The 70925-nt window shown below is 57.9% G+C and overlaps 1 protein-coding gene and 1 long non-coding RNA gene across 2 annotated transcripts in view; one reads left to right on the forward strand and one right to left on the reverse strand.

Moving 5' to 3' along the window:
• Nucleotides 1-20205: 20205 nt before the first annotated feature.
• Nucleotides 20206-35262, reverse strand: LOC105879005 (uncharacterized). Its single transcript, XR_002221334.2, has 3 exons — nt 35177-35262; nt 32257-32359; nt 20206-20294 (listed from the first exon to the last, which is right to left on the reverse strand). It is a non-coding gene; the product is annotated as an uncharacterized LOC105879005 (long non-coding RNA).
• A 4748-nt stretch (nt 35263-40010) lies between these two features.
• LOC142875606 (ras-GEF domain-containing family member 1A-like) overlaps nt 40011-70925 on the forward strand; it is a 38073-nt gene continuing 7158 nt past the window's right edge. Inside the window, exons 1-3 of the mRNA XM_076010345.1 lie at nt 40011-40094; nt 65853-66056; nt 68733-68855. Coding sequence (XP_075866460.1) covers nt 65859-66056; nt 68733-68855 — 321 coding nt within the window. The 5' untranslated portion in view covers nt 40011-40094; nt 65853-65858. The remainder of the gene's footprint in view (nt 40095-65852; nt 66057-68732; nt 68856-70925) is intronic.

Consider the following 70925-nt stretch of genomic DNA (forward strand, 5'->3'; position numbering starts at 1 on the left):
GCCCCATGCATTTCCATGGTGAGGAGCTGCATTTTGTCGCTGTGGAAACCCAGACCTAGAGGCGCAGACTTTTCCTGCCTGGGACTGCCCTGCAGACTGTCCTGTGCCAGCCCTTTCTGTGTGCTCCGAACAAGCCTTCCTGGGCTGTGTCCTCTCCTGGGCAGAGCTGTGCAGCCTTGCTCTGGTCGCTAGGACCCCGGTGCTGCCCTCACAGCATGGGCGAGGGGCGGTGGACCAGCTGGGAGCATTAGGCTTGGATGGGTTTGGAGACTCACAGGAAGGAGCTCTGGGAGTTCCTGGGGGTGTCTTGATTCTTTCATGAGTTAATTACTCATAGCAGGCAGGACGTGTGTCAGTTATTCATTTTATTATTGTTATAAGTAATGGGTGGTCCTGGGCTGGATGAGGAATGGAGTCCCTTTTCAGGCCAAGCTAGGACAGGTGAGCATTAGCTGCCAGGGAGATCTCACGTCCTGCCCATACTACCCGCTGGAGGGAGGGGGCCTCTCATGCCCTGTGCCCCTCCCTCCTCTGGCCTGGGCAGCCCTGGGAGCCGAGCTCACCTGACCCAGCTGGAGTGTGTTACACCTGCTCTGAGGTGACCTGCAGGCACGTGGGCCAGATCACCTGGCCTTTGGTGTTGTTGTTGTTGTTGTTGGTGGTGGTGAAGCTTCTCAAGGACATAGGAGAAGGGATGACACTGGTCCGAGCTGGCAGGGTTGGCCAGGGGTCTGAGAGCTGTTCCTCATGGAAAGGCCAAGGCAGCCGGAGCCACTTCCCAGAAGGGCAGGGCGTGGCAGGGAGATGCCCACAACCTGTGTGTCCCCACCAGAGTCTTTTTTTTGATGCTGGCATCATTATACCAATTTTATTGCTGAACCTCCTGGGTCTGGAGAGAGGGGCAGAGGTAGCGTTCGAGCCCAGGTCTCTCCCTGGTGCCAAGAACCACTTTGGAGGGTGGGTGACGTGTTCCTCTGCTGCCTCCCTTCATCTTCCTATACGGGGCTTCTGACACCGTCCTGTGTCCTCTTATCTCATGCACACCTTTGACAGTTGTGACTTAGGCCAGTGCCCACACACGGACCTGGGCCGGGGGCTCTGATGTGGGGGTTTAGAGAGGGTGTGTGCACCCTCAGGAGACGCGTGTGGGGAAGCAAGCACCGTGCCGCCGGAGGAGGCCCGAAAAGGTGCGCTTACAGGTGAGGCCGCACCTGGCCGGCAGGGAGCTCCCAAGGGTCAACCGCGCACGGTCTGCCTCCCTCCGAGGCAGGGAGCTGCGGTCTGACCCTTGCATGCTGCTCACGGGAAGGTTTCAGGGTGGATGGCCACAGCATGCCCAGCCCTGGGGAAGCTGAGTGGGCCCAGCAGGAGGTTCCAGGGACGCTGTCGCTGCCCCAGGCAGGAGGCTGCCTGCTTTGCCTGCAGCCCCTCAGCCAGCCCTTAGGGGACTCAGGATGTGCCCTCAGGTCCAGCTGGCTCCTGGCTTACCCTGCTGGATGTCGGTCTTCCTGGGGTCCACTGTGAGTGTCGCTGGGTCTGCTCTGGGTGCTCCTCATCGCTGGACCCCAGCACCAAAGGCTATGCTGGCATGGTGGACAGGGGAGCTCCGTCCATCTGTCCAGGGACGACCAGTGAGGGTGGTGTAGGGCGAGGGCACTGGCCTGGGAGCCCAGGGCCCGCACACCGGCCCCAGCCACCCTCTCCCTGCTGCCGTCCCCTGTCCTGCCCACCCTTCCTAGGAAGGCCAGCTCTGGGGCAGTGGCACTTGGGCTGCCTGGAGAGCCTGCCAGGTGTGGAGAGGCTGCACTGCATGGTGGACGATGAGGGCCAGCGTGGGTGTGTGTGGCACAAAGAGAAGCCACAGGCATCCTGGGCCTGTGCTTTGGCCCGTGGGAGCGCCACAGCCCAGCAGCCCTGTGGCTCGGCAGCCCACCCGAGCCTGCCAGGCCCCTCTGAGCTCCCTGCCATCTGGGCCACACTGCTCTCCTTCCCAAGGGACCAGCCGCCTCGTGTGGCCACAGCATCACCCCAGGAAAGGCATGTGCCCCTCTGGTGTCAGACGAGTTGTGACAGGTGTCCCTTGAGGAAATGGGGCACCAGGTTGTCCATGAAGGATGAGGGCGGGTGTTAGGAGGGGCGTGTTCACCCGGCCCTGGCCCCTCACTGCGGGCCTCCTGACAGGCCAGGCCATCACCTGCCCGTGGCACCCTCACCTGCTCAGAGGACGCAGGTGGCTACGCTGACTTAACCTGGACTGTGCCTCAGTTGCCTCATCCTCAGTGCCAGCACAGCGGTTTCCAGAGCCCCGGGCTTTATGACGCGCCCCTCCCACCTGCCGGCCCTCCCGGCTCAAGGAGACAGATGCCGGCCGGAAACCCGTGCAGCCCAGGTGGTCTCCGAGCTGCGATGGCTGTGCCCCTTGGAAGCTCTCACGCCTTTCCCGGTCTCGCCCTGTGCCCCGCACCAGGGCACAGCCATGTGCTTTGGCCAGAAGCACTGACTGCCTGGGCTTGGGTGGCGGCAGGAGGAGTGGACTACGGCCCCTTGAGTCTGTTGGTCCTGGGGCATACACCCTTCCTCCCCAGGCCAGCAGGGGGCCAGAACAAGGCCCACATACCCCCTGCAGGAGCCCAGGGGACGGTAAGCCCAGCCGCAGGCAGACATCGTGCCGCAGGTGTGGATGGTAGCGGCCTGCTGCACGGGTTGGCGTGGAGAACATGTGTGTCCAGGCCTGCTTCAGAATGCGGAGGGCACAGCACACTCTGCGAGCCCCTGTTATCACCAGCACCCTGTGCAGTCACTGCCCTGGGCGTGGGTAGAGGCCCGGGGCAGGGGACTGTGGGAGAATGGCCCCTGCCCTCTTAGGAAGGGGAATGTCACTTCCTAGGACAGCCCTGCGGGCCAGATGAGACTGATGTGTGGAGGAGGGGCAGGCCGAGGCACCCACCACATGGTCACGGCATCTCTTCCCCACCCAACACGGTGTCAGCACCAGGGCCCCAAGGGGTTGGAGCCGCCCACCTGATGTGTCCGGGGCAGCTAGGCATAGTGGCCCAGGTGGGTGCGGACATGCTCGCCGACGCTCGGAGGGTTAAGAACCCTGCCTGCAGCTGATAGCCAAGAAGCGGCCAGTCCCGGGCATGCACCCAGGCCAACTGCCCCTCCCACGCCACCGTGACTCCAGAGCCATGTGAGGGATGTGCTCTCTGGTCCCCCAACCTGAAGGACGGACTCGGGCAGAGCCATCAAAGAAGGGAGGTGCGACGTGGGGAGAGGCGTCGACCACGGTCCTAGCCACTGTGTGTGGCAGTTTGGTCTCTGGGAGTGCAGACGCAGTCTGAAAATTGACAACAAACGAACATGATGACTGGGAGACAGAGGAGTGCCAGGGCTTCCATTCCAGGGTGCTTAGGGCGGCCTCCTGGGGAGGCTGGGTTTGAGCAAGGCCTGGAGGAAGAGGGGAGGAGGCTGAGTGCATGTCTGGTCCCAGAGGGAACAGTGAGTGCCAGGCCCCAAGATGGGTGAATGCTGGCATGTCCAGGCATGGCAAGAAAGCTGGAGGGCGTAGACTGGGGATTTCATGCCACCTCCACAGCTCATCTGTGTCTGCACATGGATGGTGCCAACGGAGGCCATGCCGCCGGCCAGCTGTGGCATGTGCTAGTCCACACCTGACACATTCTCAGCCCCGATGTGGAGAGTCATGTGCCTCCTCCAGGACAGACCGGGGACCAGAGCTTGCTTGAGGGAAGGAGATCCATGGAGTGGCACTGAGTGTGGGGTTCCCTGGAAAGCCAACAGATGTGGCACGTGCATCACTGTGCAGCTGGGGCCTCTGGAAAGACCACTCTGGCTCTCTCCCGCTGCATCTCACTCTCTCTCCTTGCAGAGCCCCTGCTCAGCTTCAGCCTCAGCTTTTCAGCCCCTCTGGAGCTGTCTTCCCTCCCCAGTGGTGGCTGCTCTTTATACGTCTCCTATAGGTCTGGGTGTCTTGTGCTCCATGCCGCTAGCAGCGGACCTGTTTCCTTTGCAGGGCTCTTGGCCTTTGTCCCTCAACCTCAGTTTGCTCATGGCTATCTGTTCTCACAAGCTTCCACCGGAGGAGGAGGAGGAGGAGGGGGAGGGGGAGGGGGAGGGGGAGGGGGAGGGGGAGGGGGAGGGGAGGGGGGGGAGGGGGAGGGGGGGAGGGGGGGAGGGGGAGGGGGAGGGGGAGGGGGAGGGGGAGAGGGGGGGAGGGGGAGGGGGAGGGGGAGGGGGAGGGGGAGGGGGAGGGGGAGGAGGAGGTCGTGATGGAGGTGGTGATGAAGCAGCGGTGGGGCTGGTTCACAGTGGAGGTGTCATTCGTGGTGGTAATGGAGAAACCTTTTACTGGGGCGTGTGCACTGTTCTGGCTGTGAAGACTGGAGAAGGCGGTGCTTCCTCCGAGGAATGCTGTGCTGGAGGACGGCCGTGTGGTGTGGTTGCCTGGGTGCATGTGGATGTGTGCCTGTGGGTAACTCCACCCTCTTTCTGTGCCTCTCCCTTCCCCTCCCTGTCCAGGACATTGCTCGTCTGATGCATCCTGCCCACTTGTCCCTGCGTGCCTGTCAGAGCTGCCTGTGTCGGTCTGGCCGCGTGGCCCAGCGCCGCCTGAGTGGTGGAGCGGAGAGCTGCGGGAGGTGTGCTGGGCTCTCTTGTGGGGGAGCCGGCACTGGGGAGCACCGGGCTGGGTGGTGCGGCTGGGAGCAGGCTGGGAGCCCTGGGTCTACCCAGGAGGTGTGGGGTTAGAGTGCTGGGCAGGGATGGGAGACCTTAGTCACTAGTCTGGGAAGTATCAGCTTGGGTTCTGACTCTGGTCCTGCTGCTAAAATTTTGTAAGGTGTTGAAAATATTACTTATGCTGCTGAGCCTTGGTTTGCTTATCTGTAAAGGGGTAAATCCTTGTTCTTACGACAGTCAGAAGAATGAAGTGACATTGGAGCATAAAGCTCTCAGTGCATGGCCTGGGCTGTGGTCAGCGGTCAACAAACGGTGGGGTTGGGCGTGGCCTGTCAGTGGGTCCAGCAGGGCAGAGTGCGGGGGGAGTGGGGCCAAGACAGGACTTCCAGAGTAGGCCTGTCCTTCTGAAGCCCTGGGCCCTCCATCAGTCAGGGCAAGACATGGTGCTGGACTCGAGCCTGCAGTGGGTGTCCTGGAACCGGTGTGAGGGGAGGGCTAGTGGTTGGTGATGAAGCTGCGGGTCCCCTGTGCAGTGGTTCCGAAGGGGAGACAGCTCAGCGTTCAGGCAGTGGGTGGCAGAGCTGGTGCCACTCTTGTCCCTTCTGCTGCCGTGGAAGCGGGCCAGAGAGCCAGCCTTCCATCTGCTTCATCCCTGGAAGCTGCTGGAAGAGGCAGGGCCGGATTCCCCAGGGCTGCAGGAACCCGGAGAGAGAAGCCAGATCCGATGGGAGGTGCAGGCACAGCCAGGGACGAGACCTCTCCAAGACCCCAGTGCAGATTAGTGGCAAGGCCAGGACCATAGCCCAGAGCCCCTGCTCTACCTCAATTTACAAAGTGAAGTGTATTTATTGTAATAGCCTTTTAAAAGTAAAAGGGGTCCATGTGGAGCATGTCTGTCCCATCCCAGGCGGCCGGTTACCCGTGTCCCCTCCCGAGGTCAGGTGGCGCACGCGCAGTGTGTTACTCCTGCGTGTGACGGCTGCGTCCGGGCCACCTGGCTCTTAGCTCAGGGTACATCTTGGAGCCCCTGCCTGGGTGCACAGAGAGTGGCCTGGCTGTTTTTAACAGGTGGAACGGAGGCACGCTTGTCATTTTGATAGATTTTGCCAAACTGTGCTCCACAGCCGCACCAACTCTGTTCCGTGGGCGGCGGAGCCCGTCCCCCAGCCCCCGCCCTTCGCCCAGGGCAGCTGAGAGGCCGACCTCCTCCCCGGCGCCCGTTGGGTGCGGGAACGGGAGGGGCTCCCGCAGCCACAGCGGTTTTCTCCTTGACTCACCGGAGCCCTCCCGCCTGAGTGAAGGAAACTGACACTTCAGAGGGTGAGCTGCAAACGGTCCCCCAACTTACTGTTTTCATGTTATGATTTTTGCCTGCCATGTAGAACTTTTAAAATGTATTTAGCCAGAGCCATCTTTTTTTAATGATTTTGCGGTTTTGTTTCATGCATATTAGGTGTGAGCCCTGTGAAATGACTCTTTCTGTAGGTCATAAATGGTTGCCTTTCAGTAATTTCACAGAGTTTAAACTAACAGAAAGGCCTTCTCTACTCTGAAACTATAAAGAAATTCTCATGTATTCTCATAGGCTTATGGTTTTGTTTCTCAATGTGAATATTTGATCCATCTGGCAGGACTCCAGCTTGTGTTTTTCCAAATGGCCACCCATCTGTCCCATGCCACTTATTACATAATCGCCTTGTCCTCACGGATTTCGAGTATTACGTTTACCATGCACTAAGCTGCCATATGTGTTTGGGGTCATTTCTAGCCTTTCCTGTCTGCCTCATTGTTCTGACTGTGTTCGTGTAATGATACTATGTTTTATTATTTATTTTTTGAGAAAGGTCTTGCTCTGTCTCCCAGGCTGGGGTGCAGACTAGCTCACTGCAACTCCAACTCCTGGGCTCAAGTGCCCCTCTTGCCTCAACCTCCCCAGTAGCTGGGATTACAGGCACATGCCACCATACCTGGCTAATTTTTAAAACTTTTTATAGAAATGGGCTCTCACCATGTTTCCAGGCTGCTCTCAAACTCCTGGACTCAAGCAGATCCTCCCACCTTGGCCTTCCAAAGTGCTAGGATTATAGACATGAGTCACCACGCCTGTTCTCATGTTTTAAATTTAACTCTTACTCTGAAAATTTCTAAACATTCTGAAAAGTAAAGAGAAAAAAAAAAACGAACCTCCACATGCTGATTGCTGGAGTTCAGCAGTTGGGGTTACCAGTTTACAGCGCTCACTCATTTTGTCCTTCCCTTTCCCTCTTTCCTCCCTCCCTTCCTTTCTTCCTTCCACCCTTCCCTCTTCCCTTTCCTTCCCTCTTCCTTTCTTTCTCTTATTCTTTTTTCTTTGGCTGAACATTTAAAGCCTATCCCTGGCCCTAGTCATTCGCCCCCCCCCCACTCTGGCTGTGGGTCTCTATAGCAAGCCAGCGGGTGGGCGAGGACAGCGCCCTGCAGGACCACGTGATCGTTATTGCACTGGACAAAATTAGCTGCAGTTCCTTCCTAAAACTCCACGCATAGTCAGTTTTCCTTAACTGTCTTGAAAATGCCTTATTATAGTTGGTTTGTAAAGTCAGTGACCAAAATAAACTCCATGTGTGGTGTTTGGTTGTTCTCTTCTCTTCTCTTCTCTTCTCTTCTCTTCTCTTCTCTTCTCTTCTCTTCTCTTCTCTTCTTTTCCTTTCTTTCTTGTCTCACTCTCTTGCCTGGGCTAGAGCTTCAGCCCAGCTCACAGCAACCTCAAACTCCTGGACTCAAGTGATCCTCCTGCCTCAGCCTCCCGGGTAGCTCAGACTACAGGCATGCGCCACTGTGCCCAGCTAATTTTTCTATTTTTAGTAGAGATGGGGTCTCGCTTTTGCTCAGGCTGGTCTCGAACTCCTGGGCTCAAGCAATCCTCCTGCCTTAGCCTCTCAGAGTGCTAGGAATATAGACGTGAGCCACCACACCTGGCCTGGTTGTTATTTTTCTTAAGACTCTTCATTGTAAAGGAGCCCCTTCCCCCTTCTTTTTTTTTTTTTTTTTTTAATTTTTTTTGAGACAGAGTCTCACTTTGTTGCCCAGGCTAGAGTGAGTGCCGTGGCGTCAGCCTAGCTCACAGCAACCTCAAACTCCTGGGCTCAAATGATCCTCTTGCCTCAGCCTCCCGAGTAGCTGGGACTACAGGCATGCACCACCATGCCCGGCTAATTTTTTCTTTATATATTAGTTGGCCAATTAATTTCTTTCTATTTATAGTAGAGACAGGGTCTCGCTCTTGCTCAGGCTGGTTTCGAACTCCTGACCTCGAGCAATCCGCCCGCCTCGGCCTCCCAGAGTGCTAGGATTACAGGTGTGAGCCACCACCCCGGCCCCCTTCCCCCTTCTTTAAAAAAAAATGTCATTGCCTTATAGAAACTCAGTGAGTTGTCTGTATGTTACCTCTAAGACTTACCTGTTTGACTTCTCCGTGGCGCCATTTAACTGACTCTGCCACTCCCAGTGTTTCCTCACATGGGGTTTTCATTTTGTGCAGGCTCGCCTTATCTTGGCAGGAGTGCTCCAAGGTGCTACCATGTCCTTTGAGTCGCCATGTCAGGTCTGGTCGCAGTGGGTTGAACATGGAGATGGGCTGTCCTCCCTGGCGTCTGTCCCCCTGACAGTGTCATCCATTGATGAACACTGTGTAAGTCAAGTGTGGCATCGAGGATTGCCACACAGCACCTGTCTAATTCTGCAGTTCCTTCTGAATGCATTTGAGGAATTCTTCTGTAAGATGTTCCCTCATCAGCCATTGCTATTTGGTTACCCCGAGATCAGCCCATTAGAAAAAGCAGGGCAAGGGCTGACTTCTCACAGCCATCCCGGGTTCTGCTGAGCCGAGCTGCTTGCGGACGTTTGCTTTGAGCGTCTCCGCACTCACCTCACCGCGGGCCCTCCTCCCGCTGCGCCCTCTCCCGCTCGCCCCTGCAGTCCCTGTGGTGTTTCTGGCAGGATGAACGCTTGTTAGGTCCAGAGCGGAGAGGGAGACACGCGGAGCTTCATGTGTAGCAAATGCTGTTTATTTGAGCATCTGGGTGCAGACGGGTGGAGGCCAAAAAGAGCGTCCACTAGAGAAAAGGGAGAGCCGGGGGTTTATAGGTTTGGATGGAAGTCTGGGGAGGGTGAATTTTTTGCTCTGAACATTAAGCGGTCTGCAGCCGCCTGTGGTCAGAGTGAGATTTACAACCTCTGGACTCCAGACCCCTGCTTGTTTCACAGGCTTTGTGATCACTCTGAGCTTTCCATTAACCGCTTTTCATCCTATACATTCTTCCCTGCTCCCACCCAAAGCAAACCTAACAGTAGCCTCCCAACCCACTGCACAAGGCTGAGTTCTAGAAGATGGAGCATGGTGAGCAGGGCAGTCCTGGGCGGGAGGTGCGTCTGGTGGCCACAGCTGCGCTGCCCCTCTCACCAGGCCTGCGCTGAGTGTCCAGGAGCCCCAGCTGCTGCCCACAGCCCCTTGCCTGCCTTCCCTCTGGTCACCAACAGTGACCCATGGCGCTCCCACCGGTGGCTTCCCCTCCACCTTGGATGCTGCCTGCCGCCCTGCCCTGCCTGCCCGCAGCCCCAGCAGTCTGGGCGCTTGCTCACAGGACTGATCCAGGCAGTCGCCACCCCTCCAGGCCTCAGTGAGCCCTGAAGACGCTGCTCCTGCCCAGCCCCTGCAGCCACAGCACCCTGACTGCACCCTCTCGGCCCCCACTGCCCCCCCCGCCACTCAGCCGCCTGCCCTCCCCTTCCTGCGGGGACAGACAAGGTGCCACAGAGCCAGAGCCAGGAGGCTCCAGTCAGGCCTGTGCTGACCTTCAGGGCCTTGCCCAGAGCCTGAGGAAGCAGGAAACACAGCAGGGCAGGCCCCTGCACAGCCCTCCTCAGCACAGGGCAAGAAGGGCCACCCCGGGTGCAGCGGGCGCGGTGAGGGCAGGCCCAGTCACACCCTGGGGCATGTGGGCTGCGGCTCCGGTGCAGGGTGCTGCCCCTCAGAGGGCTGCTGCGGATAGGTGAGCGGCTTGCCATGCTGGCTCGGGGTCATGCCGCAACCCTGGCAGATGGGACTGCTTTTGCCCCCTTGTCCAGATGAGGAAACTGAGGCAGGGACCGCCAGGAGGAGCCAGTCACTCTGGGCAGTGCTGTTCACTGCAGAGTGAGAAGGGGTGCTGTGGGGGCTCCAGCTGTGGGTGCCCTTGGTGGCCGTGGCCCTTGGCGCCCACTGAGAGGGGCTGTGCGTAAGTCCCTGGGAGCAGCAGAGGCCTGGGCCCCAGATGTGCTGGGTGGCTTGGGCTGGGGCAGGGAAAGGGCCCACCTGGTAAGCCGCAATCCCAGGGCCCAGGGGAGCACATTGAGGGTGCCAGCAGGCTCTCTGCAAGCTGCGGTCATGTACTCGGACATCTGGGCCTGCTGCCCAAGAGGGAACCCAAGAGGGACATTGGATTCCCTCTTGTTCTCTCTCTAGTCACTCTGCCCACTCAGTGGACAGAGCTCTCGTGGGTGCCATGGGGACAGCCTGGGCTTTCCAGGCATCCCACTGTGGCTCAGAGGCCCCACGGCCACCTCATCCCTGGCAGGTCTGACTTCTGGGTTGGCCTGCAGCACCCAAAAACAGCTGGCCTGTGAAGCAGCACCACAGGCATTTCTTGGGCTGCCATTGCTGGTTGCTGGATGGGGTGAGGTGGCCAGATGTGCCCTCCCTCTTCCTGTCCCTCTTCCTCCCAGTGGGAGCCACATCCTGGGCCATGAGGGTCAGACAGGAAGCATGGCAGCCCCAGCCTCAGTTTCCCCATCTGCAAGGTGGACAGCTGGGCTCAGACTGCCCTGCTCTCCTAGGGTACATGGCGGCTCAGCATACACTGCCCAGTGGGAAGCAGGGCTGTCTTTCCAGGACACTCTGTGCAAAGCCCCCAAAGACTCTCTCCTCGAGCCCTCCATGAGTCAGCCCCCATCCCTCCCCGCCCCTCCTGGGGGAGGCCAGGCCAGTGCTTCCTTTGAGAGGCCTGAGGCCCTGGTGCCTTGGTCAGAGATGCCCTGATGTGTCTGCTTGGGGACTGTCTGCCCCGGTTACCTGCACCCCTAGAACCTGCTCCCCAGCACTGTGCATGGCCCAGGCCTGCGCCTCCTGCCTGCTCCGCTGGCAGATGCAGTCACCCTCTCTCCCTCTGTCCCATGTCCAAAGCCAGTGAGCCACTTGCCCACACGATCCCCCATGGGGAGCTTAGGAAGCACGTGGGCGGCAAGGGCAGCCCTGGGTTGGAGCCCAGCTTGTCCATCTCCTGCCTGGTGTGAGTGGCTGCCACCTCTGGATCTCCACCACTGCCTCTGTGAAACTGCTCTAGGGCAAGGGGAGGCTGGCCAGGCCCAGGCCCGGCGTTCTCGGGTCCACCCTTTGCCAAGCCCTCCCACCTGGCCCAGGGCCTCCAGGCCCACGGGCTCACCCCAGCTCTGTCTCCTAGGTCCCAGGTCCAGCAGTGGGTGAGCCTGGCCACATCTGGATGAGTGCCACAGCATGCATGGCGTGGTGTGGCCAGAACGGTCAGCAGCGTGGACTCCCTGCAGCCAGGCCCCCTGTGGCCCTCTGGGGGCGTCCTACACAGTGTTTCCTCAGGCAGAGGGTGGCCTTTACCTGAACAGCCTGGCAGAGGTTGCGGGCAGGCTCTGGGGGCGTCCTACACAGTGTTTCCTCAGGCAGAGGGGGGCCTTTACCTGAACAGCCTGGCAGAGGTTGCGGGCAGGAGAGGAAAGGCAGGAGGGAAGGACTTTCCTAATTCACATGCAGGCTACAGCTTGTAGTGTTGCTTGGCAACCAGAGGAAGAGGAGGGTGTGGGAGGGGAGCCCAGACCACACTGGCCTGGCCTGCTCTGGACTGGTCCTTCTTTGGGGTAGTGGGGTGTGAGCAGGCAGACAGAGTTGGGAACCAGCTGGTGGCCCCAGGCTGTCCCTCCAGAGCTTCTTCCCAGAGGAGCCAGGGGTGCTGGGGCTCCCAGGAATGGCCACACGCCCACCACTTGGTGGTCCTCAGCTGGAGGCTGAGCCAGCACTAGGCTTTAGGTGCCCCTGACGTGGGAGTCTGGGTTGTGGTCTCAGCTCTGGCCCTGACCAGTGTCTTGTGTCCTTGGACAGACTCAGTTCACACCTCTGACCTCAGTTTGTGCTTCTGGACAACGAGCCAGTAGCACTGTTCACAGGGCTGACTGCAAAGAGTAAATGACAAAGCTGCAACATTTCAGTCCAGCGCACGGGCTGGTGGCCGAGAGATGCGGGGCTCTGTGGGCAGTGGCGCCTGCACCCCGAGCTTGCAGTCTAAGAGAAGATGGGGCGGGACTGGGTTCAGCTGTCCCACTGCGGCCCGCTCCACTGTCCAGGATGCCCCTGGGGCTCCAGGCCCAGGTGGCAAGCCAGGCAAGAGAGGTGGCAAAGTGGGGCAGGAAGGAGGGATGCTGAGCAGGCAGCGGAGGTGAGCTGGGGGCTGGGCGGTCAGCCAGGCCAGTGCAGGGCAGGGACGGTGTCGGCTCCTGGGTGGGGCCGTGTGAGGCAGTGGCTGTGGGGGTTCCTGGATCCCTGTGTGCTTCCTCAGAGGCTCATCCTGCAGCCAAGCCCGATGTTGGTGGAGGGGCTGGGCTGGGTGGGGCTGGACTCTGCCAGGCAGTGACCAAGCAGTGGCCTAGGGGGCTTCCCAGGAGGGTGCCGACACCCTGGTGCTTCCCAGTTTTCCTCCAGATGCCTAGGAATGTGGCAGCCTCTACCTGGGAGGAAAGCCCCAGGTGTCTCAGCTGGGCTGTGCGCTGGGAGGCCCTGGGTGGAAGGGCCTCCAGTAGGTCCCGGGATGGCCCTGGCCACCAGCTGCAGGGGTCCCAAGTGTCAAACCTGACGGGAACGTGGCCAAGTGTCTCTGGGGTCATTGCTCACGTGTCATGAGGGGCCTCCTTTGTCCCCTCCCTTTAGCCACAGACTTCAGGAACCCCCGGATGGCCACCGCTTGGGGCTCGCCACAGTGGCCTGTCCCACCTCTGCGCTACCACCCGGCGCCTAGACTTGCTTGTGGCGATGCGGCACACTGGAGCGGCCACCCTCATCGCCTGCCCGCGTCAGGGCCCCGCCGCCCTGTGCGGCTGGGTGTGGAGCCCAGTCCCAGGCCCCCTGGGAAGATGCACGTGGGGTCCTGCAGGGATGCTGCCGGAAGCCCTGAGGCGCGGCCAGGAAGGGCCGGCAGGAGAGCTGCAGCCCGCAGCCTGAGAAGGGCTGGGCCGGGCGGCCCGCAGGACAGGTGCCTGCCAGGGAGACCCCAGGCAGGAGTGGTGCGGAGGGCTGCCCCAGTGCCTGCTGTGCCTGTCCTGGCTGGGAGCAGCCCAGGGAAGCCTGGCCTCAGCAGGGCCACACAGACCCAACAGGCAGCAGCTGGCAGCATTTACGGGGGTGGTCGACGGCGGCCCCACGCCGTCTCGGTGCCGCTCTCAGATGAAGGCAGCCTCCCTCCCTCCCTGGCCCTCTGCCACTCCAGTTCCTGGGCCTCCATGTCGGGCATTCTTGCCCAGCTCGCTTCTTCCCTGGGTGGCGGGGCACAGGAGGCGCGGCACTGCAGCCTGGAGGGCTGGCGTCCTCTGAGCACTGGCTCTGGCACGGGAGTCCTGCCCAGTCCTCTTGGGCCTTGCCCCGGCCCGACTCCCGGGCGCTGCAGGCAGGCTTGTGCTGTGGAGCCCGAGTGTCGCCCGCCCCGTCCCCGGTGCTGTGCAGCAGAGCACTGGGTGGCCGTCCCTGTCTCCTGTTGCTGCTGGGACAACCCTCCACACATTTAGCAGCTCCCACACCACACGCTGGCTGTCATGGTGTTCAGCAGGTCAGAGCTGTTCCAGCTGCAGTGGGCTGAGGCCCAGGTGATGGCCGTGGTTACCCAGGCGTCCATGGGAGAATCTCGTTCCGTGAGGTCCCTGCTGGCTGGGGCTTCTTGGCCTCCCCCTGGGCCTCGCATGAGGCATGTGCTGGGCCCCTCACGCCACCGTTTCTCTGACCACGCCCTTTCTCTGCCTGCAGCCAGGAGGGTCCTCGATTCTGAGGACTCCTGTGATTGGACTGGAACCACCCAGATAATCCGGGGCCGTCTTCCCATCTCAAGAGTCTAACCACATCTGCAGAGTCTCTTTCACTGACAAGCGAACAGCCCCAGGTTGCGGAGCCCCCAGGGTTTGCAGTCTGGGCAGTTAGACGCTCGTGTCCACACAGGCTGGGTTTGCGGGTCACGTGAGGATGAGGCAGTGGGCAGAGCAGGGTGGGTGTCAGGGAGGCCTGTTGCAGATGGGCCTTGGGTTGTCACAGCCTAGGTGGACCTAGCTGGGCCCCTTCTGTAGGAAGCCTCACTGCTGCCAGGCCGGGACGTGTGCCCCCTGACAGGCATCTGAGCCCCAGCAGGCCCTGCAGTGTGCTGGCAGTCACGGCGTCCCTTCCCTTCAGGATGACTAAGGTCCCAAGGAGCCCCATGTGGGCCAGCCTCCAGGTTGCCTCTGTGTCCACACCCTGGCTTCCTGGAAAGGCCCACAGCTTCGGGCCTGGCTGCTCTACCTTCCTGGCCCAGCCTCAGGGTCTGCTGTGCCTCCTGCTCTGCCTGCTGGCACTGTCGAGCCCAGAGGACTGTCCCTGACTCAGAGAATGTGTGCACGTGTCTGTGGGGGGCACAAGCACGGGAGGGGTGCCTGGGTCGGCCTTTCAGGGCTCTGCTTCTGGGGCCTGCCCCAGGCAAGTCACTGCCCTCAGTCTTCCAGCATTAGTGGGGGCAGGTGCCCTCCGGGTCCTCACCTGAGCTCTGATAACACACCCCTGACCAGGGTCAGGTGGGAGTTTGACGCCACCCCTGTGTGTCCTTGGGGTGCTGCCACAACCCTAATGGTCTCCCACCCACCTGTCCTGCATCACCCATGGTCAGTGGTGTTGCAGGGACTCCCTGTGATGCGTGCCTTCCCCTGCCCCCTCGGAACCTGACAGCAACGAGGAGGGGTTGAGGACTGGCCCGTGGCCACCACTGGGCCCGGTCCTTGCCCAGCAGCACCTGCCCACCTCACAGTGCTGGGGGAGCGGCTGTGTGCGCGGAAGCAGGATGGCCTGGACCCCTGCCTGTCTGGCGGGAAGCCAGGGAGGCTGCTCTTTTGCTGCTGCGAGGAGCACAGGTCACAGCCTGCTCAGGTCTGCACGACTGACGGGTCAGTGCTGCCCCCTGACCGCGTCTAGAGGTGGGACGCACAGCCATGGGCTCTGCGTCTGCCACAAACGCTGACAGCTTGTGCTCAGCAGCACGGGAAGAGCGGCAGAAACCTGTGTGGCTTTTGCTTTTCTTTCCGCTGCTGCTCCTGCCCGAGATGGTTCCTCTGCAGGGGCTCCTGGGAAAACCCTACGTCCTGGAATGGCAAGGGGCTGCTCAAGGCCGTGCAGGGAGATGCAGGCAGGTAGCATGTGGCCCCTGCCACCCAGGGGACCGCAGGGACCCACGGGGACACTTCTCATGAGGGCTGCAGGTGGCAGCTACCGGCTAATCAGCACTGCGTGCTGGGACTGGCAGGAAGAGAAACTAAGTCTCAAAAGTGGGGTTTCAGAAGGGTACAGTGGGCCTCATCTCACAGCCCTGCCTGTTGGATTTCTGGGTTTCTGGCACCTTCCTAGCTTTCTCTCTTGGCCTGCAGTCCATTGGAGAGGCATCCACTGCCTTCTACACCTTGTGGGCTCAAGGCAGAGCCCACTGCCCCAGGTGAGGTCCAGGCGCCTCCACACACTGTTCCTTCTGGACATTCAGCTGCTGGAGCCTCTGCCTGGCCAGGCAGGTCCTGCAGGCACGGCTCCACCAGGACCCCGGTGTCTCTGGCTGCAGCAGGGCCCACTGTGCAGTCCCCAGGTCTGGGGAGCCATGTTCCCTGATGATTCCCAGCCCCCATCCCTCTCTGCACCTCCCCAGGGGAAGCAGCCAGGTGGCAGGTGGGAAAACAGCTGGGCCACAATCCCCCTTGGGTGCCACTGACATTTTTGGCCGGACCTAGGGGCTGGGCAAGGGGCAGATGTAAACAAAGAGCTGACATAGAATGGAGACACGGAAGGGACCCTACTGGGGTGCCCATCCTCTTTTGCTCCTGCATGTATACCCCACACTTAGGTTCTCAGACCTTGCTGAGCAATAGAATATCCCATTAGACTGGTGGAAAATATAGTGGCATGCACCTGTCATCCCAGCACTTTGGGAAGCCATGGTAGGAGGTTCCCTTGAGCCCAGGAGTTGAAGACTAACCTGGGCAACATAGCAAGACCCCATCTCTACCACAAATTTAAAAATTAGCCAGGTGTGGTGGCACATGCCTGTAGTTCCCGCTACTCAGGAGGCTGAGATGGGAGGATCACTTGAGCCCAGGAGTTTGAGGCTCCAGTGAGCTATGATGATGCTACTGCACTCTAGCCTGGGTGAGAGAGGAACACCCCATCTCTGGAAAAAAATACCCAACAAACTGGTGGAAAATATAAATTCCAGAGCCACAACCCCAGACTCTAGTTAGTCTGGGGGATGAGCCCAGGAATCTATTTTTAGTGGTCTTCTTGGTGGGGTGGGGGGCACTTTTTGAAGGTGAATTATACCAGTTAATAGGCAGAAACTGGACTGTCCTTGGCCAGCTGGGACAATGTCTCCCTGTGGCTGGTGACGGGGTACATGGATCTGGGAACTGGCAAAGCCGCTCGGGCTGGCACGGGGATGCCCTCCCTCCCGGCCATCCTCCTTTGTCTCCCGCCTGGAGAGGAACCAGTGTCCAAGGCGCTGGCTCCCAGGCAGCGCACCCTGCAGGCCTGGGACCTCCCTGGTCCATGGGGTGCAGTGCCAGGGGGGTGCCCAGCCGGGAGCCGCACCCGCTGTCCTAGGCACACATCACTCACCACATTTTCTAGATGAGGAAATGGAGGTTCAGAGAGGTGAAGGGCTTTTGCCAGCCCCCGCAGTGGGAGACACAGAGGTGGGGTCCTCACCCTGGCTGCTGGCCCTGCTGTGAGCACTGTGCTGTCTCCCTCCCTCAGGGACTCTCCCTGAAGCGAGCACTGAATAGTCTTGCTTTTGAAATATACATCAAACACAGAAAATGTCTGCAGGAGCACCTTTGCTGATCAAGGTGTGGTCAGACCCTGGCGTGTGCATCAGGCCCCTGGTGTGGAGCCGAGGGGGCAGGGGCATCCTGTGTCCCCGGCCCCTCTTGCCCAGCCTTCCCAGTCAGCTCCTCCCGAGGGACGCGCAGTTGGCATGGCAGGCTGGCAGGGGCGTGGGCAGCAATCCAGGGCTGGCCAGGGTCGGGGTGCCCTGCGGGCCTGAGCTATGTGCAGATGCTGCCATTCTAGTTCCATCTTAGCTGTGATATTGGCTGGCAAGGCAGGACCCTGCACTGCCATTGGCCTGGGGGGCCAACCCAGTGACAGTCTAGACCTCAGAAACTCAGAGCAGAGGGACACTGCCCCTGGGGACCCCAGCCTTGGGCATTTCCAGCTGTGGCAGCAGCGAGCAGCCGTGACACCTGGCTGCACAGGTACCACCCACACCTGGACACAGACACTGAGATTTCACCCTGGAGGGTTGAGGAGGCCACTTCCTCCCAGAGCAGGGATTCCCTCAGCCACTTCTGGACAGCTGGCCGCCCTCACTCCTCAGGTGTCCTTCGTCGTGGCAAACAGCCAAGAGACCCCTCCACAGGACAGCCAACTCCCAGGCCTGGAGAAAAGCCCTCTGGGCTCCTACACCATGGCCAGCCCCTCTGTCTGAGGACATCGTTCCCACCCGACCAGGGGCCCCTGTCCCAAGACCAGTGGATGGAGCATAAATTGTTATCATGACTTCTGTCTCATTCCTCACGAGGGTTCATTTGCAGCAGAACTCTGTGGGCGTCTGAGGAAGGTGGGCACACTGGGACACCAGAGGGAGGCAAAGGCAGAGCTCCACCCCCTGGCAGCAGCTCTGTCTTTCCCACTGAGAAGGGGGGCTCTGGCCAGACAGCAAGGAGGGCCACAGTGGCTGTGGGCTCTCTGGGCTCAGCCCCTTCCCCTGAGAGCCTCTTCCCGACAGAGGCAGTGTGGTATGTGGCCGGAGTTTCCAGACTTCCTCTGGCAGCGACGTCCTTCAGGGGACAGAAACCCCAGATAGTGCGGAAGAGATCACAGGGACTCGCTCTGTCTGGAAGGGGGTGGGGGAAAGCAGCTGAAGGTCTGGTGGAGACAGACAGTCCTGGAATGACCCTAGGGGTGTGTGGCCTTGACCTGGGAAGTGTTGAGAGAGGCAGGAAGGCTGGGGGGATGTCAGGGCGCCTGGGAAGAGGGTGGGGGCGGGGCAGCAGGGAGGGAGCAGCGCCACCCACCTCGACGGGTCGGCCACGGAGAGTCTGGGTCTTGCTGGCCAAGTCACCGGTTTTGTCTTCCTTCTTGGAGGGGTGGGAAGCCACTAAAGTGCTTTAGGAAGCTGAGGCAGCAGAGCACCCCCAGGAGGACCCCGATGGCAGAGAGTGAGGTTGGCAGGGGTGGGCGGGCCCGCGGGAGCCAGCAGTTTCCCGGGAGAGGCGGTGTCCGCCGGGACGCGGGCGCGGGCTGGACACGCGGGCGCTCAGGCGCGGGAACCGGCGCGGCCGCCAGGGCCAGGCGGGGAGGGCGGGCCGGCCTGCTCCGGCCCCGCCGCTCGGTCCGCGCTCTCCGGGGCGCCCTCTGTTGGCTGGAGTGTTTTCCTCGGGCCGCCCTTCCCGGCGCTTTGGCCTTCTGCGCCCTGCTGTTCGTTCTCCTCGCGCCCTGGGGCCCGGCCGCCCGCCCGCCGTCGGGCGTGAGGGCGCTGTGCGCTCCCTCTCTGCCGGTCGGACCGGCCCAGCGCGGCCTCCCCTGCGGGTGCCCCCTGCCCTGGTGCAGAGTCGGGGGCTTCGCCGGGCCCTCTGGGGAGCCGGCCTGTCCCCTGCGGCGCTGAGCCCCTCTGGCACAGACCGTCCCGCGCCGGCTGTGTCGGCGCCCACTTCTGCTCAGAGCTGGGCTCGCCCCGTCCGGCGTCCTCTGCCCAGACCCCATGCCTTCTCTCGTCCAGAGTGTGGGCGCTCTCGTCCACCCACACCTGCCCCTTCCACAGCTTTTCCTCTTATTTCACTGAGGGGGGGGGAGGGAAAATGCTTGTGCTCCCTTCGGCATCTTTATTTATTTAAATGCCTGTGACAAAGGAAGACCCTTCAGCATCTGGAACTAGAAGTCAGAGGGTCTCTTCCTGTGTAAAATGTGCGTATAAATCTGTAGGTCTTGTTTCCTCTTCTCAGGCCAAAGCTGTGACATTGTCCTTGGTCTCTCTCTCTCAAGATCCACATCTGCTCGCTGAGCACACCCCTGTCTCTGTCCTCTGCGAGCACAGGACCTGCCCCTCTGGCCCTGTACTGCCACAGCCAGACCTCCGAGGTCCAGGCCGCCCTGGAGCATGGGCAGTTCTGCAGGTGTCCAGCAGGCAGTCTCCTCTCCACAAACTACCCGGAGAGGTTTAGACCCAGTGGGGTCATTCTCCATCCAGCACTGGGAAGTGGGTGTGAGCATGGATGGCAGAGGCAGGCACCCCAACAGACACGGCTCCGAGGGGCTGGAGAGGGGCCCTGTGCTGGGTGAACAGTATTCCCTGATCCACCTGCAACCTATGGGTGGGACCTTATTTGGACATAGGGTCTGTGCAGATGTGGCAGGTAAAATGAGGTCACACTAGCTGAGGATGAGGCGGGGGTCGAGGCAGAGGTTGGAGGTCGGTGGCTGCAGGCAGGGATGCCGTGGAGGAGCACCCACACCAGAGGCTAGGAGGGAACTCAGCCTGCTGAGGCCTTGGTTTCAGAATGTCAGCTTGCAAAACTGAGAAGACATTCTGTTGTTTTACACCACCAGTTCCTGGTCATTTGTACAGCAAACCCTAGGAAATTAACCCAAGCCCTTGTCCTGGTCACAGGCCCGCCAGGGCTGTTCTCACCTCCTGCTATCTCGTTGCAGCTGCAGCCTGCAACGCTGGGCTCCTCACTGCTCCTTAAGAGGCTACAGGCTCTGCCCTAGGGTTTTGCACTTGATTTGCCTGGACCCACGTGGCCATGCAGGTCTCTGCTGGGAACTCCCCCGTCGGAGCAGTCTGCCCTGACTGCCCCGACCAGACCAAAGCCCGGGCTCTGTGCCTGCTCCGCTCCACCTGCGGCTCCGGCTTCTCCACGGCCGTTGGCAGCTGGTGGATATTTACGTGTTTGGTACTTGTGTTCTACCTGGTCCTGTGCGCTTGTGAGGGCCGGGACTTGGTCGGCTGTGTTTATGGGCATATCGTCACCGTGCACTGCTGCAGCAGCGCACGGCACACCCTCAGCTCTCACTGAATGGAAGAATAAGAAAAAATCCACAAGCCAGCTGAATAAAGGAGAAACCCTAAAACAGGCAAGTCCAGAAGAAAGGTACCTTGTTAGCTCGCTCTCACTCATACTAAAGCCATGCAGGTGAAGCCCACGGAGGCCGTCCTCACCTCTAGGCTGTGGTGACTGCGAGAGGGATCGGTGCTGTCCTGGAGTGGAATGTTGGCCATCATCTTTTCTTCCTTTTTAAGAAATTGAAATATATAATTTACATAGCATAAAGTTTACCCTTTTAAAGTAGATAATGTAGTTTTTTTGTGTATTCACAAGGGTGTGGAACAATCACTGCTGTCTAATTCTAGAACATCTTCCTCATCCCTGGAAGAAACTCCGTACCCATTAGCAGCCACTGCCCTGCCCCCACTGCCAGCCCCTGAGTCACGAATCTATTTTATGACTATGGATTTGCCTCTTCTGGATAGTTCATGTAAGAGGAATTTCACAACACGTGATTTTGTGTCTGGCTTCTTTCACTTAGCATAATGTCCTCAAGTTCATTCACAGTGTAGCATGAGCCAGCACTTCATTCCTTTTCATTGCCATGCAATACTCTGTTGTGTTGCTGTCGGTTTTGTTTATCCATTCATCAGTTGTTGGACATTTGGGTTGTTTCCATTTTGTGGCTAATATGAATGATGCTGTAAACTATGAACATTTGTGTACAGAATTTTGTATGTACATATATTTTCAAATATCTTGGGTATATATCTAGGAGTGAAATTGCTGGATCATATGATAACTTTAACAGTTTGAAGCACCAGACTGTTTTCTAAATCAATTGTACAATTTTACATTCTCACCAGCAATGTAAAAGAATGTCAGTTTCTCAGAATTTTCAGTAACACTTGTTATTATTATCTTTTTTTAATTTTAATTTTATTTTTTTTAATGTTTTTTTTTTTTGAGACAGAGTCTCGCTTTGTTGCCCAGGCTAGAGTGAGTGCTGTGGCGTCAGCCTAGCTCACAGCAACCTCAATCTCTTGGGCTCAAGCGATCCTCTTGCCTCAGCCTCCCGAGTAGCTGGGACTATAGGCATGCGCCACCATGCCCGGCTAAGTTTCTCTATATAAGTTGGCCAATTAATTTCTTTCTATTTATAGTAGAGACGGGGGTCTCGCGCTTGCTCAGGCTGGTTTCGAACTCCTGACCTTGAGCAATCCGCCCGCCTCGGCCTCCCAGAGTGCTAGGATTACAGGCGTGAGCCACCGCGCCCGGCCTATTATTGTCTTTTTTACTGCAGCCAGTGGGTATGAGATGGCATTTCATTGTGGTATCTCACTCTAGCATTTCCCTAATGGCTAATGATGTTGAGTAACTTTTAATGCGCTTATCAGTCATTTATCCATCTTTTATAGAGAAATTTCTACTCAGATTCCTTGCCCCCTCACACACTTTTTTTAGATGAGGCAGAGTTTCGCTCTATTGCCCAGGCTGGAATACAGTGGCACGATCACTGTAACCTTGAGCTTCTGGACTCAAGTGATCCTCCTGCCTCAGCCTCCCAAGTAGCTGGGCCTACAGGCGCGCACACCACGGCTAGCTAATTGTTTTGTAGACACAGGGTTGCACTGTGTTGCCCAGGCTGGCCTTTGCCCACTTTAACTGGGTTGTCTTTTTATCATTGAACTGTAAGAGTTCCTTATATATTCTGATACTAGACCCTTACAGTATATGTGGTATGCAAAGACTTTCTCCCATTCTGAGGGTGGTTTTTTCCAACTTCTTGATAGTGTCTTTTGAAGTACAAGTTTTTGATTGTGATGAAATTCAGTTTATCTCCTTTTGATTTGATTGTTTGTATTTGTGTGTCATATGTAAGAAACCATTGCCTAAGCCTCCCTAGTAGCTGAGACTACAGGTGCATGCCACCACACCCAGCTAATTTTTAAATTTTTTGTAGAGAATGGGTCTCTTGCTTTGTTGCCCAGGCTGATCTTGAACACTTGGCCTCAAATAATCCTTCTGCAAAGGCCTCCCAAAGTGCTGGAATTACAGATGTGAGCCACCACACCTGCTACATCTAATTTTTTTTTTTAACCAGAGTTTTATGTTTTTAGATCCTACATTTAGGTAGGAGCTCTGATCCATTTGTAGCTCATCTGTGTGTATGATGTGGGGCACAGGTGCAAATGCTTTCTTTCACCTGTGACTGTCCAGTTGTCCCAGCACCATTTGTTGGAGAGAATGTTCTTTCTCCATTGGATTATCATGGCACCTTGTCAGAAATCGATTGATCACAGAGGCATGGGTTTATTTTGGACTCTCAATTTTATTCTGTTGATTTACATGTCTGTCATTGTGCTAGTATCACACAGTCTTGATTACTGTAGCTTTGTAGTTAAGTTTCGAGGTAGGGAAGTCTGAGTCCTCCAACTTTGTACTTCTTTTTCAAGATTGCTTAGCTATTCTAGGTCCCTTGCATTTCCATGTGAATTTAGAAACAGCTTGTCAATTTCTGCAAAAAAGCCACTAGAATTTGATAAGGATTGCATTGAATCTGTAGGTCAATTTGGGAAGTATTGCCATCTTAACAATTTAAGACTCCTAGTCCATAAACATGGCATGTTTTTGTACTTATTTAAGTCTACATTAATTTCTTCCAACTATGTTTTGTAGTTTTTAGTGTACCAATATTGCATTTCTTTTGTCAAATTTATTCTTAGGGATTTTATTCTTTTTGATGCTATTATAAATGGAATTTTTTTTTAACTTTTAAAATTTTTTGTAGAGATGAGGTTTGCTGTGTTGCTCAGGCTTGTCTCAAATTCCTGGCTTCAAGTGATCCTCCTGCTTTAGCCTCCCCAAGTGCAGGAATTACAGGCATGAACCACCACACCTGGCTTGGAATTATTTTCTTAATTTTATTTCTAAATTGTTCATTACCAGCGTATAGAATTACAACTGAGTTTTGTATATTGATCTTGTATCCCGCAACCTTGCTGAACTCACTTATTAGCTCTAATAGTGTGTGTGTGTGTGTGTGTTCCTTAGACTTTTCCATATATAAGATCATGATATCTGTAAATAGAGATAGTTTTACTTCTTTCTTTCAATTTGGGTGTCTTTTATATATTTTTGTTGCCCAATTGCTTTGGCCATAACCTCCAGAGCAATGTTAAATAGAAGTGGTGAGAGCAGATAGACTCCTCTTTTCCCTACCTTAGCGGGAGAGCTCTTGATCTTTCACTGTTAAGTATAATGTTGTGTATTTTTCACAGATACTCTTTATCAAGTTGAGGAAGTTACCTTCAATTACTAGTTTGTTGAGAATTTTTATCTTGAAAGAGTGGGTGCTGGATTTTATTAAATGATTTTTTAAATTTGCCTCTAAATACTATGCTGTAAGATTGTTAAATGATTTTTCTGCATCCATTGAGATGATTATGTGATCTATTGATATGATATATTACATTGATTTTTGTACGTTGATCTAACCTTGCATTCCTTAGATACATACCACTTGGTCACAGTGAATAATGCTTTAAAACATGCTGCTGGATCTGATTTGCTAATATTTTGTTGAGGATTTTTGCATCTATATTTTTGAAGAATATTGGTTTGTAGTTTTCTTTCCTTGTGGTATTATTGCCTGGTTTTGGTATCAAGGCAATACTGACTTCATGGAATGAGTTGGTTAATGCTCTTTATTCTATTTTCTGGAGGAGACTTTCTGGAGGTGTTAATTCTTCTTTAAATGTTTGGCAGAATTCACTAGTGAAGCCATTTGGCCCTTGGCTTTTCTTTGTGGGTAAGAAGTTTTTCAATTATTCGTTCAATCTCTCCTTATAGAGCGATTATATAGAAAATCATTCTGATTTTCTGTTTCTTCCTCAGTAAGTTTCAGTTGGAGAGTTTGTGTCTCTAGGAATTTGTACATTTCATCTAGGTTATCTAATTTCTTAGCAAATAATTGTTCATAGTATTCCCTTAGAATGCTTTTTTTATTTTTGTGAAGTTGGTAGTAATGTCCTCTCCTTCATTACTGATCTTAGTAATTTGAGTCTGTTTTTTCTTGTTCAGTATAGTAGAGGTTTGTCAATTTTGTTGATCTTTTCAAAGAACCAACTTTTAGTTTCATTTATTTTTTCAATTGTTTTTCTATCCATTGTTTCATTTATTTCCACTCTATAATGTTTCCTTTTTCTGTTATTTTTTATGTAGTTTGCTTCTCTTTTTCTAGTTTCTTAAAGTGGAATGTTAGGTTATCCATTTGAGAACGTTCTTCTTTTTTAATATGGATGTTTATAGTTTTCTTTTTATTTCTTTCACCCCAATGGATGTTTATAGTTTTAAATTTTCATCTAAGCACCTATTTAGTTGCATTCCATAAGTTTTGGTATACTGTGTTTATTTCCATTTTCCTCAAAGTATTTTTCCATTTCCCTTGTGATTTTTTCTTCTTTTCCCATTGGTTATTCAGGAATGTGTTGTATAATTTCCAAATATTTGTGAATTCTCCAAATTTCTTTTTGTTATTTCATTGTGGTCATAGAACGTACTTTGTATGATTTCAGTTCTTTTAAATTTATTGATTCTTGTTTTATGCCCTAACATATGGCCTGTTCTGGAGAATGTTTTTTGTGTCCTTGAGGAGAATATGTATTCTGCTGTTATTAAATGGGGTGTTCTATAGATGTCTTTAGGCCCAATTGGTTTACAGTGTTGTTCAAGTCTTCTATTTGTTTATTGATCAACTGTCTAGTTGTTTATCTATTATTTATTTATTTATTTTTCTGAGACAGTCTCACTCTCTTGCCCAGGCTAGAGTGCCGTGGCATCACCCTAGCTCACAGCAACCTCAAAGTCAATTTGAGTATTGCTCAAGCAATTCTTCTGCCTCAGCCTCCCAAGTAGCAGGGACTACAGGCATGCACCACCATGTCTTGCTAATTTTTTCTCTATATATTTTTAGTTGGCCAATTAATTTCTTTCTATTTTTAGTAGAGACGGGGTCTCACTCTTGCTCAGGCTGGTTTCGAACTCCTGACCTTCAGTGATCTGCCTGCCTTGGCCTCCCAGAGTGCTAGGATTACAGGCGTGAGCCACCGCACCTGGCCTGTTTATCCATTATTGAAAGTGGGGCTATTGAAGTCTCCAGCTATTTTTGTTGAATTTTCTATTTTTCCTTTTAATTCTTTTTTAAAATAATCTTTGTTTATTGAGATAGACTTTTACTCTGTGGCCTGGGCTAGAGTGCAGTGGCATCATCAGGGCTCACTGCAACCCCCAAATCCTGAGCTCAAGCAATTCTCCTGCCTCAGCCTCCTAAGTAGCTGGGACTACAGGTGCACTCCACTGTGCCTGCCTAACTTTTCTATTTTTTATAGAGATAGGGTCTTGCTCTTGCTTAGGCTGGTTTTGAACTCCTGGCCTCAAGCAATCCTCCCCACTCTCAGAGTGCTAGGATTACAGGCATGAGCCACTGTGCCTGGCCTTCTCCCTTTACTTTTACCAGTTTTTGCTTCATGAATTTTCCTCTGTTGTTGGGTACATATATGTTTGTAATTGTTATATCTTGTTGATGGATTAACACTTTTATCATTATAAATGTCCTTCTTTGTCTCTAGTAACAATTTTCATCTTAAAGTCTATTTTGTCTGATATTAGTATAGCCATTCCAGTTTTCTTTTGGTTACTATTTGCATGGAATATCTTTTTCCATATTTTCACTTTAAATCTATTTGTATCTTTCTCTATAAAATGTGTCTCTTGTGGAAAGCATATAGTTGGATCATTTTTTTAAATTCTGCCTTTTAACTGGAGAGTTTAATCCATTTAAATTTAGTATAAATATAAGGGTTCATTTGCTATTTGTTTTTCATGTCATATCATTTTTCATCCTCTATTTCTTTATTATTACTTTTTTGTGTTAAATGGATATTTTCTAGTGTACCATTTAACTTTTCTTATCATTTATTTTACTATATAATTTTGAGTTATTTCCTTAGTTATTGCCTGGCAGGTTAGAATTAACATCTTAACTTATAATTATGTAGTTCAGATTAATATAAACTTATTTTCAATAGTATATAAAAGCTTTGCTCTCTTTCCTCCATTCTACATTGTGCTGTTTTTGTCATAAAATTTATGTTTTATGCTGTGTGTTCATCAGTGCATATTTATTATTATTGTTTCATGAAGTTGCTTTATTTCAATAGGAGAAAAATAGAGTTACAGCATAATATATGTTTGTATTGTCTTTTAGCTATGTAAAGATAAATATAAAACCAGTAAAGTTACTGGTGCTCTTTATTTTTTCACATAGATTCAAGTTGTTAAAATAGTATCCTTTCATTTAAGCCTGAAGGACTCTCTAGTAGTTCTTATAGGGCAGGTCTCCTAGTGACAAGTTCTCCGTTTTTATTTATGTGTGGGTAATTTCTCCTTCTTTTTTTTTTTTTTTTTTTTTTTTGAGACAGAGTCTCACTTTGTTGCCCAGGCTAGAGTGAGTGCCATGGCGTCAGCCTAGCTCACAGCAACCTCAAACTCCTGACTCAAGCAATCCTCCTGCCTCAGCCTCCCAAGTAGCTGGGACTACAGGCATGCGCCACCATGCCCGGCTAATTTTTTGTATATATATTAGTTGGCCAATTAATTTCTTTCTATTTATAGTAGAGACGGGGTCTCGCTCTTGCTCAGGCTGGTTTTGAACTCCTGACCTTGAGCAATCCGCCCGCCTCGGCCTCCCAGAGAGCTAGGATTACAGGCGTGGGCCACCACGCCCGGCCTCTCCTTCATTTTTGAAGGACAGTTTTGCTACAAAATAAATTCTTGGTTGACAGCTTTTCTTTTTTTCTTTCAGTACTTTGACTAAGTCACCCCACTGCCTTCTGCCCTTTGAGGTTTCTGATGAGAAATCTCCCTGGAGTTTGTTGAGCTTCTTGGATGTGGAGATTAATATTTTTCATTAAATTTAGGGCGTTTGGGTCATTATTGATTTATATATTTTTTTCTGCCTCTTTCTCTCTCTCCTCTTTTTCTGAGACTCCTATTATACATATGTTGCTATCCATTATGGTGTCTGAGGCTCTGTTTGTTTATGTATGTATGTATTTATTTATCTCATTCTGTTGCCTAGGCTTGAGTGCCAGTGGCATCAGCCTAGCTCATAGCAACCTCAAACTCCTGGGCACAAGCAGTCCTCCTGCCTCAGCCTCGCTAGTAGCAGGGACTATATGCACTACCATGCCCAGCTGATTTTTTCTATATATTTTTAGTTGTCCAACTAATTTCTTTCTACTTTTTTTAGTAGAGATGGAAGTCTTGCTCTTGCTCAGGCTGGTCTCGAACTCCTGAGCTCAAACGATTCTCCTGCCTTGGCCTCCCAGAGTGCTAAGATTACAGGTGTGAACCACCGCACCTGGCCTATTTATTTATTTTTTTATTCTTTTTTTTTTTGTTCTTTTCCTCAGACTGAATAATATCAATTGGTCAGTTTTCACGTTCACTGATTCTTCCTTCTGTCTGTTCAAAGCTGTTTTTGAGCCTTTCTAGTTAATGCTTCATTTCAGTTACTTAGTTTTCAACCCCATAATTTCTACTTGGTTCTTTCTTTAAAAAAATAATTTATATTCCTTTATTGATATTCTCTACTCGGTGAAGCCTTGGTTCCTATATTTCCTTTAGTTTTTTAGATATGGTTTCTTTCAATTCTTTGAACATACTTAAAGTAGCTAATGTAAAGTTTTTGTCTAGTAAGTCAGTTATGGAAATCAGATTCAACCCCCTCTGCCAGGTTTGTTGTGGTTACTGTTTGTTGTAGTAATAGTTGTTTTGTGACATTTCTGAATTAATTATGCAAAGTCTGTATTCTCTTGTCATGTATGGTACTGAAATCTCTACTCAGTTATCTTAGTGGTCATTTAATGATAGGACAGAAATTTTCTTAAATACTCAGAGCCAGTAAGTCTTCCAATCTTTGCCAAGGGGCTCTGTGTGCTGGAGTGTGCCATCAGCTCTCAGCTAGGCAGTTGACAGCCCTGCCTTAGTTTTCACTTCCTGTTTGCACGGAGCCTCAAAGTTAGCTAGAAGCGAGAGCTTAGCATCTCGTAAGGACTCTCCTGAGCACATGCACAGACCTGAGCATGCGCGAGCCCTCAGATTCCCAGGAATGCAATGCAGCTTTTTAAAGCCCTTATGGACACCTCATTACCGAACTTTTCTTTTAAACTTTTTTGTTAGTCTGTTGCTTGCTTCACTGCTATGTATTGCTTCAGGCATTGTGAAATTAAATGCTTGTAATTGTTTTTGACAATCATCCCTGGGAAATAGTGTTTTTGTACTTGGATAGCTCTGAGTCAGACATCCTTACAAGTAGGGTCTCCATGGGAACCACCTGACAAGTCAAATAATGGCAGTTTTCTGGGGATGAAGCCTTGGAAGAGTTCCATCCTTGTCCTGTTTCCTCCAGTGGCTGCCAGGCTGCTGTTTTTCATGACGAATATGGGGTCTTATTTTTCAAGGCACTGGGGAGTAGAAAGTTGGGGATGTGAGTAGGTCAAGTTCAAACTCTGTGAAACTTGTGATTATTACTGAGATTCAGTTGTGTTTTGTGAATGAATGCTCCTCAGATTTTTGCAAGCTTTTGGTTAATTTCTAAAGTTCTAAAAAAATGGATTCTGACCATTTTGCTAGTTTTCTTGTTGTGTTTATGGCAGAGAGGGTTTTGGAGGTCCTTACTCCACCATTTCACTATCTGGGCCATCCTCTTTTGAAAACACTTCTGAGATGTCTCTTTATTAAAATTTTTTTTTTTTTTTACTTCAGTAGATCTAGGGGGTACAAGTTGAATTCCATTACATGTATATATTGTATAGTGGTAAAAAAGTGGGCTTTTAGTGAGCCCATCACCTGAATAGTGCACATTCAGGTAGGTAATTTTTCATCCCTCACCTCCTCCTGCCCTCCCTCCTTTTAAGTCTCCAGTGTCTGTTATTCCACCCTGTGTGTCCTTGCGTGGCCACGGCTCAGCTACCACTATAAGCGATAACGTGGCATTTACTTTTCTGTTCCTCAGTTATTGTGAGTCTCTTTAAACTTATAATGCATACAACCTTTGATTCAACACTCCAACATTGGAGTTTATCTTTCATACTGTATATTGTCATGTGTCTGAGTAAAACCCCTGGTCGGGGATGCCCATTACAGGAGTGTTGTAGTCTGTGGTGACGCGTCTTCTGTGGGGGATCCATCACATGTGACAGTGCAGCCTCCCTTTAGACTGTCCTGCAGCTGTCACAGAGCATGAGGAGTCTCCTGGAACCCAGGGGCTTTGGCCAGGGAGCTGCAGGTGTCTGGGGCCAGGGGAGAAGCCACGGGGCATTCATGCCAAGCACCGCTGCTTGGAACAATGAATACCAACATGTTGAACTTGAGAGCCTCTGATCCTGGGAATGACTAAGAAAGAAACTTCGGGACATTTATCTCTGCTGTAGGAACAGACACAGACTTAGAAGCATATGTGGGCTCTTGCACACGTGGTTGCCTCATTTCCGTTTGACGTTGGATTCCCTTTCCACCAGCCTGGAGCACCCTGGCGCCTTTGCAGAGCTGCGGGACTGTATGTGGACATTGGGCTGGGACAGGGAGTAAGAGGTTAGGGAGAAGCTACAATAAAATATAAGTGAGCCATCAAAACCTGTAGGGCAACTATTTAAAATATTTTAGGTCTGTGAAGTAAACTCAGAAGCTTGGGTGTAGGCGACCACGTGTTTGGCAATGGCTAAAACCTCCTGAAGGTGGATCTGGAGCACCCCTTTCCCCTGCCAGGCGGGTCAGAGGCTATGCTGGGCCCAGATTGCCGCCCACAGGGTACAGGGTGGGTCTCCGTGTGCTGTACCCAAGTGACTGTGGGACAGGCCTCTGTTCCCCGTAGGAGAAGGAGGGGCCCTGTGGCCGTCCTGAGACATTCCCACTCAGAGAAACGCTCTGGTCTAGGAGGCTGGGGAAGTGCTGGGAGGGGTCCCTGAGGACTGAGTGCAGTGGAGTCCCCGAGGAGGAGCAGCTTAGGACCGGGAGAGCTGGGCTGGCCCTGTATCCTGGCATGAGCATGTGGGGCTCCCTGGTATTGGGCCTGGGCTTGGGAAGCTACGTTAGTTGGCCAGGTGCCCCCAACGGGCCAGGCAGGGCCAGGAGTGAGGAGCTGGGTCAGGCTGGGGAGGGGCAGGTGCAGGCTGCTTTTGCTAGAAATGTGGGTAGGAAGAAATAGAGATTAGGAGGCAGCTAGAGAGGGGCTGGGGTCAGGGAGACTGTGTGTGTCTGAAAAGGGGCAAAGAGTAAGAATGAGAGGACAGGGCCACACTGGGCATCACAGGGTGTCAGTGGTCAGCTCCAGGAACTGGCCCCACCATGGCCGAGGGCTCCCCGAGGGTGAAGTAGAACAGACCAGGAGCCCCAGGGTCAGGGAGGAGGGAGGAGCCCCAGGAGGCTGAGGAGGTTAGGGAAGGAGTTTGGAGCTGGCCAAGGACTAGACAATTAAGAGTCCCTGTCATTGCCTTGCTGGCCCTGAGACCCCCACAAAGCCAGGCTGGCCCTAAGCACCCTCCCCTGCCCAGCGCACACCAAGGGGTCTCAGACATGTGCTCTTGGGCACAGTTTCCTCTGAGAATGGGGGGCAGCAGTCAGGTGGTCGGTGGAGAGGAGAGGGCAGGTCGTCACCTGGCCCCACGGCACCTTCTCCAGGACCCTGGAGTCTGCCCAGTTCCTAGAACAACCAAATGAGACGCCTGCCTGGACATGTCTGTGACGGGCACAGCCCTGTGGCGGTCCAGCTGCTTTCAGGCTCCCGCAGCTTCCCTGGCCCTCCCCAAAGAGCAGAGTGGGAGTGCCAGGCCCAGCGGCCACGTTGGCCTCTCCAGGACAGTGCCCAGCGTGGACCCTGCTCCTGCCTGGCTGACCTGCAGGCTCCCAGAGTACGGGTGGCCCAGCCTCCACCTGGCCTGGACCCAGCCCCAGGCAAGGAAATGGAGGGCAGAGAGGGCATAGGAGGCACGGCAGCACCCTCCCCTCCCCTCTCAGGGCCCAGCTGGCCAGCTGTCCTCTTGCTGGTACAGTCGCACACACCAGGATCGGCACTGTGGTTCTGCCCGGGTCCCACTGGGGTGCTGCCCTTTGGAGCCAGGGCTGGGGATGCAGAGATGGGGGGACCCAAAGTGGGTCCAGGGCCCTTCTACCCCCAGCCCAGATGGGGAAACTGAGTCCCACAGAGGGGCAGGGCCTACCCAGGGCCTCACAACAAGCTCTACACCCCTAGCCCTGCAGGGGCCCATCCGCCCACCTGCACCCCAACCTGTACCACACATCAGCTGTGATGTGTCCTGCTCCATGTCCTGGCCCTGGGTCCCTTTATCTCATACCAGGAGGAGCTATTTATGGGTTCTGTTTTTTGTTTATTCTTCTTACAAAAGCATTTTTGGATTATTGAGATACCTAAAGTCCACATAAGCTGTGCTTGCACTTCCAAAATCGTACCCCTGGCATTTGGATTCTGCCCAGAGAACAGAAGGTCAGCAGCCCATGAACAGGCCCCAGAGCCCCATCCCAGGTGCAGAGAAGAGAGACAGGACCCTGTGGTCTTGGGACATCTTCCTGGTGCTGGGGGATGGCACAGACATGGGAGGACTCGTTCCCCTGATTGCAAGAGAAAGAGCGCACGACACCCCCCCTCCCTGGCGCTGTGGTTTGGGAGATGGGGCAGTGAGGCCCCCAACGCTGTTCCCTCCAGCCCCGGTCACCCTCCCCAGTGGCCTCAGCCCCCTCTCCTTTTAAAAATGGAAACAAAGCCTCAATCTGTAGGGTCAGTGCCCCCCTCGGGCTGCAAGGATCCCAGTGACCCCTGGTGGAGTGAGGCCTGCAGCACGCGTGCCCAGCCCAACACGCAGTCCTGAAGAAGTTGGCACCCAGCTGCACGGGGCGTGTTCAGGGCCCACGCTCCTCCCGGCCCCACAGGTCTGTGCCATCGCCTTTCCTGTCACTAGCTGGACATCGTTCATTTGTTTATGTGTTTACTGGGCCTCTAATGCCCAGGCCTAGGAATGTTAGCCCTAAGAGCAGGGACGGTGTCTCTGAGAACTTGGCACATTGTAAACATTCATTGCTTTTAAATGAATAAGTACATGGTCTAGTTAGGAATGCAGAAATACCAACCAGTTGTTGAGAAGCCCAGGTGAGGAGCTGCAGGGGTGCAGGCCTACTTCCCCACGCCCTCGCCTGAGGCAGATGTTGCTAATCCAACATGGCACCTTTGACCCTGTGGAGAAGACAGGTACTCTGAGCTTAGATCCTCACAGCCGCCAATTGTCCTGAGTGAGTGGGAGGAAGAGTTGGTGAGAGGTACCTGGCATGAGGGGCTGGCAGCCCAAGGGGCAGGCCCTTGAGGACACTCCAAGAATCAGGAAGACTTCCTGGAGGAGGTGGCAGGGTGGTGTCTGAAAGGCATTGGGGCAGAGGGGAGGGAGAAGGACAATTTGAAGGGTGGGTAATATAAGTCTCCGAGGAGGGAGTGTGTCAGGCTGGCTTAGGGGCCCACTGCCTGCGCCCATCAGCTCCCCAGCCTGTCCCTGCCTGGCACCATGTGGAGCCTTCTGGTCTGCCAGCTGGAGGAAGAAGCGAGAGATGTAAGGAGGAGCTGGGGGAGCACCTCTGAGCACGTGTCTGCAGGGGCCGAGCACACGCTGGGACATGTTCTGAGTGGGTGAATCTGTGTGGGGGACTCATCGGGTTCTTCACAACAGAGTGGAAAGACAGCCCCTTGGAGGACGGAGGTGCCCTCTGCTCATCCACGACACCCCACCTACCCTCCCTTCCTTGGCTACACCCTGGCTGGTGGGAGCAAGTCTCTCTTCTCTGGGAGCCTGTGAGGGACCCCAGAGAGTGCCGAACCTCTGGTGGGCTGCTGCCTCCTGCTGCAGCCTCCATGGGACCAGGGAACCTCATGCCCTGGTTTTAGAAAAAGAGCACGCATCGTGTTGTGCTGTGATAGAGCCACTCACAGTCACTGGAGAAAGCCTGAGCAGCGCTTGACAAGGCCGTGGGGAGAAGAGAGGCAGGAGACATGAGGTGAGGGGGAGGGTATGGGGGTGGCACCCTGCTTGACCTTGTCGTGTGTGTATGTATCTGTCTGTTTTTAGGGGTGGACACACACACATGCACATGCACACACACACACCTGATGCACTCACACAAACAAGCACCCCACATATGCACAAAGTTCACGTGCATATGCATACATGTACATGCGTGCATGTGCGTGCACACACAAGGTCACACACACGCACACTGATGCGCTGTGCCCCCGCAGATGCCTGCCTCAAGGAGTGGCTTTGCCCCTGTGAGTGCCTATGGACACCTCCCTGCCGTCATTCCTCTCCTTCTCCCACTGTGGCCCTGGCCTGTGCCCCACACCAGAGCTAGCCCTCTGTGTTACCTTTAACATTATTTTTGCAGATTTCACAGGTGAAAATTGATGACTCAGGCTTTAAATTGCAATCTGCTTTGTTGTGAAGCAGTTTGCTCCCTGCTGATGGGCCTTTCCTGTTTGCATTTGCAAGCCCCCTTTCTCAGCAGGTGTCAAGGAGTGTTCTCCCAGTGTGTGCTCCTAGAACAGCAGTCCTCCGCCCCGTGATGGGGGAGGGGTCTCTGTGGTCACAACCTGCTTCATCTCCAGGAAGTCTCCCACCCAGGCCATGCCTTGGCCCTCACCTCTCCTGCCTGGTGGCTGCAGCCTCCTCCGGGGCTCCACCTGCCATGGCCTGAGTCCTGCCCGTCTCTACCTGGACATCATTTTCACTGTCCCCTGTGCACCTGTGTTGGCTGTGCTTGGTGCAGAGGTGTCCCCAAGCTCCTGGAGTTCTGCCCGCTGCTGCCCGCCCTGAGCAATGAGTCCCCACACATCCATGGGGGCAGGAAGGATTGCATTGACTTTTCAGCAAGTTCTGGGGTGATCTGGTCCAGTTTGAGAGCCTTGTCTGGAGGCAGCCTCCCAGGGCCAGGACTGTGGAGTCGCAGCCAGACCAGGTGCAGGTGAGCGGATGCACCAGAGTGGCCAGCTAGCAAGGGGGTGAGCGTTTAGGGCCCTCCCCTGGCCACTGCAGGGTCTCCTGGAACGCTCAGGAGAAGGCAGCTCTGTGGTCACTTACCTTTGAGGAAGGCTCTGCCAAGTGCTCTCTCCAGAGCATGCCACACACGGCGCCAGGCTGAGGGCGAGCGGGCCAGAGCCAGCCTGCTCCCCGCTCGCCAGCCATGCCCTTCAGGGCCAGGGTGCTGTTTCTACTTCCCAGGAAGGCACTGTAAGGCCAGATCCGAGGATGCTGAGAAGCCCCCTGCGGAGACCCCAAGGCTCACCCCTTGAGATTCAGGCGCGCTGCCCTCCCACAGCCCTGGGGACCTGCAGCCTCAGAGGAGTGCCAGCCCCCGAGCCAGCTGGGCCTTGAGCAGGTCCCAGTCCGTGCGACTTGTAGAGGCTGAGCCTGGACTGTGCTGCTGTGTGGGTTGGTGCCAAGCCAGACTGCAGCTCCTGTGCAGCGCACCCTGCTCAGTGCCTGTCGTCATGGTGCCCCGTGCCAGGCCAGCACTGCCCTGACTTCAGTCTCCCTCCCTGTACAGTGGAGAGAGAGGCTGTGCCAGCCTAGGAGGTCCCTCTCTCCTGCCTCCATCCTCCCCAGCCCTGTCGTCTCTGTCCCACAGACAAACCTCCCTCCTGGGCAGTGCAGCCTCAGCTGTGCCCCAAGGCCAGCAGCCTGCCCAGCCTGAGGTCACATGCCTTCCACAGGCCCAGCTTCTGGGTCCCTGTCCTGACTGCCCCTGCCCCCAGGCCCCAGCAGGTGGCCCCTGGGAGCCCAGCTTCACACCCTGGGCACTGACTGGGAGTGCAGTGTGTCCAACCTGCAGGGAGGGCCACCTCGCCAGCCTGCGGTACACACGCCTTTGGGGAAAGACTGTTCCCTGCCAAGCTGCTTGGCTCAGACGAAGAAAGCTGGGCTCCGAGTGGGACATGGCACCCCATCATGCATGGGCTCCCTTGAGCTGGCGGCCGCAGACACCCTCCCCCATTCCCTGCTTCACCCACCTTGTTCCTCTGTAGACCCACCGCCCGCCAGGTCCCTGGGCTCTCAGGCAGCGGGAAGGGCTGGGCCTGGGGGATGACAGCTGTGGCCGCAGGGACCATGATGATGTGTGGGCACGAGGTCTCTTCCCCTCAGGCGTGGCTCCCGGCCTCTTGGGTGCAGGGAGTAGCTGCTGTCCCGAGCAGTCAGCACCTTCGTCACGGCTAGTTACCTGCTACTCACATGCGGTCAAGGTGGAAGGCACAGCCGCCCCCAATCCCCTGTCTCCTCAGGACAAAGGGTAAGGGCCTGTGGGGCTGTGGGGGGAGGCCTGCGGGCAACTGGCCGCCCCTGGATTGTTTGTTCAGGCAGAGTGGCTGCCTCTGTGATGCGGGGGCCCCAGCGGGGTCAGCTGCCCCTCAGCTTTCTACACCTTTTGCTCTGGTGGTACTAAAACCACAGCGATTCTTTTCTTGGAATATTATTCTCCAAATGGGAGTGTTAATGGGGCAGTGTTGGGGAAACGCCAGACCTTGGGGTCCCCAGTAGACACCCAGGGCACAGGGCTGGCCTCCAGACACCCCACCCTGGAGCCTGCGCTGCGCTTGAGCCTGGGCGTGAGCGTGCCCAGGCCGTCCCGGCTCTCGCGAGGCCGGGGAGGCGCGGCTCTGTGCGCGGCTCTGCAGGCACGGCAGCCCACGGCGGCGGGGCGGCGGGCAGAGCCAGGCCTGAGGGCGAGGGGCCGGCCGGTTTCGGGAGCGTGCTCAGGCTGGACTCGCTGCGCTTCCTGTTTTCCAGACGGCCTGCTGTGTGCCCTGGACAGACCTGCGGCCCCTGGCCGAGGGCACGGCCCAGTGAGGAGGTGGCACCAGCAGGGCAGGGGGGTAGAGCCCTGCTGTCACCTGACCCCTTGTTCTGGAACCCAAGTCCCCCGTGGGCTCAGCCTTCCCGGGTCTCTGTGAGCACCAGTGTGACTCTGGTCGCCCGCTGTGGCCTCTGGTCCTGCTTCTCTGCTCCCCAGCTCTGTCGCTGCCCCAGGCCGCCTTCCGCCCTCCAAGCCCAGCGGACACCTCTTGCCCGCCGCGGCCTTACTTTGCAGGCTGTGCCTTTCCAAGGAGGCGCAGCATCTCCGCGGAGACAGCCTTTGTGGCCGAGGCGCCAGGGAGGGCAGTAAACCCTGGAGTGCTCCTTCCTCTGGGGCGGCTTCCGAGGTGCAGCCCACAGCGAGCCTGGAAGGGCCGGGGACCCACAAGGCTTCTACCTGCCCTGGCTAAGACGTTTCTTAGTGTTTCTCTCTCAGTTTTTTCTGAGCATAAATTGTTTTGAAGTGTGACATATACACAGAAAGGTTGCAAAGTCATAGTGTGCCCTTGGAGACGCTTGTGGGGAGAATAGGTGGGTGACTGGCATCCAGGTCCACCCTGCCCCCAGGCCGGCACTGCCCTGGCTTCAGCAGTGCGGGCGTCTTTGGGGGCCGTGGGTCTGGGTGTGCTCGGGGTCCCATCTTGGGTGTTCTTTGTGCCTGGTTTCTTTGTCCCACTTGATGGTGGTGAGACTTGCCTTGCATGTGGTTGTCTTTGTCCATTCTCGTCCGTGTGGCGAGTTCCACTGTGTGAACACGTCACCGCTCAGCAGGATCCAGTCCTCTGCTGGGGACACCTGGGCTGTGTGCAGTTTGAAGGCCTGTGAGTGGTGCTGCGGCAAACACCCGTGGGTGTGCCCTTTGGTGCGAGTCTGCCGGCATTTCTGCCAGGCCTGCACTGGGGCGGGATTCTGGGCTTCCGTGTGCTCAGCTCTCTTGGGCACTGTCCTCGGAGCATTGTCTGAGTGGCCACAGCGGCTGTCGCTGCCTCTGCCGGCAGCTGAGAGCTCTGGCAGCACCGGGCATTTCTGCCTTTTCCCTGTGGCTGTTCCACTGGGTGTACAGGAAACACACCTGTATTGTAGGTTAATTTCCCTTCCCCTGATGACTGTTTCCTATCTTCGTTGCCCTTTGGAAATCCTTTTTTGGTGAAGTGTCTCTAAGTCTTTTGCCCATTTTAAAAAAATGGGTCTGCTGCCTTTGTGATTTGTACAGGCTCTGGTATGTTCTGGAGATCCGCCCCGCGCTGCGGACACAACCTCGAGCCACACCCGCATCTCCGAATCTCCGTTTGCACACACACATTCAGCAGACAGGTGCCAAGTGCGTGTATGGGCACGTGCCACCGTCGCTGGGGAGCAGCAGTGAACAAAACAGGGACCCTGCCCTCCTGGAGCTCGAGCCCTCTGAGAGCAGGCTGAGGGACGGGGCTGTTGGGCTGACTCCCCACGAGGGGCACAGTCCGCGGCGGGGAGGAGGTTGGGGTGGAGGGTGAGATGTTGTACGTATCGGCCCACAAGGTGACATGCAGGGGAGACCTCGGGGGCCCTCTGGGTGCTCGGCAGGGCACATTCCTCGCAGGGAAAGGAGTTCGGGCAGGGGCGCTGAGGTCCCAGGTGGGGACGGTCCCCAGGGCACACAGGCATTTGCTTGGACTCTGTCTTTCCTTGGGAATGGGGCAGGAACCATGGAGGTGCTGGGTAGAGGAGGCTCGGGGCCTGACTCAGGTTCTGACAGGACCCTCTGGCTGTCGTGCTGAGACAGTAGGGCAGACCTAATTGGGAGCCCATTGCAGCCGTCCAGTCTCCTGTGTCCGCTTCCTGTTGGCTCCTAGGTGTCTGCACTTGTGAGGGTGTCCTGGTCCCTGTCACCCCAGAACAAGGCTTCCCTGCTCTGCTCTGCCACCCTTGGAGTGCCCTCTCATGGTCATGGATGTGCTGGTCCGGGCCACGTGCCCAGCCCCTAGAGGAGGTGTCTGGAGGAAGGACAGGGCATCTCTTCCTTTGTGTCTTCTCTTTATGGAACCCCCAGCAGATGTCCACTAGCCACACCACAGCGGGCTTGTTCTCCCCTTTCTAGAGGGGCAGTGGTGGCCGGGTGCGGCGGCTCACGCCTGTAATCCTAGCACTCTGGGAGGCCGAGGCAGGCAGATTGCTCAAGGTCAGGAGTTCGAAACCAGCCTGAGCAAGAGTGAGACCCGGTCTCTACTATAAAAAGAAAGAAATTAATTGGGCAACTAATATATATAGAAAAAATTAGCCAGGCATGGTGGCTCATGCCTGTAGTCCCAGCTACTCGGGAGGCTGAGGCAGGAGGATCACTTGAGCCCAGGAGTTTGAGGTTGCTGTGAGCTAGGCTGATGCCACGGCACTCACTCTAGCCTGGGCAACAAAGCAAAACTGTGTCTCAAAAATAAATAAATAAATAAAGGGTCAGTGGGATCCTGGGTTGATCTCCAGAAGTCCTCCCTGCAGGACAGCCCCACCCACAGCTTTAAGCAGAAGGAACCCTGGCTGGGGTCAGCCCTTGGCACAGGAGCCTGCCTCTGTCCTTGGGGGCTGGGAAGGACGTGAATCAGGAACACACATGAATGCTGTGGCCTCACCTGTGAACAAAGGAGACAGCAGGGTGGAGGCCCTCCTTCTCCTGGGGAGGCCTGCATTCTCCAGGTCCTCGGTGATTCGGGTGTAATCTGTGGCTGAGCACAGAGGCAAGTGACCCAGTGACCATATAGGAACAAGGTGTGGGGTGTTCGTGTCAGCCACCTCCTCTAGACTGCCATGCCCAGGGAGGCAGAAGGGGAGGCTCGCTGTGAAGGCAGGTGGCAGCAGGGCCAACTGTCCACACGGACTTCCCGAGGCAAAACTAGGGCCACCTCAGCACCAGGTGTCCCGCAGGGCCACAGGTCAGGGCTGAGGAAAGTGCTGGGGGGCAGTTGCCGGCAGGCTTACCCAGGGGCACAACCCCAAGCCTCAACCCTCTTGGTGCTGTGGAGAGGAGGGGTCTGAAGGGATGTGAAGCCCATGCAGGCCCAGAACCCACCGGCCCAGACTGTTCTGATGCCACCAGTCACCCACGAGGCCACTGTGAGCTCTGCATCCTCCAGCTGGCCTAAAATGGGACACAGAAACAGAAGGGGGACAGTGTGATGCTGGGGGCTGATGCACCATTCCCGCCTGGTTGCCTGGTGTCCCCCACTGCCCGCCCACAGGAGCTGTACCACGCAGTGATTAATAGTGCAGGCTCACTGAAGTGCCCCAGTCCAGGGCCAGCACTAACTGGCAGAGATGTAGGGGCTGGGGAGCTGCAGAAGGGTGCCTCCAGCTCCTGCACCCTCCTGGGGGAGGCCAGAAAATGGATCCAGCACAGGCCCGGATTCCTCAAGACAGAAATAACTGTCCATCAGGACAGCCTGGCAGCCAGCCCTGCCGCTGGCGCTGGCGCGAGGTAGGTGGGAGGAGAGGTGGCCTCTCACAGGCTACTGGGCCGCACTGGGGTGGGGGATGGGCCTCCTGGGCCAGCAGGACACGGTCAGGGTCATCGCCGTCCACCCAGGCCCAGTGGTATGCCTGTGAACTCTCTGGGGTTGTCGGAGCGCTGCGGGCAGCCCCGCTCCTCCCTGTGCGGTGCAAGCGGAGGCAGCCCCTCCCTGGCGTCCCCAGGCAGCAGCGCGGCTCACCCAGAGCCGCCGGGCTCGCGACTCGTTCCGACGCCCCAGAGGGCGCTCCTCGGCGCAGTCCCTCGTCTCCATCCGGTCTCACAGCCGGCGGGGTGGGGCGCTGCAGGAACGCGGCGGAGGCCCAGTCACCTGACAGGATTCCTCCTGGGCCCTGGGGTTCGCGGGGCGGGATGAGCCGCGCTGCGCCGCGTGTCCGCCCGCCCCTCGCCGCGTCTCGGATTAGCGCTCCCGCAAAAGCAGCTGCTGTGTTCCCCGTGCTCCAAGGAGATGGAGGGACAGACAGTTCCTTGAGGCGCCCGAGGCCAGAGCCGCGTGGAGTGAGTGCCCCGTCAGGGGAGGCATTCAAGCCAGACGCGGGCCGAGCACCTGCTGCAGCTCTGCGGCCGGTATCTACGATGAGGTGAGGCTGGGGCGGGGCAGGACAAGCGCCGGGGAGGAGGTGGGGGTGCAAGGGCCCTCCGTCAGCAGGACCTCACCAAACGACCGCCACCATCCTGCGCTGAGCCACCACGGGCAAGGTGCCCCTCGCCGGCCCCGCGCCCTGCCACCGACACCGCGGCGGGCCGTCCCACGCCTCTGCACCTGCGGTGCTCGCAAACCCGGTGCCAGGCGCGCGCCCTGGGCTCACGCGGCGCCCCTCGCCGCGCCCCACCCCCAGCCTCCTGCAGTCCCCGCCGACCCCGACGCGGCTCTCCGGCGGGTCCCCGGCCCCGCCCCGCCGCGCCCCACCTCCAGCCCCTGGCCTGCCCCGCTCTTGGCCCGCCCCTGCCGCCCCTCGCTCGGCGTCCGGGTCCCGCCCCGGCAGAGCGGCTGCGGCTGCGGGCTGGAGGCTGCGGGTGGGGGGCGTCCGCGGGCGGCGGGCGCCGGCGGAGGAGCGGCGCGGGGAGCAGGCAGCAAGGATGTTCCTGGAGCCCCAGGTAGGGCTGCGGCGCGGGGCAGGTGCGGGAGGCGGCGCGGGCGCGCTCGCAGCGTAGCGCCTCGGCTGCGGTGGGAGCGCGGGGCGCTGGCTCCGCCGCGCGGCCGGCGCGGCTCGGGAAGGGTACGACGGTCCGGAACGTCTCGGACCCGGCCTGGGAGGCAGCCGGTCCTGGGGAACCACCGCGACTCTGCGCGTCCCCACTGGGCCACCCTCTGCCAGGTGGCCGTGCCCTCCCGGCGCGGCCTGCTGTCCCGGGGCCGCCGAGGCAGAGCGGCACCCGCGGCGGGAGGGAGGGCTTCCAGGCCTCGGAGGGGCCACCGGCCCTGGGTCCTCTCCCGGACGTGAGGTGCGCAGAGCCACCTGTTTGCTGCGAGGCGGCGGCGCGCGGGCGGCGTGTGGGCGAGCGCGCGTCCCCGAGAGCCGAGCCCCGCGCGGGCTTCCGGAGTGCGGGCTCCTGCGGGCACTGCGGGAGGAGGCCGGGAGCCGGTCTGGGCTTCCCCGCGCGCCGGGCCTCCTGCCCCTCCCGGCTGTCTGTTTAGACGCGGGGCAGCTGCTGCAGCCGCGGCCCAGACTCGTTGGCCAGGCCCTGTGCTGACGGGTCTGGAAGAGGACCCGGCAGGAGACGCGGGCCTCGCCTGCCCCTCCGCCGCCGCCCACCCAGCGCCACTGTCGGCATCCCGGTGGAGGGCCGAGTCGGCGGAACCCGACGCGCCACCGCCGCGTTCTCGCAGCGCTCACACAGGCGCAGAGAGCACGGCCGGCCGATGAGGGAAATAGGTGCAGCGTCACAGGCGCTAGGTGCTCAACAGAGAAAGTAAAGGCAGAAGAGGACAAGAACGCAACAGGAGCGATCAGCTAGGGGAGTTCAGGTTATTCGGTAGACAAATGTCCTTTTGTCGACAAAACAACTCCCAGTGTCGTGGCCTGTGACCACATGGTGTAGTTTTCACTCTTGCAGTGTCCATGGTGGGCTGACTGGGTCCTGCTCCAGTCTGCCCTTGCTCAGGGACCCAGGCCGACAGGGCCACATGGTGGGGGGAGGGCCCTGTATTGGCAGTTAAACGCCCCAGCCCAGAGGGACATGACATTGCACTCACGGCTGCAGGGCCTGCTGGGCCCCAGGGCCCACCCAACGTCCCCAGCACTGGTGATGCCAGTGCTGCTCACCCAACAAGCAGGGGTCTGACAGGGTCGGTGCCCAGCATGCTGACCATCAGCCAGGGTGGTGTGTGTGCCGTAGGGTAGTGTGTGCTGTAGGGTATCCAGGGCAGGCATGTCACAGGGCCCTGACGAGGTCAGGGAGGGGAGAGCAGGGGAGCATGCCAGGAAAAGGCCAGGACAGGGCTTGGAAGAGGAAGCCACCTGCTTGTCCAGGTGCCAGGGAGGTCAGTGAGGTGACGTGGCTGGTGGGGGCCGGCAGGGGTGTGCTCTCACTGGGGTTGTGATGGCACTACTGGCTACTGTGTGCAGGGGCCAAGGACAGCAGGGGCCACCACAGTGGTCCAGGAGCAGATCACGGGCTCAGACAGGGAGGTGGCGGGGGAGGGGCGGGCTGAGGCGAGGCGGTGCTGAAGGTGCAGCTGAGAGGCCTTGCGGGGGCAGGGTGCAGGCTAGTGAGGGGAGGCTCAGGAGACAGGGTGCTGTGCTGGAGTGGGAAAGGCTGCAGGTGCAGCAGGAGGTGGCGGGCCAGAGGCAGGGACAGTTTGACCCCCCACCCTGGGGATGTGGCCTGGTGGTGGGGTGGGAGGCCTAGAGTTCAGGGAGAGGTCTGGACCGGTTGTGCTAATTTGGAGCCCTGGCTTGCTCCATCCTGCAGGACCCGTGCCACCTCCTGGCCACACTGCCTGTGCCTGCACCTGCTGTCCCGGGCCCACACCCCATCTTGCTGGGCCTTCTTGCTTGGGCCCCCTTCTGTGTGAGCTCCCCCAGGAGAGGCAGGGTGAGGACTAACCTGGGGGCACTGTGACCCCAGGGTACAGGGCTGGGGAAGGAGAGCAGCCTCCACATCGCCAGTCCCCTGTGTGCACTGGGGTCAGGCCTGGCTGGGTGCAGGGAACGCTGGAGACAGCACCACCAGCAAGGTCACATGGACCATGGACCACAACGACGTGAGAGGCCCCTGCGGGCTGGGCAATCAGGAAGGGCTGCTGGGGGACAGAGTTGGACACTGGCTTTGGCAGGACAAGTAGGGTTTGGGTGGGTGCAGGGGGAGCTGCCTGCTCCTCCACACCTCTGGGCTCTTGGGCCTTGCCCTCCGGGAGCCTGCCAGTGAGTGACCAGAGGAGAAGCCCAAACTGTCATATCCCCCGGTTTTTCCTCTTCTTAACCCACTGGAATACCCCTGGTTATCCTTGGATGCCTATCTCGGAATTGCCCCTCCACGAAGCCCTCCCTGCCTTCTCCCTACTAGTTCCTCGCCCCTGTGCCTGCCTAGCCCCAGCATAGACCCCCAATCCCGGAGAGATGATGCTGTGCTGTGGTTTACGTCTGCTCCCCTGGTGGACACTGAGGCCCATTCCCAGGTGTGCAGCAGAGGCCAGGAGGGCCTCAGTGGATGTTTGTTGAGTGAGTAAGTGAGAGAAGGAAGGAAGGAACAAACATGAGAGGTAGAAGTGGCCTGTACAGACTGTCTAGTCCCACCTCCTTGCTTTACACATGGGGAAACTGAGGTCCTGAGGGCTGTGGCTTGCCTGAGGTCAGCCAGGAGGTCAGGGGTCAGAGTTCCCAGGCAGAATACCTTCTGCCAGGTTCTGGGCTGCCTGGTCCCTGTGGGTTCCAGGATAGGGGGCCCAAAGGTGGACAGGTTGTGGGGTCTTGGGGGCTCCCAAGGGACCTGGGTGAGCAGTCAGGTGGGAGCATACAGACGACACGGGCCCCACCGTGTTCCTCTGCTCCTCCCTCTTGTGCCCTCAGCTCCCCAAGCTCTGGCCCTGTGGCCTGGTAGTGGTGGCTGGCTGAGACGTTTTGCTGGCAGACCCACTGTCCCACAGTCTCAGGCTCCCTGGGGTCACCCTGCCCCTGCTGTCCGCTCACACACGCTTTCCTGGCTGGGGTGCGGCCTTCTGCATTCCCCACTGTGCGTGTGGCTGCTGCGCGCCCTGCCTGTCAGCCAGAGCCTCCCAGTGGGCCAGCGCCCCTTGCAGTGACAGGTGAGGACACTGAGGCTCCCGAGGTCCAGACTGTAGCGGCACCGGGAGTAGGAGGGGCCCAGCCTCCCTGGGGACCCCAGGCACACACAACAGACATCTTTAGAAGAGGGAGGAGCATGTTCCTGGAGTGCGCAGCCTGAGGCCCCAGTGGCGCGGTGTCTTGGGCGTGAGCAGGAAGCGGCTGCAGGGTGGCTGACCTGGTTGGCAGGGCAGGCCCACGGCGATGGTGGCGGAGCCAGAGCTGGGCGGTTCCTGAAGACACACACACAGACACAGGCACACACACACACAGACACAGGCACACACACACACAGATACAGGCACACAGACACACAGACACAGGCACACACAGACACAGACACAGGCACACAGACACACAGACACAGGCACACACACACACACAGACACAGGCACACAGACACACAGACACAGGCACACACAGACACAGACACAGGCACACACACACACAGACACAGGCACACACACACACAGACACAGGCACACACACACACAGACACAGGCACACACAGACACAGGCACACACACACACAGACACAGGCACACAGACACACAGACACAGGCACACACACACACAGACACAGGCACACACACACACAGACACAGGCACACAGACACAGGCACACACAGACACACACACAGACATAGGCACACACAGACACAGGCACACACAGACACACACACAGACACAGGCACACACAGACACACACACAGACATAGGCACACACACACAGACACAGGCACACACAGACACACACACAGACACAGGCACACACAGACACACACACAAACATAGGCACACACACGCACACAGACACAGGCACACACAGACACACACACAGACACAGGCACACACAGACACACACAGACACACACACAGACATAGGCACAGGCACACGCAGACACACACAGACATAGGCACACACACAGACACAGGCACACAGACACAGGCACACACAGACACACACAGACACAGGCACACACACAGACACAGGCACACACACAGACACAGACCCACACAGACACAGACACAGGCACACACAGACACACACACAGGCACACACACAGACACAGGCACACACACAGACACAGGCACACACACAGACACAGGCACACACAGACACAGGCACACACAGACACACACACAAACATAGGCACACACACACGCACACAGACACAGGCACACACAGACACACACACAGACACAGGCACACACAGACACACACAGACACACACACAGACATAGGCACAGGCACACGCAGACACACACAGACATAGGCACACACACAGACACAGGCACACAGACACAGGCACACACAGACACACACAGACACAGGCACACACAGACACAGACACACACACGGACACAGGCACACACAAAAACAGACACACACACAGACACAGGCAGACACAGACACACACACAGACATAGGCACACACAGGCACACACACAGACATAGGCACACACACACGCACACAGACACAGGCACACACAGACACACACACAAACATAGGCACACACACACGCACACAGACACAGGCACACACAGACACACACAGACACACACACAGACATAGGCACAGGCACACGCAGACACACACAGACACACACACAGACACAGGCACACACAGGCACACACAGACACAGACACACACACAGACACAGGCACACACACAGACAGGCACACACAGGCACACACAAAAACAGACACACACACAGACACAGGCAGACACAGACACAGGCACAGACACAGGCACACACAGACACAGGCACACACACAGACACAGGCAGACACAGACACACACATAGGTACAGGCACACACAGACACACACAGACATAGGCACACACAAACACAGGCACACACACAGACACAGGCACACACAGACACAGACACAGGCACACACACAGACACAGGCACACACAGACACAGGCACACACAAACACAGACACACAGACACAGGCACAGGCACACACAAACACACACATAGACACACACACAGGCACAGGCACACACAGACGCACACACAGAGGCACACCCACAGACACAAACACACACACACAGACACACACATAGGTACAGGCACACACAGACACACACACAGACACACACAGACATAGGCACACACACAGACACAGGCACACACACAGACACAGGCACACACAGACACAGGCACACACACAGACACAGGCACACACAGACACACATAGACACAGGCACACACAGACACACACACAGGCACAGGCACACACAGACACACACACAGACACAGGCACACACAGACACAGGCACACACACAGACACAGGCACACACACAAACACAGGCACACACAGACACAGGCACAGACAGACACAGGCACAGACACAGGCACAGACACAGGCACACACACAAACACAGGCACACACACAGACACAGGCACACACAGACACAGACACAGGCACACACAAACACAGACACACAGACACAGGCACAGGCACACAGACACAAACACACACACACAGACACACACACACAGTCACACACAGACACACACACAGGCACAGGCACACACAGACACACACACAGGCACAGGCACACACAGACGCACACACGGAGGCACACACAGACACACACACACAGGCACAGGCACACACAGACACACACGGAGGCACACACAGACACACACACAGGCACAGGCACACACAGACGCACACACAGAGGCACACACACAGGCACACACAGACACACACGGAGGCACACACAGACACACACACAGGCACAGGCACACACAGACACACACACAGACACAGGCACACACACAAACACAGGCACACACACAGACACAGGCACACACACAGACACAGTCCCACACAGACACAGACACAGGCACACACAGACACACACACAGGCACACACACAGACACAGGCACACACACAGACACAGGCACACACAAACACAGGCACACACACAGACACAGGCACACACACAGACACAGGCACACACACAGACACAGGCACACACAGACACAGGCACACACAAACACAGGGACACACACAGACACAGGCACACACAAACACAGGCACACACACAGACACAGGCACACACACAGACACAGGCACACACACAGACACACACACAGTCACACACAGACACACACACAGGCACAGGCACACACAGACACACACACAGGCACAGGCACACACAGACGCACACACGGAGGCACACACAGACACACACACACAGGCACAGGCACACACAGACACACACGGAGGCACACACAGACACACACACAGGCACAGGCACACACAGACGCACACACAGAGGCACACACACAGGCACACACAGACACACACGGAGGCACACACAGACACACACACAGGCACAGGCACACACAGACACACACACAGACACAGGCACACACACAAACACAGGCACACACACAGACACAGGCACACACAGACACAGGCACACACAAACACAGGCACACACACAGACACAGGCACACACACAGACACAGGCACACACACAGACACAGTCCCACACAGACACAGACACAGGCACACACAGACACAGACACAGGCACACACACAGACACAGGCACACACACAGACACAGGCACACACACAGACACAGGCACACACAGACACAGACACAGGCACACACAGACACAGACACAGGCACACACACAGACACAGGCACACACACAGACACAGGCACACACAAACACAGGCACACACACAGACACAGGCACACACACAGACACAGGCACACACACAGACACAGGCACACACAAACACAGGCACACACACAGACACAGGCACACACAGACACAGGCACACACACAGACACAGGCACACACACAGACACAGGCACACACACAGACACAGGCACACACAAACACAGGCACACACACAGACACAGGCACACACACAGACACAGGCACACACAGACACAGGCACACACAAACACAGGGACACACACAGACACAGGCACACACAGACACAGGCACACACACAGACACAGGCACACACACAGACACAGGCACACACACAGACACACACACAGTCACACACAGACACACACACAGGCACAGGCACACACAGACACACACACAGGCACAGGCACACACAGACGCACACACGGAGGCACACACAGACACACACACACAGGCACAGGCACACACAGACACACACGGAGGCACACACAGACACACACACAGGCACAGGCACACACAGACGCACACACAGAGGCACACACACAGGCACACACAGACACACACGGAGGCACACACAGACACACACACAGGCACAGGCACACACAGACACACACACAGGCACACACACAAACACAGGCACACACACAGACACAGGCACACACACAGACACAGGCACACACAGACACAGGCACACACAAACACAGGCACACACACAGACACAGGCACACACACAGACACAGGCACACACACAGACACAGTCCCACACAGACACAGACACAGGCACACACAGACACACACACAGGCACACACACAGACACAGGCACACACACAGACACAGGCACACACACAGACACAGGCACACACAGACACAGGCACACACACAGACACAGGCACACACAGACACAGACACAGGCACACACAGACACAAACACAGGCACACACACAGACACAGGCACACACACAGACACAGGCACACACACAGACACAGGCACACACAGACACAGACACAGACACACACACACACACAGACACAGGCACACACAGACACAGGCACACACAGACACAGGCACACACAAACACAGGGACACACACAGACACAGGCACACACACAGACACAGGCACACACACAGACACAGGCACACACAAACACAGGCACACACACAGACACAGGCACACACACAGACACAGGCACACACACAGACACAGGCACACACAAACACAGGCACACACACAGACACAGGCACACACACAGACACAGGCACACACACAGACACAGGCACACACAGACACAGGCACACACAAACACAGGGACACACACAGACACAGGCACACACAAACACAGGCACACACACAGACACAGGCACACACACAGACACAGGCACACACACAGACACAGGCACACACAGACACAGGCACACACAAACACAGGGACACACACAGACACAGGCACACACACAGACACAGGCACACACAAACACAGGCACACACACAGACACAGGCACACACACAGACACAGACACACACAGACACAGGCACACACACAGACACAGGCACACACACAGACACAGGCACACACAAACACAGGCACACACACAGACACAGGCACACACACAGACACAGGCACACACACAGACACAGGCACACACAGACACAGGCACACACAAACACAGGGACACACACAGACACAGGCACACACAGACACAGGCACACACACAGACACAGGCACACACACAGACACAGGCACACACACAGACACACACACAGTCACACACAGACACACACACAGGCACAGGCACACACAGACACACACACAGGCACAGGCACACACAGACGCACACACGGAGGCACACACAGACACACACACACAGGCACAGGCACACACAGACACACACGGAGGCACACACAGACACACACACAGGCACAGGCACACACAGACGCACACATAGAGGCACACACACAGGCACACACAGACACACACGGAGGCACACACAGACACACACACAGGCACAGGCACACACAGACACACACACAGACACAGGCACACACACAAACACAGGCACACACACAGACACAGGCACACACACAGACACAGGCACACACAGACACAGGCACACACAGACACAGGCACACACACAGACACAGGCACACACACAGACACAGTCCCACACAGACACAGACACAGGCACACACAGACACACACACAGGCACACACACAGACACAGGCACACACACAGACACAGGCACACACACAGACACAGGCACACACAGACACAGGCACACACACAGACACAGGCACACACAGACACAGACACAGGCACACACAGACACAAACACAGGCACACACACAGACACAGGCACACACACAGACACAGGCACACACACAGACACAGGCACACACAGACACAGACACAGACACAGACACACACACAGACACAGGCACACACAGACACAGGCACACACACAGACACAGGCACACACAGACACAGGCACACACAAACACAGGCACACACACAGACACAGGCACACACACAGACACAGGCACACACACAGACACAGGCACACACAAACACAGGCACACACACAGACACAGGCACACACACAGACACAGGCACACACACAGACACAGGCACACACAAACACAGGCACACACACAGACACAGGCACACACACAGACACAGGCACACACACAGACACAGGCACACACAGACACAGGCACACACAAACACAGGGACACACACAGACACAGGCACACACAAACACAGGCACACACACAGACACAGGCACACACACAGACACAGGCACACACACAGACACAGGCACACACAGACACAGGCACACACAAACACAGGGACACACACAGACACAGGCACACACACAGACACAGGCACACACAAACACAGGCACACACACAGACACAGGCACACACACAGACACAGGCACACACAAACACAGGCACACACACAGACACAGGCACACACACAGACACAGGCACACACAAACACAGGCACACACACAGACACAGGCACACACACAGACACAGGCACACACAAACACAGGCACACACACAGACACAGGCACACACACAGACACAGGCACACACAGACACAGGCACACACAAACACAGACACACAGACACAGGCACAGGCACACACAAACACACACACATAGACACACGCACAGGCACAGGCACACACAGACGCACACACAGAGGCACACCCACAGACACAAACACACACACAGACACACACACAGTCACACACAGACACACACACAGGCACAGGCACACACAGACACACACACACAGGCACAGGCACACACAGACACACACACAGGCACACACAGACGCACACACAGAGGCACACACACAGACACAAACACACACACACATAGACACACACACACAGTCACACACAGACACACACACAGGCACACACAGACACACAGACAGGCACACACAGACACACACACAGACACAGGCACACACAGACGCACACACGGAGGCACACACAGACACACAGACAGGCACAGGCACACACAGACACACATGGACACGGCACACAGACACAGCCCGTCCCCCTGCTGCCGCGGGTGTGAGCACCCGGTGCCGGTGCCACACGGGCGTGCTGAACACCTGTGCCCGTGGGAGGTACATGGGTAAGCTAGTGATTTTTTAAAAATTTAAGTTAGGTCATTGATCACTGAACTCTCGTGTTAGTTTGAACAGATGCTCAGTCCGGCCTCCTGGAGGACATGAGAACTTAATCGTGTCACCTGCACATAAGGAGCGTGCTGGCTCTTCATTTCTGATGTGTCTTTTATTTTCTTGCTGTGTTTTCTAAAAGGTGCAAAGTAGCAGTAAATAATGGCACTTCCTCTGGCTTGAGCTTCCCTTAACGAGAAGGCCTGTCGCGTCTTGCCCGGCCTGAGATTGGCCGTGTGTCCACGGGCACTCTTGGTGACCAGCGCGCTGCCGCGGAGGGGCTGCGCCACGGAGCCGCTTTCAGCAGAGCCGCCGCGCCCCGCACAATCCCGGGACGGGATGCCTCCCCTGCGCCGCCAGTGTGTCGCTCACTGGCTTCCCTGAGCCGAGTCGCCTTCCTGTGCCTGGGACAGATCCCACTGGCCAGGCTCTGTTGTGCTCAGACACGCTGCGGGGCCCATTTTACTGGGGTGTCGCGGTGTGGCTTAGGGTGTTTTTCATCCATATTCAGATCTGTTTGTCACATTTATAAACCATGGTTATGTTAACTTTATAAAATAAATAGGAAGGCTGTTCAATATGAATTGTGTAGTTGAAATACTTTATTTTTTATTATTTTTTAATGGCAAACTATTCTTTAAAAAAGTTTTTTCGTTTCAGCATATTTTGGGGGTACAAATGTTTAGGTTACATATATTGCCTTTGCCCCACCTGAGTCAGAACTTCAAGCGTGCCCATCCCCCGGGCAGTGCGCACCCATTAGGTGTGAATAGACCCATCTCCTCCTCCCCCTCCCACCTGCCCGACACCTGATGAATGTTCCTACTATATGTGCACTTAAGTGTTGGTCAGTTAAAACCAATTTGATGGTGGGTACATGTGGTGCTCTGAAATGCTTTAAATATTATATAAAATTATCTTAGTCTTAAAGGCTTGGAATAAAAGCTCAGCCAGAGCTTGCTTTTATTTTTCCCTGAGGTTTAGTTGGCTGTCAACTGAATTTGTACTATGGTTATTGGTCTTTTGGGGTTCCAAACATTTTTAGTCTGTTTTGGTTACTTACATTTCTAGCTGGTATCCCGGTTGAAAGAGCTTTCGGATCTGTTAGCAGAGAGTTAGGTAGTTGATTCTTCAAAAGTTTTTTCTCCATATCTGTAGTTAGATTCCCTTTTTCATGCCCAAAGTATCTTTACTTTTCTTCCTTTCTTCCTCCTTCCTCCTTCCCTTCCTGCCTTCCTTTGGTTCATTAGAATTGCCAGAGGTTTATACTTTTAATTTGTGTTTTCAAAGAGTCAGCTCTTGAATTTAATAAGTGGTTCAGCTCTTTCTTTGATTAAATCCACTAATTTGCCTTTTAGCAATTTTTTCCTCTAGTTTGCTTTGCTATGAGTTTGTTTTATTTAGACGCTTTTTGAATCAAGTGGTTTGTGTTGCTTGCTTAATGCATTGAAGCCTATGAATTTTTCTCTGAGTATAGCTTTGGCCATATCAATTATGACACAGTTTTCTTATCAGGGTTATTTTTCTGCCGTGTTTCTAATAGGAGTTTGGATTGCTTCTTTAACACAAACATGATTTAGGGAAGTTTTTTTATGAGGTGGGTACCATTTTTCGGTTCACCACTTGTTTATTAATATCCAGTTTCATTACATTGTATTCATGTCATTGTGTTACCTGTACGTTTCTGCTTGGGGACTTCATTGGGTCTCAGAGGTGCTATAATGTGTGGCAGTGTGGGTGGAGACTCTGGGCAGTAGAAAGTGCCTTTCTGTGTTTGGGGCCCAATATTTCGCGCATCTGCCTCCTTGCCTTTCTGGTTCTCTGTTCCCAGAGTATGTGCTGCAGTGTTTTCACCCCTTGGGCATCTGCCACTTGTAGGGGCTGTAGCGAGTTATGGTCATCTCTCTGGACCGTGTGGAGGTGTTCACTGCACTTCCTGGACACAGCTGTGTTCTTGGGAGTCTGCCTTTAATAGAGATGGGGGAAGAGACCCACTGCTGTCTTCTCTCCGTCACCCAACACACCTGACACCAGATTCCCCAGGCACAGCAGCTGGGCGTCCTGTAGTTCAGTTCTCGCACTGCCCACGTGGAGATAGCACCAGCTCCACAGATCAAGGGCTCAGTCCCACAAGACCACCTCCGCCTCAGATGCCAGTCACAAGTCTCGGGTGGTGACCTGTACTTCTGACCAACTGGGTACATCGGCGTTTCCACGAGCCCTTCTCAGGTTCAGTTCGTTTGCTAGAATGGCTCATACACTGGCAGGAAGGACCGGCCTGCAGGCAGGAGGCCTGTCCTTAGCCCCACACCTGCACCTCGTCTGGACAGGGGGGAGCAAGGCCTTGGTGGTGCCCTAGGAAGGTGGCAGGTGGCCCAGTAAGTGGAGAGCCCTCCGATCACACTGCTGGCTGGCAGCGAGGCTCCAGCGGGTTGGGAGCGCCCTTTGTGCTCTGGCCTGACCCTGCACACGAGGCTCCTTCCAGGCCAGGCCCACACAAACACAGTGTCTGTGTGCCTGTGTCTGTGTGTGCCTGTGTCTGTGTGTGTGTCTGTGTGTGCCTGTGTCTGTGTCTGTGTGTGCCTGTGTCTGTGTGTGTGCCTGTGTCTGTGTGTGTGCCTGTGTCTGTGTGTGTGCCTGTGTTTGTGTCTGTGTGTGCCTGTGTCTGTGTCTGTGTGTGCCTGTGTCTGTGTGTGTGCCTGTGTCTGTGTGTGTGCCTGTGTTTGTGTCTGTGTGTGCCTGTGTCTGTGTCTGTGTGTGCCTGTGTCTGTGTGTGTGCCTGTGTCTGTGTGTGCCTGTGTCTGTGTGTGTGCCTGTGTCTGTGTGTGTGCCTGTGTTTGTGTGGGCCGTGTCTGTCCCTCAGGGCCCTGGCTGGCTGCCACCTGCCATCACTGGCACCCTTCCCCCTTGCCCTGAACCCTGTGCTGATGGCCCTGGGTGGCATGTCAGATCTCGGTGGTCACACTTGCAGGGTTCAAATCCCCGCTGCACCACTTTTGGGCTGTGAGGCCTGGAGCTGATGACATAAGCCCTTTGGGCCTTTCTTCCTCATCTGGAGGCGCAGTGGCAGGAGGTGAGCTGCCCTATGTGGCTGGTACTTCTGGGGGCTGCCAAGGGTCCGACCACCTGGTTGCAAGCCCCCAGGGCCAGGGGACACAGGGCATGTGGCAGGAAAGCTGCTCCTGCACACAGCATGGGCTGTGAAGGCCGGGGCGTGTGTCCTGGCCCTGTTTCCGGGAGGCGGTGGCGCTGGACAAGGCCATGCCGTCTGACCCAGTGGGGAGCTGGCAGCTGAAAGCCCCACAGTGCAGTGGGGGCTTGGGGTGCCGCTCTGGGCATCTGCCAGGAGGATGACAATTCAAGCAAGGGAAATGGATTTTTATTTGTTTTTAAACACAAAAGAAAAATCTTTGCTCAGTCTAATTAGATGTCATTTAAAAATAAAAGAGCTGTATGTTCTTTATTCCGTGTTCTGGCATCCCTTGCAGCTGCAGAGGGGCTGAGGCTGCCTCTCCCTCCTGGGCAGGCCTGCCTGTGGCTGGCCCTGTGGCCTGTCCCTCAGGCCCGGGCTCCCTACCTCCCGAGGACCCTCAGCCCTGACCAGCCAGCTCACTGCCCCTCTCTTTTGCGGCCACGTCCTGCTGCACCCCTGGCTGGCTCTGGGCCTGGCTCTGCTGCCAGCCGCACACCCCGGGTGGGCCTGGGTGTGAAGATACTCTGGCGTCTTCCTGCTGAGCCCCTGGATGCCCGGGCCACTGCCCAGACTGATGAGCAGTCTTCAGTGGATGCCCCCTCTAGGGAGGGACCACAGAGGGTGGTCTCAGTTGGGATGGGGTCTGTACCTGGCCCCCAGCCCGCTCCTCCATGGCAGCCTGACTGCCAAGATTGCCTCGGTTTGCACCCCCTGCCCGGGTGCAGGCCTGTAAGGCCCAGGCCACACCCCCACCTGAGCCCCATGCCTGGGACAGGAAGCAGGAGGCAGCTTCTCTCCACTTTCTCCTGTCCTGGGCGTGGGAGGTGAGAGGGGACCTAGAAGTGAGGTCAGGGAGAGGGTGCCCCCGCCCCCCCACCTTTGTGTCTAGGAGGGAAGGCAGTGGGGCACCTGTAGGACAGGTGCCCGTCAGTGTCCCACAGCTCAGGTGCTATCCCAGCCCGCCAGGCGCTGACCTTCACTTCACACTCAGGGTCGCCCACGAAGCAGGGCTGCACGGGGCGGGCCTGGCTTGCTCCCAGCCTGCTGGCGCCCAGCCTGCACTTGCAGCCGGGCCCTGCCCATCGCCTGCGTGTTCCCAGGACACAGGGCCAGGGCTTTCCAGAGTTGGGGGAGACACATTCGGCTCAAAGTGGGGAAGGTGTGAGAGCTGGGCTTTGGCGAGGGGAGATAGCTTCTGGAGGAAGCTTCCAGGGCAGGAGTGTCAGAGTCCAGGCGGGGTTGTTGTGGGGGCACCTTCCGGCCCTGGGGCTGGGGGAAGTGGTTCTGATATGGGCCAGGAAGCACTACCTGGGGTGAGCGCAGGCCCGGGCCCACTGGGGCAGACAGAGGCAGGGTGTGGCTCCAGGCCCATCTTGCACTCACTGGAATCTCTAGAAATGACAGAGAACTAAGCTGCAGACTCTTTCAGGCAAGTGTCACCTGCTTGTGGTGCAGATGACGCCCAGAGGGGCTAGGCCACTTGCAAGTCACCTCACTTTCTTCTGCAGAGCTGGGGAGGACCTGGGTGCAGGCTCCCACCTGGCCCCAGGTGGGGATGGAGGACCTGGGTTCAAGTCATCTGGCTCCCGGGCCCACAGTGTGGGCTGAGAGGCCACAGCAGTCCTAGGGTAAGAAGGGGAGAGTGTGTGCAGCAGGGACACTGAGGTTACTGTGACAGGGGTGTTAGAGCAGAGACCCTTAGGAGGATGGACAGGGGTGGCTGGCTGCGTGGGACAAACACCCCCCTTCCCGTCCCAGGGTGGCACCCCCAGGGCTGGGTCCTAGCCTCCCCTCTACAGCTGGGGGTCCAGCCACCCTGCTGCCCCACAGGCCACAGGCTGTCCCAGCCTGGTTTCTCTGCCAATTAGTGGGGTCCAGGGAATGGGGTAGCCCCACAGTGTTTCTCCCCTTCCGCCCGTGCTCCTTTGATGCAGGTGGGACCCTGGAGGTCCCACCTTGGCCAGGTGTCTCCTTGCCCTGTATTGTCTGCTCTGTGAACCCAGTTTGGGAACAGCAGGGCCAGAGGGGAGCAGTAAGCAAGGACGGGGATGGGGACAGAAAAGGAGGCCCAGCTGCTCTGCCGTCTGGCCAATCCTGATGGTACTCAGGCTGGGGCGGCAGGGCGAGGCTGTGCAGGAGGAGGTCCTGAGGTTCCCGTGCGAGTCCTTGAGCCTCTGTCCACCAGGAGGACACCTGACCCCTCCCTTCTCCCCTCCCTGACGCTGGCTGAGCCTGTAGCTGGGTGGGCCCCTCAACCTTCCACCGTCCCCACAGTGGGCAGCTTCTTAGTTATGATTCTGGCTCACCGCCAGCATCCTGATGGCCACCCTCCCTGCCCAGGTTAAGGTTACCGTCTTTCTGCCCCCACTCTCCTGGCCCCTTCTACTGGCAGGGGTAGCCCCTGGGCGGTATAACTAGTGCTGTCTCCTATCCCAGAGTGGGTCAAAATCCTCACAGATGCAAAGGATCCACTAAAGGTTTGCTGAAAGGTTTGTGTTCCCATGAGGAGTCCTGTAAACGTAGTGCCCTCCGTGCATTCAGACAGGCACTTCGTTCGCAGTTGCACCTGCCTCGCCGTGTCCTACAGAGCTCCCTGCGAGCCTGTCAGGTGAGGGTCCCCACAGCGTCCTGGGAGAGCCAGGAAGGGAGCCTGGAGTCCACCCGGAAACAGACCATACAGAGCGCGGCCACTGCAGCCGGCCCTGCGCGCCGTGGCATGAGCTGTGGCCGGGGCTCTGGCAGGGTGGGGACCAGGCGCCTGCAGACTGACACACAGGTACTCATTAAATACTCATTTTGGAGGAAGTGATCCAGACAGGAAGTGCTCCAGGGAAGGCCTGCTGGAGAGCCAATGGGAAGGAAGGAGTGGCTCTCCTTTCTGTCCTTTTCAGAAGTCTCCTTCAAGGCCACCCTCCCTGCCCAGGTTAAGGTTTCCTGCCCCCAATCTCCTGACACCTTCTCCTCCCCTCCTGTGTCCACAGCACAGGTCCTCTTCTCGCCTGCAGCTCAGGCCGTCATCCGTGGTCCTTGTGTGTGCCAGCCTCGAAGTCTCCACCAGGCTCTTTGGGGCCAGGGAGCCTTGTTTCCTTCCTTTGTGCACCTGCTCTCCCGGCAGGTCCTTGCTGGCATTGTGAATGAGTGAATGAACGAAGGGGCAAGGAGGAGGGCTCTGGGCAACACCCCACCCACTACCCCACCCAGTGCCAATGATTCCAGAGAACCAGCTGGTTGGTCCTTGGAGAGCAGCTGGGCTCCCATGGCACTGGCCGGGTCCAAGTAGCAGGCAGGGTTCTCCCCCGCCGCGCCCGAGTCTGCCCTCCTCGGTGCATGGCCTGCTGGGTCGGGCGCAGGGCTAGCCCCCAGCTCCCCACAGGAGCATTTTCTCTCTCTTGTTGCAGCCTGCAGAAGGGAGACAGGCAAGATGTGTAATTTTCAGTTGCTAATTTGATGCCCTGCAGCTTGGTGAGCTAAAAATAGTCTCCGTTTTTGTTGAGTAGTTTAAAAAATAGAAGCACACATGCTGCCTCAGAAAGAAGCCCCCTTACCACGCCTGGCAGAAGCAGGGGGCTGCTCTACCGTCCTCCTCCTCCTGGCAGGTCCTGGGATACATGTGAGATGGGCCCCGAGGGCTATTTTCGTCCCAGTTTTCCAGGAAGCTGGGTTTCTTAATCTGGGGTCCATAGATGAGCTTCTGGGAGACTGTCAGCCCCTGGGGCCATGTGCAGAGCATGCTGGGAATGTGCCTTCGCCAGGTGTGTGGGCAAGGGCTCCAGCCTCCCTCTGAGTGAGGTGCAGCGGAGTCATGGCCCTGCTGGGAGCATCTAGGGACAGCGTCGAGGAGAGATGACTGTCCAGGAAAAGGCAGGGCCAAGGGCTGGCAGGCCTGGGCAGACCTGCGCATCACTGCCGGCCTGAGTGGTGGGTCCTGTGAGTGGAGCCTTGGCGTCGCCATCTGAGAAATGGCCCTCTCTGGGCTGCCTCCCTGGGTTATGGGAGACTTGCATTTACATGAGATGAGTTATATTAATAGATTGCCCAGGACACGGCCCGGCTCTGACTCCTAATGACAAACATCTTAAATACAACATGCCAAATGAAAGCTTATCTCTGCTTCTGCGTTTCTGAGACATTTCCAGAGCTGCAGACTCCAGGATCCAGAAGGGGTCCTAGGATTCTGACTGTGTGCGGGGAGCCGCCCTAGGCAGCTGCTGCCTGTAGAGTTGAACAGAGGCCTGACCCCGTCCCCTCCTGGCTGTTGCTCCCACTCTGCTGTGGTGGAGCTGGCCAGTTACCCCCAGGGGCTCCTTCTGACACTCCTCCCTCAGTCCCTTCAGGGCTCTGTGCAGACGTGGTGGGGGGTGACTGCTTGTCACATCCCTTTCCCAAGATGGGTCTCGGAGAGCCGAGTTGGCCTTGGGAGCAGGTAGCTCAGAGAACTGTCTCCCACCGACGGGGCAGGCTGTGGCCCTCCCCTGTGGCTCCCGAAGGTTGAGGCCCCTGCCCAGGCTGGTCACTGAGTCCCTTCGTGAGCTGGAGGTCCCCAGGCCCTGTTCCTGGGCAGGGACCCTCAGCCGTGGCAGTGGGGAGGTGAGAGTGAGGGCCTGTCCCTGCGAAAGCAGACCCCTCCTGGAGGCACATGGCTGCCCAGGACAGGCATGAGGAGGGAGGAAGGGCCCTGCACAGCGACAGTGCAGCGTTGGGTGTTCCTTTGGAGTCAACATCACTTGTATTTCTTACCCACATGCATTGAAGGACAATAAATTCCTTATGGCAACTTCAGCTGTGGGAGTCTTTCCTGAGACCACTGGTGGAGTCAGGCCTCCCCTACCCTGTTTCGCTCTCACCCTCTCTGGGCACCCTCAGGGCAGTGGGAAGGGCTGTTGCTGTCACCCAGGCCTGGAAACGCTGGAGAGTACATGCAGACGACATGCACAGCAGGCTCTGGCCCTGGCCCAGAACCATCTGGGCCTCCATTGCAGCTGCAGCTCTCAGGGGTCCAGGGGCCCCTGGAGCGATGGGGTGGGGTGCAGGGTCTCTGCCTGGCTGCCCTCTGGGAACATGTACCTGGCTCTTGCACAAGTGTGACCAGAGACAGACCCTCCTCTCTATTTGTGCTGCCTGGGGGATGGGCACCGACTGCATTAGTGAACACTGTCCCTTGAAGAAGCCGCAAAAGGGAATTTCATTCATAGTCTTCTGCACAAACTTCCTATACTCTCTTGCCTGTCTCTCCCGGGATGTCTCGCTGCACTGGGGCTGCCTAAGATCTCTGCTCTTACGCTGTTAAAAGGGGAGAGTCTCTCAGTTCCTGGCTCCCCCCACCTGCCCAACTCCTCCTTTCCCCTGGGCCCTCTGTCCTGCCATGCTTTCTCCATGGTTTGGCGCAGTGTGTTCCTTAGAAGGTGTGGGGGGGTTATGTGTCTGTGTGCGCCTGCATGTGCACCTGTGTGTGCCTGTGTGCACCTGTGTGTGTGCCTGCATGTGCACCTGTGTATGCCTGTATGCACCTGTGTGCACCTGCATGTGCACCCATGTGTGCAACTGTGTGTGTGCCTGCATGTGCACCCATGTGTGCAACTGTGTGTGCGCCTGCATGTGCACCCATGTGTGCAATTGTGTGTGCGCCTGAATGTGCACCCGTGTGTGCCTGTGCACACCTGTGTGTGCCCCTGTATGTGCACCCGTGTGTGCGCCTGCATGTGCACCCATGTGTGCCTGTGTGCACCTGTGTGCACCTGCATGTGCACCCATGTGTGCAACTGTGTGTGTGCCTGCATGTGCACCCATGTGTGTCTGTGCACACCTGTGTGTGCCCCTGCATGTGCACCTGTGTGTGCATCTGCATATGCACCCATGTGTGCCTGTGTGTGCCTGCAGGTGCACCCATGTGTGTCTGCACACCTGTGTGCCCCTGCATGTGCACCTGTGTGTGCATCTGCATATGCACCCATGTGTGCCTGTGTGCGCCTGCAGGTGCACCCATGCGTGCAACTGTGTGTGTGCCTGTGTGTGCCCCTGCATGTGCACCTGTGTGTGTGTGCATGTGCACCCATGTGTGCACCTGTGTGTGCACCTGCATGTGCACCCGTGTGTGCACTTGTGTATGTGCCTGCATGTGCACCCGTGTGTGTCTGTGTGCACCTGTGTGTGCCCCTGCACGTGCACCTGTGTGTGCATCTGCATATGCACCCATGTGTGCCTGTGTGCGCCTGCAGGTGCACCCATGCGTGCAACTGTGTGTGTGCCTGTATGTGCCCCTGCATGTGCACCTGTGTGTGCATGTGCACCCATGTGTGTACCTGTGTGTGCACCTGCATGTGCACCCGTGTGTGCACTTGTGTATGTGCCTGCATGTGCACCCGTGTGTGTCTGTGTGCACATGTGTGTGCGCCTGCATGTGCACCTGTGTGCACCTATGTGTGTACCTGCATGTGCACCTATGTGTGCCTGTGTGCGCCTGCATGTGCGCCTGCATATGTACCTGCGTGTGCCTGTGTGCGCCTGTGTGTGTGTCTGTGTGTGCCTGCATGTGCACCCATGTGTGCCTGTGTGCACCTGTGTGTGCGCCTGCATGTGCACCTGTGTGTGCCTGTGTGCACCTGTGTGTGCACCTGCATGTGCACCTGCATGTGCACCTATGTGTGCACCTGTGTATGCACCTGCATGTGCACCCATGTGTGCCTGTGTGCACACACACCTGTGCATACATATGTGTGTGTATTGTGGGGGAGCTGTGAGCACTCAGAAGCTAACGTATTTGGTTGTGTCCCCTAAAAGGGGCCTCTCACCTGGATTGTACTAATCCAGAGCTCCAAAATTTACCTTCCAGAAAGGATCCCAGAGGTTGAGGGCCATGTTCCTGCTGCCAGCCTGGCAGACCCCCGGCGCAGCGTCTGTCTGTACTGACGCGCACTCGTACTGCCATGTGAGCACTCGTACTGCCTCCGTCTCCCCTGTGCACCCCACAGCCGCTGTCAAGTTCAGATGTCAGTGTCAGGTGTGACAGTGTGGCCGCTGCAGCTCACACACAGGGAGTAACAGCTGGGGGAGGCCTGGCCCCTGTGTGTCCGTGTTGGGCATCTGACCCATCACCCTCTGGGTACCGCGGAGCCATCAGCAAGTGGCTGTGCTAGATGTTGGAGGGGCACAGACTCAAACGGCTGCTCTTCTCCAAGCCCAGCTTCCCGGGGTCAGCTGAGGCGAAAGCGCGGTGGGAGCGCTTCGCCGGGACTGCAGCCCGGGCAGCGGGGCGTGAAGTGTGTTGAGACGCCGGGGTGTGTTCCCTCAGCTGGTCCCATGGACATCTCTGGGGAGGCTCTGTGAAGCTTCTGTGTCCCCAAATAGTCCATGTGGGGTGAGGAACGGGCTCTGCCTGCTGCCCCTGTGTCCCGTGGGTGGAAGTGTGCCTATAGGGTGTGCACACAGGGTTGTGCACCAGGCCCACGTGTCGTCTCAGAACCTGCATTCTGGAGCAGGAGGTGTGGTGTGCGCTGATGGCTCTGAGGCCCTAGATCAGAGGACATAGGTCAGAAGCCAAAGGTCAGAAGCAGTGGCAGCTGGTGCTGGGCCAGTCGGGTGCCACTGAAGCAAGGTACAGATGTGGCACGTGACCACATCTGGTGCTGCTCCAGGGATATAACCACATCAGCTTCTGCCTTCTCACATAACCCTCCCCACTGCTCTGCAGGGAGGTGGGACAAGAAACTCTATACCCAGTTTACAGCTGAGGAAACTGAGGCTCAGAGCAGCTCAGTGGCTGCCCCATGGACATGGAGACAGAGAACATGACTCCTTACTCCACTTCAGAGCCTGCCCAGGGCCTGCAGCCAAGAGAAAAGACTCAGTCGTGTGGGTGCAGACAGGGCACGAGACGCTGGGGGCTGCGTGGGTGCTTCCCTGTGTGAGTGGTACTGCGCAGGGCAGTACCACCTGTGCTGGACCATGAGGGGCAGCTGCTCTAGGGACAGCAGCAGGGGTACTAGGTGGAGCCCCTCAGGCTGAGCCTGGAGGGCAAGGACAGCCGCGGTTGGGCAGGGTGGTGCCTGGGGAGAGGGCAGTAGTGCAGAAAGCCCCTGTGCCTTGCTGCCTTGCCCACCTTCCCTTGGCCAGCCCACCAGGCTGGCACATGGCGCAGGGCCTCAGCCTCTGCCAGGCAGCCTCCCAGCACCTGTGGCCACCCACAGTGCTGCTGCAGCTATGCAGGGAGGGGTGTGGCCTTCTCACTGGCTGCTGCACCTTCAGGCCCCTCTGCCTGGTGGCCTGGACCTGCCCCCACTCCCAGCAGCCCTGTGTGGGAGACTGGAGGTGGTGAGACCCATCTTCTAGGAGACAATGAGTCACTATAACCCCCTCGCTCTGAGCACATTTTTTCTGAGTTGATTAGGTCTATAATTAGAAGGTGCCTGCCTTCCTTCTTGAACAGAGGAGGAGCTGCAAGGAGTCGAGAGGAGGCTGGCTGGGTGCCAGCCTGTCCCCTACTTCCCACAAAGGGGCTGCTGCTTCATCCAGGCCAGCCCAGCTGAACTTGGGGCAGAGACGAGGGTCCTCCAGATGCTGGGTGGGAAGCTGGCCCACCCAGCCTGCCTCTGCCTGGGCCAGGGGCTTCCTGAGCTCTGCACAGGGGCTGCCTGTGCCTCCTGCTCCCATTGCCCCTGGAAAACCTGGGGAAATGCCCGTGCTTGGCTGCCCCCTAGACCAGGTAAATCAGAGTCTGGGGGTAGCTGGGCAGTGTCTATGAGAAGTCCCTGGAAGACTGTGCCCACAGACGAGGGCACTGACCTGGTTTAGCTGCTGCCGCTCACCTAAGACTGAAACTCTCAGAGGGGCAGGTTTCCTGGGCCCCCAGCCACCTGCGCACTAATCACGTTGTGTGTCTCACTCAGATGCAGGTTTGACCTGGCAGGCCTGGCCTGGAACTCGAAACACTGCATTTTAATAATTGACTGGGGCTTGCTGCTGCTGCTGGCCCGGGGTCCAGAACTCAGCGTGCAGCTGAGCCACTGGGAGGGGTTGCGAGGCCCACTCCTGCCAGGGCTTCTGACTCAGAAAAGGTGCTGTTGCGTGTGCTCCTGGAACCACACTTGGCTTTAGAGCATCGGGCTTCTGTGCCTAGAACTCAGGGCACCTGTGTCCTGGGCACCCGTGTGGCCTGCAGGGGCGCTGACCAGCCAGGCCGGTGGGTGTGGTTCCTGGGGGTGGTAATGCCTCCGGTGCCTGGCACCTTACACAAGGGCTCGTTTTATCCTCCCAGCAACCCTCTGAAGTAGCACTCGCTGTGCCCATTTTACAGACGAGGATCCTGACAAAGCCCCGACAAGTGGCTGAGCCAGGCTCAGGCTCAGGTCAGCCTGCCTGCCTTGCCCGCTGGCTTGGCTTGAATCCGGTCGCTGCTGTGGTCTGGCCGTGACCTGGGGCAGCTGTCAGCCCTCTGCACCTTGTCCTCATCTACAGCCTGCGGAGAATAATGCCTGGGGGAGGGGGTTACTGTGGGGAGAAGAGGACACCATTCAACTCGAGCCCTTAACATGCTAGGTACTCTTGCCTTAGCTGTCATGCTGAGCTCCTGAGACTGGAGCCAGAGAGCCTGGGCTCAGCTCTGAGTGGCCCTTCCTCTAGAAGGGGCCCAGTAGTGGGCGGGGACACAGGTGTGCAGCCACAGGCCACAGTTCCTGCTCTTGCTGGGATGGAAGAGGAGGACCCAGTGCAAGAGCAGAAGAGACCTCAGGGACCTCAAGAATGGGTGGAGGCAGCGGTGGTGATGCCAGGCAGCTGAAATGCTGTGGAAAGTCGAGGGCTGGAGAGACTGCCAGGAGCAAGGAGCTGGCCTGTGGCAGAGCTGGGATTCTGACCCGAGAGTGCACTTCGTCCCACCCGGGAGTAGCCACGCAGGGACCCTGCCTCTCCCACCTAGCACTCAGCATGGAGACCTCCTCAAAGTGCTTGGTGGCCAGGTGGGAGTGGACCCTGCCAGGGACTGAGGTTGGATGGGGAGGGGTTCTGGGGACTTCCCTAGGTCCTGCAGTGACTTGGTTTGTGGGCTGGGGCAGTGCCCCTGGGTGCATCTCGAGTGGCTCTTAGGGGAAGTAGGAGGGGGAGATCTTGGGGCATCCGTAACCCTTGGGCCAGAGTGGCTCTACGTGGCTCCTGTGGGCTCCGCCGATTCCCTCAGAGGGTTCTGAGGCCCTGCTGAACCCCTGTGTGCTGCAGGCCCCCCTACCAGACCCCTCCCCAGTCTCTACCCTCGAAAACCCCTCCCCAGGTTCCACCCACAGGGGGCTGTGGAGGAACTTTCCATTGCTTTCTGAATAATGCCCCATGGCAATGTGGCTTTGGGCTGTGCCTGGGAGCCAGTGCTGGAGCAGAGCACCCACTTGCCAGCAACAGCAGCAGGGCAGCCTTCGGTCTAGACTGTGCCCCACTGTGGCAGGAGGGCCTGGCTCCTCCATCTGACCCCAGCCGGCTGCACCTGTGCCTGTCTGCCTTCCGAGGGTGGGGAGGGAGTGACTGCCCAAGTGCCAGCCAAGGCCAGGACAGGCCACACTTGTGTCACGAGTGTCAGAGGTCCTGGCTGGCAAATGCCACATCGCCTTGTCCCCACTTGGTCCTTCCCAGGTGTGGCTGGCTGTCTGGGGCAGTGGGGAAACTGAGGCCCAAATGGTTCGGACTCCCCTGGACTTCACGAGAGCTCCCAGCTGCAGTGTGAGGCAGGGACCTCGGGCCCTGTCACAGTGGGCCATGCCATAGCAGACAGTCCAGGGTGAGCACCTAGCCTACCACGCTGCTGCCCACCTGCTCAGACATCTGCATCTCAGGGGCATTCGGATGCCACCAATCCCAAAGCAAGTTCCAGATCTTTCCCCAAGTCCTGCCCTCATGCCCTTCCTCATGCCAGTCAGTTGTGCAGCCTGGGACCATCCATCAGTGTGGGTCAGCCCTGCTCCCCTGACCACCTTACCTGACGGCCTCTTGCTGGGCTGTGGCAACACACTGACTGGTCCGTGTCTCAGAGAAGCAGCGCACCGTACCCCGCCCGCAGTGGTCATGGTGTGAGTGCCCAGGCCGCCCCTCTGCTCGGCCCTGCACACACACTGGGTCAGGACCTTGGCACCCACTGTCCCTAGGATATTCCTTTCTCATCCCTGGAGCTGCAGGGCAAACAATAGCAGTTCAAACCCCACCTCATCCTGGGCCACCCTGGCCACACACTGCCTGCTGCCTCTGTCTCTTTACTGGGTGGAACCCCAGCGTGCAGGGAGCAGGTGGGGTGCTCCCTGCACCCCACCTGCGGGGCCACCTCCACTAGCCCAGGGAACAGGTGCTGAAGGGACACTGATCAGATGTGCAGCAGCTGGGGATCACTGTGGAGCCCGCCCTGGGGCTGAGGTGCCCCTCGCTGGCCCTGATGGGGCTCACCGTGCACCTGTGCCTGGGAGGGGCCCGTGGAGGCGCCTTGGATGCCTCACCGCCTCTTCCTTCTCTCTCAGGAAACCATGCCCCAGACGTCCGTCGTCTTCTCCAGCTGCCTCGGGCCCAGCGGTAGCGGACAGGCGCAGCCCGGCATGGGGGAGCGGGGAGGTGGGGCTGGCGGCGCCTCCGGAGAACTCATCTTCCAAGAGGGACGCCTCATCTCTGGGTCCCTGGAGGCCCTGATGGAGCACCTGGTCCCCAGGGTGGACTATTACCCTGACGTGAGTTCCCAAGGGCCCCTGGCGGTGTGGCTGATGGGCGGGACCCAGGCTCCCCAGGAGGCTGCTTCTGGGAGGAGAGGGAGCCCAGGTAGAGCCGCAGAGGTGGGCGGAGCCTGGGGGGTTGGGCGGTGGGGGCCCAGCCTCGCTTCCGGTGCCATCTTGCCTTGTGCTCTGCACATACCCCCCACCCAGCCTAGGCGCCTGAGGAACCTGCAGTGGCCTCCCGGCTGCTTCCCCAGGCCGCGGGTGGAGGGGCTCCAGGGGCCTGAGCTCTGGCTGGGGCTCTGGGGAGCAAGACAGTAGTTTCAAGAGTCCTGAGGAGGCAGGTCTGAGTCCTGGAGCCAACGGCTGGGCTGGGAAATTCGTTCTGTGCATAAAGTCAGGTGGTCCAGGATGAAAAGGGGACGGCTGCCACCCCTCCCCCCCCATGCAGATCCGGGGACAGGGAGGAGCAGAGCTGGAGAGCAGGTGGTTCAACAACCCAGATCCTCCCTCTTCGCCTCAAGATGGCCTCACACATACATTCTCAAAACAGAAAGCGTTCCCTTGTCAAGTGGGACTTCCCCTTCTCTGACCGGTGACATCTCTTAGCAACACTGGCCTTGCAGCCTGCCTGCCCCCCTCTGTGAGCTGAGCATCCTTCCTCTGGGAGGCCTCCGCTGTGCTTCCTCTCTCCCTCCAGAGGGCAGTTGTGCTGCTGGCCCTGGGAGTCAGCTTGGCTTCCCCACCTGCGGGGCCACCTCCACTAGCCCAGGGTTGGGAGGGCTTGGCTTTGCACGGTCCCGTCCTCCATCCATCCGCCCGTCCACCCCGTAAACCCTGTCAGGCTGGGCGGGGGCTGCGCGCGCGAGCACACACGCCCACTGAGTGCCTGGGCGCCGCGCCAAGGGCTGGGCCCAAGGCCCGGGAAGGCGGCCTGGGGGAGGGGCTGGCCCTCCCAGCAGCCTGCCCCAGAGGAGTCCTGTGGAGTCCCAGAACAGTGCCTCGGGATCCTGACCTGCTTCCCAGGAGAGAACAGAGGGTGGCGGGGCAGGATTGTCCGGGTGGGCACTGGCTCTTCTGCTGAGCCCCTGGGTCCTCTCTTTCCCCCACCCCGCCCTTCCCTCATTGCCACCACCCTGCATGCATGGGCAAGCAGACACGTGCTGGCGCGCGCCCGTGCGCACACGCGCACACCAGTCAGTCTCCATGCTCCTCGGAGGTGCGCGGGCTTCCCCTTTGGGTGCCCCTGCCTTTGGCTGAGAGCTCGGTGGTGGGCCTTCCCTCCACATCTAAGCTGTTTGCTTAGAAGGGGGACCCTGAGAGTCCCACCTGCCGGCTGGGACCGCCGAGTGCCAGTGCTGCACAGCCTGGGGAGGTCACGGGGAGTCTGTGGGAGGTTAGAGCAGCCCTGATGCTGCAGGGTGGGCTGCGTGGGGCCCAAGGCCCCCGAGTCCTGCTCCAGGAGGCTGCGTTCCCACCGAGCGCGGCCGGCCTGCTTCCAGCTGGAGCAAGGAAAACCTGGTTCCTCCGGCTGGGAGTAGGGGCAGAGTCCTGGCCGCCCAGCGCACAGCAGCTATGTGCGGCAGAGTGAGGTCCGGACCTAACAGCGCCCCCACCCGCAAGTCCCCCCTGTTCACAGGCAGGGCAGTGTGAAGAGCCCGTAGGCAGACAGCCGTGACCCCCACGGCCTTTCAGTCCAGACTGTCAAGATCCCGGAGAGGGGGCACGTGGACATGGTACGGAGGGGCCCTGGTGTGGCCGGTGGGGTCAAGGCCTATAGCTGGTCAGAGACAGGAGCGGGGTCCCATTATGCCCTGCCCCCAATGGTCAGACCCACCATAGGTCAGCTCTGCCGACCGTGCCATGACCCGCGCCCCCGCCCCCGCCCCCCCACGCACACGGGCCGGCTCCGCCCACCGTCTCCCACCTGCGCGGGTCAGGCCCTGCCCACTTGCCACGCCCCCAGTCGGCCCGTCCCTGGCTGAGTCCCACCCGCTTGTCAGCTCTGCCCACTTGCCACACCCCTGCCAGTCAGCCCACCCAGGGGTAAGCACCGCCTGCGTGCCACGCTCCCACTCGCGTCCGCCCACTGGGCACGCGCCCAGCTAGGCCCCGCCCACTTGTTAGCCCCGCCCGCCATCCACGCTCCCGCCGGGCAGGCCCCGCCCCCGCTGAGGAGCGGGCCCTGTGGGGTTTGGAGCGGCCACAGGCCTCGAGCCGGGCCTAGGGGGTGCCGCGGTCCCGCGCGCGCCCCGGCTGCGGCGCCCTCGTGGGGCTTGGGGGCGGAGCACGGCTGGGGGCGGAGCACGGCTGGGGGCGGAGCACGGCTTGGGGGCGGAGCACGGCTGGGGGCGGAGCACGGCTGGGGGCGGAGCACGGCTGGGGGGCGGAGCACGGCTGGGGGGCGGAGCACGGCTGGGGGACGGAGCACGGCTGGGGGGCGGAGCACGGCTGGGGGACGGAGAACGGCTGGGGGCGGAGCACGGCTTGGGGGCGGAGCACGGCTTAGGGGCGGAGCACGGCTTGGGGGCGGAGCACGGCTTGGGGGCGGAGCACGGCTTGGGGGCGGAGCACGGCTTGGCTGCAGCGCGGGAAGGTGCGGGTGTGGCCCGGGCGGGCTCGGGGCCGGGCAGGCGACGCCTCCAGCCCCCGCGCCGCCCCGCCCGCCTCACTGGCTGTCCCGGCCGTTTTCAGAGGACGTACATCTTCACGTTTCTCCTGAGCTCCCGAGTCTTCGTGCCCCCGCGCGACCTGCTGGCCCGTGTGGGGCAGATCTACCTGGAGCAACGGCAGCAGCTGGAGGATGAGCCTGAAAAGGTGAGGCGGCGGGGGCCGGGGGACTGGGCCGCTGCTCGCGTGGAGTGTTCGAGGCCGGGCTCTGGCTGCTGCCCCGCCCGCCGAACCCCTTGTGGCCGGTGGCTGGGGGCCGGCCTGTGGGGGGCGGCGGGGTGGGGCTGGCCTGGGGGGCAGTGGGGGGGGCCGGCCTGGGGGACGGGACGGGGGGGCCGGCCTAGGGTGGGGGAGGGCGGTCGGCGGGGGTGGGGGTGGCCTAGGGGGGGTGGCCAGGGGGGCGGGGCTGGCCTGGGGGGAGGCAGAGGGGCAGGGGGTGGCGGGGTGGGGGGGAGGGTGGGTGGGGGGACGGGGCTGGCCTGGGGGGAGGCAGACGGGGGGGCGGGTATCAGGGCTGGCCTGGGGGAAGGCAGAGGGACGGTGGGCGGAGCTGGCCTGGGGGGAGGCAGAGGGGGGGCGGGGCTGGCCTAGGGGGAGGCAGAAGGGGGGGCGGGGCTGGCCTGGGGGGAGGCAGAGGGGGGGTGTCGGGGGTCAGGGCTGGCCTGGGGGAAGGCAGAGGGACGGTGGGCGGAGCTGGCCTGGGGGGAGGCAGAGGGGGGCGGGGCTGGCCTGGGGGGAGGCAGAGGGGGGGTGGCGGGGGTCAGGGCTGGCCTGGGGGAAGGCAGGAAGGCAGAGGGACGGTGGGCGGAGCTTGCCTGGGGGGAGGCAGAGGGGGGGTGTCGGGGGTCAGGGCTGGCCTGGGGGAAGGCAGAGGGACGGTGGGCGGAGCTGGCCTGGGGGGAGGCAGGGGGGGCGGGGCTGGCCTGGGGGGAGGCAGAGGGGGGGTGGCGGGGGGTCAGGGCTGGCCTGGGGGAAGGCAGAGGGACGGTGGGCGGAGCTGGCCTGGGGGAGGCAGAGGGGGGGCGGGGCTGGCCTGGGGGGAGGCAGAGAAGGGGTGGCGGGGGTCAGGGCTGGCCTGGGGGAGGCAGAGGGACGGTGGGCGGGGCTGGCCTGGGGGGAGGCAGGGGGCGGGGGGGGGGGGAGGCAGCGGGGCGGGGGGGGGGAGGCAGCGGGGCGGGGGGGGGAGGCAGCGGGGCGGCGGGGGGGGGGGGGAGGCAGCGGGGCGGGGGGGAGGCAGAGGGGCGGGGGGGGAGGCAGAGGGGCGGGGGGGGGAGGCAGAGGGGCAGGGGGGGCCGCGGGGTGGCCCTGGGGGGGCTGAGGGAGTGGCCCTGGGGGGAGGCAGGGGGGGAGCAGCCAGGCGTGGCAGGAGAGGGTCCAGGGTCCAGGCAGGGGCGGAGTGGGGGCCGCTGGGCGGCCGGGCCGGGCTTCGCAGAGCAGGGCCCACCGTGTTTGGGGGTGACTGCCCGCGCGGCGCTCTGCGCCCGGCCTGCTGCCGCGGGAGGGTCGCAGGGGAGGCCACGAGTGCCCGGCCCCGCCGCATGCTCGGTGTTGGCACAGGCGGTGTGGCCAGAGGGGCGGCCGCAGGTTGCGTGGGCAGGGGCCCAGTCAGGCTGGGGCCGCAGCCTGGGGGTCAGAAAGGGCTCCTGAGGAGCAGGAGGAGAAAAGCCAGAGCGGGCGACTTGGGGTGCGATTCTAGGCTGCGGGTCCGGAGGAGCCAGAGAGGAAGAAGCCCTGGGTGAGCCCGGCCCTGCGCGTGCTCCGCGGCCTGACGCGGGAGTGCGAGTCTGGTTCCTGCGGGGCGTCGGGCGGGGCGGTGTGGGATGTGGGTTGGGTCTCGGGTGGGCGCGTGGGGTCTGACTGGAACCAGGCAGGGCCGAGGCGGTGCGGCCGGGGCGCAGGAGCGTAGGGTAGGGTGTCGGGGCAGGGTGGTGCGGGAGCGGGGTCGCGGGGTAGTCGGGCGTAGGCCGTGGGCGAACCGGGTGGGCTGGCTGGTGCAGGAGGGGTCGTGGCCCCTGGGGGCGTCCGGAATGGATCAGTGGGACGGCAGCAGCCGAGCGCTTGGCAGCTCTGCTCTCCCCTGCCCTCCCCGGGCAGAGGCTGCGCGGCCGTCTTCGGAGCGCTCGGGGCTGGCGTGGCCAAGAGGGCCACGCATGGACGCGGTCGTGTCCTGCGCCTGGCCTGTGCGGACCGCGCTAGGACCGGGTGCCCGGGCCGTCT

The sequence above is a fragment of the Microcebus murinus genome, chromosome 14 (genome assembly GCF_040939455.1).
Source record: "Microcebus murinus isolate Inina chromosome 14, M.murinus_Inina_mat1.0, whole genome shotgun sequence".
NCBI lineage: Eukaryota > Metazoa > Chordata > Mammalia > Primates > Cheirogaleidae > Microcebus > Microcebus murinus.